Here is a 68,549-nt window from a genome sequence, read left to right on the forward strand (position 1 = left end):
ACCAGAATCAGATCATCCCACAGTTGTGGCTGGGCATTTTATACACCCTTTGTTTTCACATGACTGGCAAAATAAGTCACAGTTTACTGCTTCAGAGGACTGATTTGTTGGATTTGTTTGGGTCTTTCCAGCCATGAAGACACAAACATAAGACAACAATTTGTAATGTAATACAATAACTGGGACGTCTATGTGCTTTTGTTTTTGTTCTGCTTCGTTCATATAAAGATATTCTACTAAAACTACTACTTATTATTAATGTTTTCATTGTAACTCAAGTTTAATGTTGCTTATATTTGAAGTTAAAGGTGAACTACACTGATTTTACACATCAATGTCATTATCTTTGATTTGTCTTGGATGCTACAAAGTTATAACAGAGAGCCTATATGCTAACAAAGGGGCGCAGAGTTTGAAAGAATTGGGCATTTATGAGGTACGGAAGCTGTAGAGAGGGAAAGTCACGCCTCTTCCAGTTTACCACCATGGGACCTTATTTCGGAAAAAAATAACAGTAGTCAACGGAGAGAGATAAATCATTTTTTCATCCCGTTTGAATTGCGGCACAAATCACACATATGATGTTCGTCAATTTAAAAGATAATTTTGCAGGTCAAGAAAGTCGCAGTTTGTTGTAAATCTGTTGAAGTATCAGACTGTGATATACGTAATTAGAAAGACAACACACCCAAAAGTCACGGTCTCTCTCGCTGAAGCTAAGATGCCTGTGTGTTTCGTACTGGGATCTACTCACACCAGCAACGCGTCTCACTCGTTCTTTCTCTTCCCGACTGATAAAATAAAAAGACCAGGAGTCGCTGGATAAAACACATCAGGTAAGACAAAGTTTCATCTGTGCGTGGAACATATAGCTACGTTAGCTAGATAGCTAGTGTTGGTGACGTATATTGTGGGAGACGAGAGATGTAGTTCACTGAGCGGTTTCACATAAAACTAAATGATACTACGACAAACTGAGACTTTCTTGACTTGAAAAATTATCTTTTAAATTGACAAACATCATATGTGAGATTCAAGATGCAATTAAAAGGGGATCAAAAAAAATATTTGTCTCTCTCCGTTGACTACTGTAAAAATAAAATTCCAAAATAAGGTCCCATGGGGTCGACTGGAAGGGGCGGGACTTCGCCTCTCTATATCGAAATTATGCTTTTGCGTTGTATTATGGGAAATGTAGGATCTTATGTTTTTGAAGCTTGACCCATAATGGGACTAAAATATCTCAGCTAAGTACAAAACTAAATCGCTGAAGTATTTCTTTAAAGCAGGTTTTTTTATAATTTCTTCAAAAGTTTCTAACAGAGAACAAAGCTTTGTTTTTACGGCATATTGCAAGATAGACAGGTTGTATAATCTGAGGAGTTCTCCATCCTGAGGTCATGTTGCCCCTGAGCTCTCTGCTGGGCTAATTACTTCTCACGCCTCCCTACTTTCTACTTCCTCGACCGTTGCTGCTTCGGTTCATATGGTAGATCTGACGGGGGGGGACAAGACGCAGCACCTCGCGTGACTTCCAGCCCATCGTGCATGACTGTCCGTCATCATTACTTTCTTGTAAAAACACCAAAGACAGGCCCGGGGAGGGGGTCGCCGAGGAGAGGCCTCACCTCCCTTTGAGCGCTGCTTCACCTTCGACCTCTCGCAGGGGGAAAGAGATAAACACAAGGGGGGAGACAACTAAGCTTCAGTGACTTTTAATGACAGACCTGGTTTGGGTTAGAATAGCAACACTGTCATCATGTAGAGACTAGATAAGATTAAGCCTCGTCAGGCAAGGGAAGGAGAAGCGACAGCCTTTTGGTGCTGTTTTCTGCTGTATGTGTGAACATAGATGTGTGTTTTGCATGAGAGGTGGAATTCACATTTACATATGCACAGTATAACATCTGAGGTCACTCGGTTCACAGTTTCCTGCAGGAAGCGAACATTTATAAGCACACCAAATGTTCGGAGCAGCGTTTGGGACAAAACTCACAAAGAGCAAATATGTGTCTCCACCAATTTTTCAAATGTGAGGTCCTGATCAAACTTGTCATCAACATTCATTTCCACATAATCCTCAGTTCATTCTTTTAACACAGTAATCCGCAAAAACAAAACACCTCCGCCCTCATCAAAAGCTATTCACATTCTATTCACTGGTTGTTTTCCATGAGCTTCTTGTCAGTCTCTTCAATTAGGCCAATAAAAACAAAGAGTGACGACAACAGTTACAAGGATAGAAGCGGGCACGGCTTTTATTTAGTTGCCGTGGATTTGAAAAGCGCAGTCATGCGGCTGAACACGTAATAAGCCTCCCATTCTTTCCAGTACAGACTGTTCAACTGGACTCCGCAGACCTCTGAAAAGGTTTTCCTCCAGTAAGACAAAAAAAATTGCCGTGCACGCCGATTCAGAATTCAAGGGGGAAAATGCCCTTTTAGTGTGAGAATGGAGGGGAGACGCCTTCACGGACTGCTGACTACGCTTTGGCAAGGGCCTCCGCAGCCGGACTCGGCCGGACAAAAAAAAAAAAGACCATACAGATAGAGGTACCTCAATGAGCGCTCAGTTAATCTGCAAGGTCATTAGGATACTTGAAACACTCATTAGCATCATTCTCATGAATTTAGATGGAGGGCTGCTTCTTTTTTTCAGCGTCGGTAAAGAAAAGAAAAATACAGGATTTCATGGACTTCTGGGAAATATTGGGGTGAGAGTCGGGGGGGGAGTTGTTGTGGGACAATATGACATTTGGAGTCACTGGGGTCATTCAGTCGTAATGAGGCGCTCGCGGTCGGACCAAAGTAAAAGGGTTTGCCCCGGCGCTCAACTCTTGCTGATTCACCGCCAAGCCAGATGACAGTTCGGTTTGGTGGTAGTCAGACCAATCACACGGCGGCAGGTTGATTCATCTCTAATGGAAAGTAATTAACAAGACGGGGCCGTACGGACAATCCTGATGTGTGTGTCTGTGTGTTTCTGCATGTGTGTGTGTATGCACTTGTCTATTTGTACGTTTATCTTCCTGTCTGTTAACTGTTACAGATGGTAAAACCACAGAAGCGGATGACAAAATAATGTAAACACCTCATGAAAAAGGTCTTTATCCTTGAATCACAAACTGCCACAGTGGTGGGTCATATTAAGCTGAATGCTCATTACTCATTATATACGGTTCATGTAGCGTTCTTGTCATATCCCTGATGCTTCATTTCAACTTCATTTATCTGGTTTTGGCTTTTTTTGGTCTGTTTTTTTGGCAGCTTGGGGGCTGCAGAACAAAGAAGTGCTTGTGCTATTAGCTGCCTAAGATGATGAAATGTTCCAGTTAGCAAGGTATGCTAACATTTGCTAGCTCAGGGAACTTTTCTGTACTTTAAAGCAGCATTATTGATTTTTTAGCCACTTAGGTGCAGCGGAACAATCTGAGCATAGACATATTGTCACCGTAAAGTCATTATGGCAAACCTGCTATAGCAAAACAATTCTTACACACATACTTGCCAACCCTCCCGATATTACCGGGAGACTCATGTTTTTCATTGCCCTCTCCCGGTTTCCTCCCAGGGTCACAGTTCTCTCGCATTTATGGCAATTTTTCACACTTTTCTTTCCCTTTCCGTTACTTCAATACGTTTCTGGCACTGTACAGTATGTATAAGCCCTATACCGTTTCCACCCAGAAGGCAATAGCGCTACACCGAATGTCTTTTCCCGGCGGAGGAAAGCTGCTTGCGACACCGCGTTTGAACTACACTCACCACAATTCAAAGTAAAGCTGGATGCTAAAACACTTTGTATTGGGTTGTCACTACAAGTAACACCTCTCACATTACACATAGTCATTTGATCCTTTGTTAATATCAAATTATTGATGAGTGCAGCTTTAAATCATTTTGCATCGTTCTTGACCAATGCACTTGTAGTTTTATACAAATGGTTTGGCACTTTTGGAGCCCTGACAGTCGTCTTATTGCTCTGAAATCTCATACCAATTCATTGACTGCCAGACGTTGTTAGTAGCTGTTAACTCTCCTTATGTCTCTACCCGTGAGTTAGTTAGTTAGTTGGTTAGTTGGTTAGTTATTGCAGAGATAAAGTCCTTTTCCATGAAGTGTTATATTGTGTTTTTGTTTTCTACTCAAAGTCCCGAACGTGTTTAAAGTTGTTTATAAAATACATATCACTTATTACCTTCGTTTGCCTCTTCTGAAACAATGCAATATTCATTGTTCATTTTATAAACCTGTTACATGATTAGAAAAATGGTCATTGTTCCACTATAACTATTCAGACCCTGTTCATTCATGTTCTTCTTGCATTGGACTTTAGTGCATGCATAAATAAAAACATCTATCATCTTAAATCTCAACATATCAAGCTAATTTAGGTGCACTTTTAGTGTTAAATTAAAGGGTCAATTTAAATTAAATTAACTTACATATTTTTTTTCTATTTTTTTGTCTTCAATATGCATTTTGTCAATACATTTTATCTATTTGTCAAATTACAAACTTCTCCTATAACCTATGATAGCCTAAATGTGTGCATTTTGTTAAAGAACCTCCCTGGCAGGTCAGCATCATGCCTAAAAAGCTTAACCAAATCTAGGCGGGTTAGCAGCTCTATTCTGTGCCTAACCCTGCCAAGCACACGGAGGTAGACCTGTGTTTAGTGAAGTTGTCAGTGGCTTTACGTTCAGTTGTCACCCCTATGATGAAGCACATGTGCGTGACTGCTCAGCACCTTTAGAATAGCCTTGGGCCGTCCCCCTCTGTTCCTCTGTTTTCCCCAGAAGTTCACAGCATTGATTCGGAGAGTCAGATAAGCCCCGTAAGTGCTGTAAAAGGCGCGCAGCTCTTCCGAGGTCCTGTGCACGCTTCCACTAATAACAGGCATAAATCAAAGTAATGGCTTGTTTCATTCATCATTCCTGTTTGTGGATGACCTAACTTCCTGATATGACTTAGTCTGATTTCCCCCTGTACCAAACTATGCTCTGAATGTGAGAAATGCTGTTGGAATCAGCCGTGATCGCTGCCCTGCCAGGTAGGAACTGTACACTGTAACTGTACCTTTACCGTCTGAGCACATCATCACCTGTACACTCCTTCCTGAGCTCCTCCCTGACCTCCATGCTCACTCACACGCGATGAGCAATTGAGCTGTCAGTCAAGCGGGAAGGGAAACACGGTGTTGAAACTGAACTTACTAGCAGTGAGGACCCAAGGCAGAGGCCGCTGTGTGGGCCCGTCTACCCTACAGCTTGTTCTGCAGCTAAAGACACCTAACTGCACCTTTGAGGGGATTACCTACTAAAACTCGGCATCCAAACACAAACAAATGTGGGTTTAAGGGGCTATATTTAGGAGTCTTGCACAGAAACAGAGCTTATTGAGTCTATGCATGAAGCTCCACTGGTATCTAACATCTAAAATTGATTTAAAATGAGATTCTGATATACTACAGTGGTCTAATTGGTCATCTGCCTCTATACAGATATACAGCTGACAAATAGTGTAAGAAAAGACAACAAGAACAAATCATTTCTTTGGATAGTCTTCTAGTATCAAATTTCATATGGGAATAAAATGAAGGCTACAAATGGAGGATGCTATATTATTATTATTATCATTTTTAGGCTTATCTGTGAATTAGAATGATGATTTCCCACTTTTATCAGACAAAGCAAAGTTTTCCCATCTTGTCTTTTAACAATAATAAGAAATGTAAGGTAGTGGGAAATGAATTAGCCCCCAGGAATAATATAAAAAGAAGAGATTTTGATCCGTAAAATGTGGAGTGAATATATTATGACCGCTCAAGCACAGAGTGTGTGGTCTTTTTAACCAAAGACTTACTGAGTTAACAAAGGTCTTATGACCATGGGATGTTCAGGATCACTAGTTTGACCACTGACCCACTACACACACACACACACTGGATCAGATAAATGCAAATTAATATAATTTTGTTAGCAATTTTCCATCAGTTAATGAATTATCAGCTATAGATAATATAGTTTCAGTAATTACAGGTTACCAAAAATTTAATTATTTGGTCCAATGAGAGGATCTGAGTAAAATCCAGCATGTTTTTTACCCAACGACCATGTGGATTAAAAGGCAGGCGGACCTGCTGGGGTTTGGTCTAATAGCTGGATGCTGCCGGTAAAGGAGGCTGGGACCAGTTGTTCATTCACCAGCTCTTCTCCACCCTCATAGATCCATTCACTACTGGAATAAAGACAGATCACAAGTTCACCAAGGGGAGGACAACTGGAGGGCCCTGACGCTATAAGTGTCTGTGTGCTTTACATTCACTTTACTTAAATCTATCTATCTATCTATCTATCTATCTATCTATCTATCTATCTATCTATCTATCTATCTATCTATCTATCTATCTATCTATCTATCTATCTATATCTATCTTGAAACAGGGTAGAACTTCATTTATAATTCTGTGATTTTTTTAAACTAAAATAAAAATATAAATGTAACCATATTATATTATGAAGATTTCGTGATATAATATTTATTTATAATATGGTTACATTTCTATTTTAATTTAAAAGTATTGTGAATAATCTGCTGCTATGAATGTTCTTTAAAAGGACAACTTTGCAACGTCTTCTGGATGCAATCACGATTTATATATATATATAAAGCGTTGCAAGTTATTTTCATTATTATTGTTGTTTTATATATATAAAATATATATAAAATGTTGCAAATTATTATTATTATCATTATTATTATTGTTGTTGTTGTTGTTGTTATTATTATTATTATTATTATTATAATTATTATCATCATTCATTTTAAATAATAAACTGACATAAAGCACATCATTTCTATAGGTTATGATGATATTATAGAAGTCAAAATATTCTATTAAGTACAATAAGATCATTATGTTCTGAGTAAATTAGGATACTACAATGTACTCTGGTACTCAGCGTATCAGAGAGATTTATTTTTTAATTTTATTTATTTAAAATAATATATTTTACATTTTTAATTATTTAATTTTATTATATATTATTTTACTTTTTTAAACAAAAACACATAATCAACAGCATGACATGTGACGGTGGTTTGTGTTTGTGTTGGGGGGTCAGAGGACATGACCGCGTTTATCTGAGCCGCTGTCCGAGGTACTGAACCCGGATCCCCGAACCACATCACAACCAGACCAGACCAGACCAGACAGACCAGACCAGACCAGACCAGACCAGACCAGACCAGACCAGACCAGACCAGACCAGAGCAGACCAGACCAGACCAGAGCAGAGCAGAGCAGACCAGATCAGACCAGACCAGACCAGAGCAGACCAGACCAGACCAGACCAGACCAGAGAAGACCAGACCAGACCAGACCAGACCTGAGCAGACCAGACCAGACCAGACCAGAGCAGACTAGACCAGACCAGACCAGACCAGACCAGACCAGACCAGACCAGACCAGAGCAGACCAGACCAGAGCAGACCAGACCAGAGCAGAGCAGAGCAGACCTGAGCAGAGCAGACCAGAGCAGACCAGACCAGACCTGAGCAGAGCAGAGCAGACCAGACCAGAGCAGAGCAGAGCAGAGCAGACCAGACCAGACCTGAGCAGAGCAGACCTGACTAGACCAGACCAGACCAGACCAGACCTGACTAGACCAGACCAGACCAGAGCAGACCAGACCAGACCATACCTGAGCAGAGCAGACCTGACCTGACCAGACCAGACCAGACCAGACCAGACCAGAGCAGACCTGAGCAGAGCAGAGCAGAGCAGAGCAGACCAGAGCAGAGCAGAGCAGAGCAGAGCAGAGCAGACCAGACCAGAGCAGACCTGAGCAGATCAGAGCAGACCAGATCAGAGCAGACCTGAGCAGAGCAGACCAGAGCAGAGCAGAGCAGAGCAGAGCAGAGGACAGAGACACAAATATCATCTGAACACTGAAGGAAAAACTACTAAACCAAAAACAAATACACGTAAATGAATGTTCTCTAAATGATGATGATGATGATGATGATGATGATGAGGATGATGATGCAGGTCTGAACCCCCGAGAGACACATAACAACCACTATTATCATCCAGCCTTGACTTGATTTAAACTGTAAACAGATTATTATTATTATTATTATTATTATTATATCTGCCTTGATTAAGTGTATTTCCAAATTTCCAAACGGCCTCCTACATGGAGTATTGTTTTTTATAATAGAGAATGAAGAGTTAATTGTGAGGCTGCAGCCTGCAGGTGTTGTGCAGGAACCTGTCTGATGAGCAGCTTCTTAATTAGGGAAAATTAATGAGTTAGAAGACGAGGTTCGCCTCCTCCTGGTGGCTTGATAGGAAAACGCACCCTCAATTATTAATGTCATTGAAAAAACAACTTTGGCATCAGAGGAAACACAGAAAACACTACAATGTGTGTAATTTTAAGCTTCTTTTCTTTTCATTACAGCAGATATAATGCTGCTCTGAGGGGAATAAGTAGAGTATAGCGAAAGCAAATAAATAAATGAATAAATAAACAAATAAATAAATAGATAAACAAACAAACAAATAACTAAAAAAAATAAAAATGAATAAATAAATACATAAATAAATAAAACCATAACACTGAAACCAAAAAAAATATTTAGGCCCGCACAAAAACAGAAAAAGAAAAGAAGAGCTTAATTATGATTTTTAATCTCATTTAAAAAAAAAAAAAAAAGGCTAAATTGCGGTGTTAAAAAAAAACCCTCAAAAGAAAACATCGCATCGTCACACCTACGTCAAAGCAGCAGTTATAAATTGATGTTTACATTGTGATTCGAGGTGTATAATTTATTTTAATCAGTTTGAACTCCGTCGACTTGTTGGGTGTTTCTTCCCTCAGGCAGCGACACACGTTGTTACAAGACTTCAACAAACTGCTGAGGAACCCATAAAACAAAATCTGCATGTTCATATTGCTTATAAAAATAACAATAATAATAACAACAAGCTAATAATAGTAATAATAGTAATAACACTATAGCCTACTAACGATTATGTTTGCTTTAAAATAGTTAACTCAAAGAAGATGCACATGGAGAAATACTCATACCAATATATTACCAACACCAATAATACCCCATTCATAAAAATAATAATTATGATATATTATATTAATATATATAGTATTATATTATATATTATATAATAATAATAATAATCATTATTATTTAAATAATAAACTATTTAAATAATAAAGAATAAACACTTTAATAGTAAGTATGAAACATGTATTTTTGTTATAATAATAATAATAATAATAATAATTATTATATTAATGTATATATTATGATATATGATATATTATATTCTAATAATAAGAATTATTATTATTATTATTATAACAAAAATAAGTTTCTCATACTTACTATTAAAGTGTTTATTTTTTTTATTATTTAAATAGTTTAAATCTATAATGGTCCTACTTTATTCTCTTAAAACGAACAATCCAGTCACTTCAGTTGAACTTTATCTTTCTCTGCTTTAAACGCTCCAGTTTACTACCTGTCTGACAATAACGTGTGCTGCCGGTGAGAGTACACTGAGAGAGGGAGGAGGAGGTGATGGTGGGAGGAGGTGGAGGAGGTGGAGGAGGTGACACCCTTTGCAACAAACCTGCCCACTGTAACAAAGCCAGGGTGCACACACACACACACGCTCAAACACTCAAACACTCACTCTCTCTCACACACACACACACACACACACACACACACACACACACAGAGAGAGAGAGAGTCAGTGATGCTGTGCGTCGTTTTCTGGATAAATGGTTGTAGTTGTTGCAGCGGAGCTTCACAGCATGGCCCGGCTGCTGCTGCTGCGGACGGAGAGCAGCAACACCAACACACAGCTTCTTCTTCCACACACTGTGACTGTGGATGCACAACAGCAACAGGTTGCTGCTGCACACTTCACTCTTTATATCAGGCTGCTTCTCTGGATCTGTTGTGTGTGGATTTTTAAATGTAGTCTCTCCATTATTCAGTTCAAGGATAAACACATTTGGAAACAGAAACATATTTTGGATACTTTTTTTTCTACGATGAACCAAGGACATAAGCAGGTATTTAATCACCTACGGATCTTTTTTTTTTTTTTTGTTTACCTTTAATTTCACAAGCCTATTCTATCATATAATTGAAACCTACTATATTGCATTTAATACTGATGTTATATATATTTCCCCTGCAGGATCATATTTTGGATACATCGTAAAGGCTGGTGTTTTTTGTTTTTTTTCGATGAACCAAGGACATAAGCAGGTATTTAATCACCTTCTAATTTTTTTTAATTTTTTTTTTTACTTTTAATTTTAATTTCACAAGCCTATACTATCATATATTTTAAACCTCCTATATTGCATTTAATACTGATGTTATGGCTTCAAACACTTGGTTTTAATGTGTTTTTTATATGATATTATGCTATGTATTTATTTTGCATTTGTTTTATGTTGTGGAGTCTGAAACTTTAATGTATGTTTAAATGCTGCTATCTTGGCCATCAGGTCTCTCTTGCAAAAAGAGATGCTTAATCTCAATGAGTACTACCTGGTGAAATAAAGGTTTATATATATATATATATATATATATATATATATATATTTATTTATATATATATATATTTATATATACATATTCCCCCTGCAGGATCATATTTTTTTCGATGAACCAAGGACATAAGCAGGTATTTAATCACGTCCTGATTTTTTATTTTTTTTTCCTTTAATTTCACAAGCCTATACTATCATATATTTTAAACCTTCTATATCCTCCTGAGACCCAGCCCATTGACATGTGTCCTCTGTAGTGGACATTTTGTCCACATGCATATCCTCTTACTCTTTTGACCTACTCTATCAACCCCTGGTGTATTGTAAAGAGGACATCATGGGCCTTCCAGTGATATGGCATGTGTTTTTTTGAATCAAGTTGAATATATTCTCGGTTTAATATCACTCTATGGCCATAATCTGTTTTTTTTTTAGTCTTTTCACACTGAAATGGTCCACTGTGGTCCACTACAGTGGACATGCTGTAAAATAAAAAATAAAGTCCAAAAAGTCTAAATTGTAAGATTTTCTTTTAAGCCTAAATAGGAAGGAAATCACACAAAAAAAGTAATTGAAAGACTCTTTTTTTACTCGGTTCCCAGGAGAATATGCATTTAATACTGATGTTATATATACACTGTTAAGAATTTCCCAGTAAAATAACAGTAAAGAACTGGCAGCAGGGTTGCCTTTATGTTACTGTAAAATTAACATTATTATACTGTCGCTGAAATTTACAGCTTTGTACTGTTAATGAAAAATAATTTTTTTTTAAAAATTAATTTCACAGTATTTTACAGTTAATTTATTGTTTAAAGATACACTATATAGCTGTTTTTCACCTTTCTTTTACATTATCTTACTGATTTGTTTTAATGCACTATTTAGGTTGTATTTTTTACATACATTTTAATAAACATTATTTTTTGCCTAGATGAATAGACTTAGCAGGTTACAGACATAGGAATAGTCACACTAAATACAATTAAAGGCACTTGTTAGGAAAAAGGCTATAATAGAGTTGTTGACACTTTTCCCCAAATGTCTGTCTCTAGCTGGCTACAAGCACAGAATGCAAACCATAACAACATGTGAGTGAAGAACGGAGCTAATTCACTGATTTTACAATCATGTACAATGTACAAGCCTCACATGTGCAGATCAGGTCCCAGAATTCAACAAATACTGCATGGAACTGTTACTGATGATACTTTAGACCAGGGCTGCCCAAAGTGGGGCCCGCGGGCCAAAGTTGGCCCACCATCAGGTTTGATTTGGCCCGCCAGATGTTAGCAAATTCTTTTTTTTTTATTAAAAGACCCAACCGACTTTACTGTCTTTTGGAGGCCGTACCAAGCTCGGGTTTATGGTTAGAAGATAGTGGCATCATATGAAACTAGAAAACCTAAGGACTCCATTAGTACCATATCATGTCATATTAGCTTGTCAGGAAGGAGGCTAACACTATAAAGTTGGGCTAAATTTTGGTGGGGAAAAACTGGTATGGCCATTTGTCAAGGTGTCCCTTGACCTCTGACCTCAAGATATGTGAATGTAAATGGGTTCTCTGGGTACCCACGAGTCTTCCCTTTACAGACATGCCCACTTTAAGATAATCCTATGCAGTTTTGGGGAAAACATGCAGTTTTTTGAATGCAGCATACATGGGAACTTGGGATCCTAGTACCATTTTGCATCTTAACAATATAATACAATAGGTGTTTAATTTTGAGTTACCATTGAGTTCCAGTTTTGGCCCTCCAAGGGAAAAGTTTGGGCACCCTTGCTTCAGACAGTTGATCAGCAATAAAGTGCTGTTTTTTTAAGAATGCATTATAGTTCAGTTAAAAAACTGGCCTATGAGCGTAATTTAACAGGTTTTCTTTTGTATTAAGCACTGTTTTTAGCAATAACAGGTTGATACTGTTGAAATCCTGCTGTAAATTAACAGTGTATATATATATATTCCCTCCTGCAGGATCCCCATCATGGATGTCACATTGGAGGGGATTAACCCGGTGAACGCCAGAGCTCTGTTGCTGGCATGTGTGACTCTGTTGTTCTCCCTCCACCTGTGGCGCTGGCTGCGGCTCCTCCGGCAGCGCTCTCTCTCCGGTCCTCCCGGTCCTCCCGGTCCGCTCGCCTGGCCGCTCGTCGGTAACGCTCCGCAGCTTGGTAACGCGCCGCACCTCTACTTTACGCGCATGGCCAAGAAGTACGGCAACGTGTTCCAGATCAAGTTGGGCTCTCGCACCGTGGTGGTGCTGAGCGGGGACTCCATCAAAAAAGCTCTGGTCAAGCAGGGACCCGAGTTCGCCGGCAGACCTGACTTCACCTCTTTCCGGTACATCAGCGACGGAGACAGCTTCGCGTTTGGCACCATCACCGACCTGTGGAAGATGCACCGCAGAGTGGCCATGTCCACAGTCCGGATGTTCTCCACTGGGAACCCGCACACCAAGAGGGCGTTTGAGCACCACGTGGTCTGCGAGATCAGAGAGCTGCTGCAGCTGTTTGTGGGGAAAACCAAAGAGCATCGGTTCTTCCAGCCTATGGCGTACCTGGTGGTGTCCACGGCCAACATCATGAGCGCGGTGTGCTTTGGGAAAAGGTACTCTTATGAAGATGCGGAGTTTCAGCAGGTGGTTGGCAGGAATGAGCAGTTCACCCAGACAGTGGGCGCAGGCAGCATAGTGGACGTGATGCCCTGGCTCCAGTACTTCCCAAACCCAATCAAAACCATATTTGAGAACTTCAAGAATCTCAACCTGGAGTTCACCAAGTTCATCAGAGAAAAAGTGATTGAACACAGGAAAACCATCCAGTCCAGCACCATCAGGGACATGACAGATGCTTTTATAGTGGCGATGGACAAGCTGAGGGACAAATCAGGCCTCTCATCAGGGAAGGACTTTGTGACCCCCATTATGGGGGACATATTTGGAGCAAGTCAAGACACACTGTCAACTTCACTGCAGTGGATCATCCTCATACTAATCAAGTAAGCAACATTTTCCTCACATTTTCATCATAAAAAACAGACAATAGGAGATGTATAATGGCAAATGCATCACCCTGCTGCTAAAGCTGCACAGACTTGAGGAAGTTGAGTAGCATTTGTGTTATGCAACAGCCTAGTGTCGGAGCTGAGGCACAGGCAGGTACTGGCAGCACAACATAAAGACCTGAAACTGCACACCAGTGAAAGTGCCCAGTCAGCATTCAACTGTACAAAGCAGCACCATCGTTGGCAGATTTCACACACAAGTTTCTAATCTTGCGTGATTGTTTAATCCCATCAGAGCCTTGAGCCACTGTTTTTGTTTTTTTTATATAGAAAGAGATAGTAAATATACATCTGTAGTACTTTTCTATGACAGTGTGTTCAATAAATAATTTCTTTGCTTACTAAATGTCAGATTTCTATAAATAAAGTGGAAAAGAAGTGAGCGTATCCTCCATCATCTAAAACGTAGGTCTCATCTGTGACTGTAGGTATCCTGAGATGCAGGTTCGTCTCCAGCAGGAGTTGGGTAAGGTGGTGGACCGCAGCCGGCTGCCCTCCATCGAGGACCAGCTGCAGCTGCCGTACATCATGGCCTTCATCTACGAGGTGATGCGCTTCACCAGCCTCGTGCCGCTCACCATCCCTCACTGCACCACCAGGGACACCTCCATCATGGGCTACGCCATACCAAAGGACACGGTGGTCTTCATCAACCAGTGGTCCAACAACCACGACTCGACCCTGTGGTCCCACCCAGAGACCTTTGACCCCCAACGCTTCCTGAACCAGGACGGGGTGCTGAACAAGGACCTGACCAGCAGCGTGCTCATCTTCTCCCTGGGCAAGCGGCGGTGCATCGGCGAGGAGCTGTCCAAGCTGTCGCTGTTCCTCTTCACGGCCCTGATCGTCCACCAGTGCCACATCACCGTGGACCCGGCCAGGCCGGTGAAACTGGACTCAAGCTACGGTCTGACTCTGAAACCGCATCCCTACTCCATAGCAGTGACTCTGCGCGGAGATATGACGCTGCTGGATGCGGCTGCCAGGAAGGAGGTCGAGGGCGAGCCCTCATCAGACTCGTAAACAAAAGAAAATTATCAAAAAAAGCAAAGCAAATGAAGGCTGAAACACAAAAGACTTATGAACTGTAGCTCCTGTTTGTGGGCTGAAAACTATATTTATAAGCTGAAATCTCAGGCTAAATTTTTTATCACTGATTACTGACTCGTTTTTAAGTATTATATTAACAGATGTGTTTCACAGGAGACACGGCGTAGTGCGTACACGCCACGTCCCACACAACCAGCAGTTCACCTTTACTATTTAACTTCTTATTTTGATTCACCAAGCTGGAGGACGGCAGTCAGCTGCACGTCACTGGAGATCAGCTTCAACTAGACCTCAGTACAGGCAGCACTGTGGTTACAGGAACCTGAATAGCTGCTGTAACACACCCTTGTGATTCTAGTGTGAATGCTATTGTTACAATAATTGATTGAAAAGTAGAAACCATCAAGCATACATCAACATCATAGTGCTGCATGTCATTTCTATTAACATTTTTGCTGTAAACATATCTCTAAAATGTCAGCTTTTCAGGAATCCCTTTAATTTGGCTGCTAATTTTAAAGTTTTTCTTCTTAATAAGGGTTCTAAACCCTGTCAAACTTCTCAAAACATATAAAAAATATTATATTTCAAGGTAAACAATACAAAACTGGAGATGTTTATGTAACAAAAGTAATGTGCCACCTACAGTAAAGTCAGACTCGTGACAGTGATTCTGCATGAAACAGGCGAATAAGCTCATGGAGTGCATCAGCCCTTTAACCTAATGTCTACTCAAATAAAATGTACTTATGTGTAATTATTCATATATATATATATATAGTGTAAAAGCTTAGTTACTCAGGAATAAGGCCTATGAAATGTCAAATATTTTAACGAGAAGGCTTTTGAAAGTCATCTGATATATTCTGAAATCTACTGTAGATGCTGTTTGAACAGACGAGGCAAAGGAGCGTAAGGGTACGCCCAACATACCTGCCTTTTCTGCTGGTGTCTGTGAACTGCTGTCCAATGCAAGTATGAAAAGACTAATATTAGATCAGTGTTCGCAAAGGTTTTTAAGTTTGAATGTTGTAGAATGCTGCTCTGTGGAAAAAACCTTTTAACCCCGTCATTTAATTTCCATGCTCAAGATGCCAGTAACCACATTGTTTCTTCTTCTTGTTGTTTTTTATTTAAAGAAATATTCACACTGTCAAAATTAAGGTTGGGACACTGGGGGTAAATATTGTATTTTTCATCTAATTTCTGCCTCAGCTTGAAAGACTAATGCACTGACTGTAAAGTCTTGGATTTGAGCAATTATTGGCTTCCTGCTGAAGCGTTTTGGAATAATGTTATTCAGATCATTTTTTTTAATTAACAGGTGACTTTAAAGAGGACCTTTTATGCTTTTTCTCTTTCCTTTAGTGTGTTATATAGTTTTTTTGTGCATGTAAAAGGTCTGCAAAGGGAGTTACCCTCCCCCACAGAAACACTGCTCCTAAACTGCCTGAAACACCTCGATTGAAGTCCCGCCTTTTCTTCTGTAACATGGTGATGTCACCAAGTAACACATTTGCATAACGGCTAGTTTGGCACGCCCTCAAACGAAGCTAGTTAGAGCCGAGCTGGAGCAGAGTCCAAAGAGTTTGGTTTGTTTGACCAATCACAACAGAGTGGGCCAGCTAACCAATCAGAGCAGACTGGGCTTTTTGGGAGGTGGACGGGGCTCAAACAGAGCGTTTCAGACAAAGGGTGAAGAGGGGTGCTGCAGCACAGCCCGTATGAGAAAAATAAAGCGTTTTTTGAATATTAAATTATGTAAACATGTTCTAGTAGAAACCCAAAATACAAGTATGCACCTGAAAATTATCATAATAGGTCCTCTTTAAGTTGGTAACAGACCTGGTTTGTATGTCTTAGTAAATCACAAGATATCCATTAATTGACAGTTCATAATTATCTTATAGAAGTAAAAGTATAATCTTTTTTTAATCGCACCACTGGAGGCGTCGCTCAGTTGGTAAGACCAGAAAACAATTGCATAAGCCATTTCTCTTTTCCTCAGCAAACCAAATGATGAAATGTTCTACATGCTGGTTTTGTCAAAGTTTAACTGGAAATAGCAGAGGAGTGAAGTTACTGTTGAAATTACATTTTGCTGAATGGTGGCATGGGTCATAGTCAGATTTTTTTCCTATTTACGGCAGCTATAAGTACTATTTTATAGCCATTTTTATCAAGCCATTTGTCTAAAAATCTGTACATCATTTGGGAAAAGCATGGTAGCTGCCAAAAAAGGAAATCATCCTGTAGAGCCTCCATCCAATTTTATACCTATTTGTTCTCCAACTGTCTTCATCATTCGGAAACTATAACAACCACCTAAAAAGAAGCAAAAACTAAAAAAAAAAAAAGCTTTTGTCACCAAATAATAAATTTAAACTTCCATTTTCTTAATGTTTATCTGCTCCCAACAGGGTCGAGAAATACCTGAAATCCAAAAATTTCTTTACCTCATGTGCTTCTTATGTAGAATAATACAAATTTGACGAGTGCAACAAAAGACATTCATTACTGCTAATACTTTAAGCTTTTGGCTGCGCATACTGTAACTGCAGCTGTGATGAGTATTTCTTCAACCCGCTTGCCTGCACGTTGTTATGAATGATATTGTACAGTTACATAATAAACAGACACTTTAACTATTCTTTTGTTTTTTCACTGATGTGGTTTGTTGTCAACAGGTTAAAAGTGATACGACGGACTCATGAGAATGTAATTGAAACATTTACAAATTTCGAAAATATTTTTGACATCACTGGGACTCCGTACTTCATTGACATAACATTTCATACAGTCTCACTGTGATAAAACAAATGCAATGCGAGTCTTGGCGCGTTGCCAGGTCAGGTGGGAACAAAAAGGAAGTGTTTGGGAGATCCCTTTCCCTGAACAGCGTTTTATCTCGCCCTGCCAGAACATCCTGTACTTGATCAGCGAGAGGCTTGCAGCCAGCCGGCCAGACAACTTTTCAGAGTGCGTGACAAATTCAGATAAAACTCCAGTAGATGATTACTGATATGGCTCCCTCTCTCTCTGTGCTTCACTTCTCAGTTTTCACAAGTACAAAATCTGAAGTCATGTGTGGCAACGCTCCGAGCTTAATCTCTACGAATCGCAAGGAAAACACTAAGTTTGCTTTTGCACCTTTCTGCTGAAATAAGGAGCTGACAGATCATCAAACACAAATGAGCTTCTGAGACGCTGACAATGTCATGAGTAATACGCCTGTATCAGCAGGATAATGACTTGAGTTATAATAGCAGACAATATCAGCCTTCAGGGGGAATTGCTTTTGTTGTGTTTCCCCTCCTTGCATTACAGGGAGCTGCAGAAGGAAGCAAATATTCCTGATATACAACACAAAAACAGAACTTTGATATTCTGCAAATTATGGAAATGAAGCACAAAGAATATGCGCTGATTAAAAAGACGACAGGAGAAATGTCATGTCTTGCTTGGTAAAAGCAGGTGCTGTGGAGGAATAAGCCTGCTGAGAAAGATGAAATATCACATCAAGTTGTGGTAAGACACATCCTATGTCATTACAGCTTACACCTGTCAAGACTGCATTAACGAGATTAACGTGAATCGCTTGTATCCTGCATTGGCCGAGGATAAAACACGCACGCATGCAGCACAACAAGAGCCTCCCGCTGTTGACTGTGAAGTTGTGTAACTTAGACGTAGCCGAGCTTAGACTGTGAATGGAGGGATATATGGAGATCTGAATGAATGTCAGCGAGATTGTACAGATGTGGCGTTCCGAGAGGTCACTGGCTGTTGAGACGAACTGATAGGAGCTCAGGAATGAAGGAACAATAGTGCTGAAATGTCTGCGCAGGGCAGAAGTCAACGCTATCAGAGCTTGAATCCCAAGATGTTCAGGTCAAGACCACAGTAGACGGACTAATGAAGACATGAACTGAAATCTGTACATCACCCTCTCTAACATCTGAGTAATCAATGTAGAGACTACGCAGGCTCCAGAGCCTCAAGGTTCAGTGTGGCAATTAGTTTGTGGTAATTTAATTGACTGCATTTTTCTTTTTGTGGTAAACTTATATGCATGCAACACTAAAGCACGATACAGACAGAAATGAAAGGGGATGAAGGTGACACCTGCATTATTACATTCTTGTTGAGGAGCTCACAGTTAAGTGAGCAGTTTTTAGGCCTTTATTTTTTCAGTTTATATTATCTTTACATGACATATGTACCTAAATAAATATGTGGATAATGAAGTTACCACAAACTAATAATAATAATAATAACTGATACAAATACATACACAATGCGCAGTGAGTGGGAGACACTGGTGAGTCAGAAGGCCTGAGGCCTTTAAGAGGGTTAAAGGAACACTGTTGGTTCTGGAAAATACACTTATTTGCTTCCTGGTGGAGAGTTAGAGGATTGATACTACTTTCTGTTAAATAATAAGAGTACAGTCAGCATCTTACGTTAGCATAAAGGCTGGAAACAGTCAGCTTTCTCGTTTGTTTTAATCAAAAAGTGTAAAATCTAACCCCCAATAAAACCATAATGTGTCTTAAAATGTTTGTTTTTTTTAGTGTCATATATTTTGGTCATGTAAAGTGAAAAGAAAAAATCCATTAGAGAACTATCAAGTTATTTTTGGTATTTCTCTAAATAAAAACCCACTATTCATACTGTTTGGGGAAATACTAGAAGAGATGAAAAAGCAGGATTCACATTTATTCTTAGTAATAAGGGTAGCAATAATTAAACAAATTAAAAGGAATTGGTTAAAAGATGATAACTTAATTAACTCCAAATGGAAAGATCTGGTAAATTAAATACATTGAATGGAAAAAATAACTTTTTTCTAAGAATAAGAAATCAACTTTATCTCTTTGAAGAAAGATGGGAAAAGGATGGGTGAGATATAAACTGTAACACACATTTCTAATGAGTCCCCGGTTAGATGTGACAGCTAAGATGATTGCATGTGTGCCACCCGGTTGTTGTTGTTGTTGTTGTTGTTGTTGTGGTGTTTGTATATCCTTTACCATGAATTTATCAGCTATCTCTCAACTATATTCTATGAATCGATATTAATGTCATCAGTCATTTTATTTTATTCTTTTTTTCCTTTCTCTTTTATTCTTTTTTTTCTCCTCTGATTATTTTATCTTATTTTTTATTTTATTCTATTTTCTCTGTAACTATATCATTTCTCAAAATGCAGAAAAATAAAATATAAATAAAATGGTTTTTTTTACACCACTTCTCATGGTTTTTGCACAGATTAAATAAACAAAGACATAATGTTTTAATTAGTGAGCTTTAGATGTGCTAGTTGGCAGATATTATTTTACATTTGGACAGAGCCAGGCTAGCTGTTAGCCCCGTTTCCAGTCTTTGTGCTAAGCTACGCTAACCGGCTGCTGGCTGTAGCATTTAAAGGACAGATATGAAAGTGGTATTGATCTTCTCGTCTAACTCTCTGTTAAAAATGCAAAGTGAATTTCCCAAAATGTTGAACTAATCATTCAATCCGCCCCAGGTTGGAACCACACTGTCAAAAAAAACAACACACATTTCAGTCCAGGCATGCCTGAGACTACTAGACTAAGACAAAATGGCATTAAAATAGACGTCCGGTGTCCAGGAAAACTTCAGGGAAAGTGACCTGCTGTTAAAGAGAACCTGAAAGCTGCAGCCTCTGAACTCTTATGCAACATCGTCTTTTAGGCCGGCATGCACAGACATCAAGATTAGATGCAATCACACGCAGAGACATACTAAATGATGCCTGCGAATACATATAAAACATCAAAAGTTCCCTTCATAATTAAGACGTGAATTCTGCAGCTGTTTGAACTGTGACTTTTAAATGGCAGCTAATCAAATCAGTGAAGGAGAGGTGAAGTTTTCACGACTGTATAAACAAACACCTGTGCTCATTTAGAGCGGTGCTACCATAGAGGCTGAAACATGACTAGACTGGTGGTCTGAATCTGATCCAGTAACAAATTCCCAATTGCCCTGGCACAGAATGCACAGTCTGGGCAGACGGGAAGGATGCCTCAGAACTCCACAATCACGGAGAGTCGTGCAGGAGCCTGCTCGTTACATTTTTACTTTTGTTTTTGGATTAAGACCAATGTAGTTTATGACCCCAAACAATTTCGATTTTAATCATGTTAGGGCTTACAAAACGTATTCCTCCTGAACTGCAATAAAACTAACACAAATAAGCTCTTAAGCAAGCAAGACAAGTGACAAACCGACACCTCGTTATCACGATTGCACAGATTTAATTATAGACCATTAATATTTCACTGCCTGTGACACTGTACAGTATTATCTCTATGTAGTGTATGAAGTTTGAGGAATATTGTACTTGCTTTGGCATTTGAAAAAAATTAAATAAAAATACAATCGTAGTGCTGGTAGAAAAATCTGTAAAGTGATAAAAACAATTATTTTTTGTAAATTTCACACTTCACATAGCCTTAACGACATATAATAAATTAAAATTAGTCAGACTCTAAACCCACAGGCTCTGCCAAAACAAACCTCAAGAGTAAACACAACTAAAGCCTTGTGGTTTCATACAATATGCACGTCTAAAATGCATCACACTTATCACATTATGAAGTGTAAAATCATTAGGAATGCATGAGACAGTAATAAAATGAAACATTTAAACATTACATCAGTCAGATCAGGTCACATTTTAGTGGAATTATCTAAATGCAATCGTACAGTATGCACCGTCATATCTGACTTTAGACTGTTGTCAAGCCATTAAATAGGCGTTAGAAGTTGTAGTTTTATTGCCTAAACCTAAAGAAGTTGTAGTTTTATTGCCTAAACCTAACTGTTTTGTTGTCTAAACATAAAAAAACATACCGTTTGTATTCAAAATGCGACGTTTCATTCAGATTTACAACATGTTAGAACATGTTACTTTTTTTTACAACATAGTAGGCCCTTAATGACCCACATCTATGGTGCTTATAGCGTCTGATAACGCCTATTTAATGGCCTGATAGATAACAGTCTAATTGGGTGCCAAATCAAAGGGTCAGCATCCTCTGCTCTGTTCATCATAGTTTACTTGAGAGCCATTGGTCCAACACTTCTGTCACAGACAGAAACACAGAAGACAAAAAAAAACACATCTGGCCCTCCACTTTCTCAGTCAAAGACTCCACACTCATTTTTAAAACACCTTAATCTAAATATGTTATTAGTTCTTCAGTGTACTGATGAAGCCTGATCATCATTTTTGTCACTTTGTGGAATGGCAAATTGTGGCCTGTGTGGACTTAACCCGGGGTGTTTTTGTACAATAATTGAAACCTGAGCAAACCTTAAAGGTAGGGTTAACCTTAAACGGGATAATCAGGTGTTGTATACTGTATATGCAGAGTAATAGGAGCCTTGTATAAAGATTAAACCATTTTTTTACTTGGCGTATCAATTGGAGTGGTGTGCTTTGGAAACTGACTTTAGATTACACAGATTTAAAAACAATACAAGACCAATAAAATGTAAGGCAGTCAGAGCTTCATGTTCAAACTCAAAGGATTCAGGAAGCCCCCCCAGCAAGAGAAACTTTCCTGAAAGTTTACAACAGGAACTCTGGATTAAAAAGGGGGCTTTGCTTCAAAACACCTGTCCAACTGCTTCATATAACCCCTGCAGTGATATACTGGAGTGACATCACTGTCACAGTAGCAGGCAATAACTGAATAATGACGGTCTTCAATGGAGAGATGCCAAAGTAAACAACAAAAGAAAAGACACCATAAAGAACGTAATCATCAGTGTGCGTTAACGGCATGATTAAATAATAAATGTAGCCGGTCCGAGTGAAGGCAGAGTCGTGAGGGCAAGAGGTCGTTCAGTGGTCACAGCATTCCTAGATCTTTGTTTGGGTGCGCCATTGTCTGATGTGCTTTTTGTTATTGCCACTTGAATGTGTGGTGGGAGACACAACAAAAAAACAGGAAGGAACAGCAAGTCCCGTGGGTCACCTCCCAAAAAGCAACGGGTCTTTGTTGTCAAGGAAACTCGGTATCCTTGAGACACACCTTGAGACTTTCACTATCAGAGCAATCAGACATCTGTCTGCGACGCACTGCTGCACACAGAGTTCGACTGGGAATACATGAATATACACCAACAATCACACTGAATTTACTATAGCTATGATTAATCCCATTAAAATCAACAAAAATCCACCTGATAGACTTGATTATTATCTCGTCAATTTAAAAAAAAACAAAAAAACAGTTGAGAATAATTAGTTTTCCACTTATTGAAAAAAACAAAAACATGATTAGAATACAAATCTGATTTAAAACTACACACTGTAGGACGGTTCTGACTGTGGCAGCCTATTACTCCCATAGATGATATAATGCCACAGCACACCTCCCTCCACTCACAGAGTGAATTAACATGATGGCCTCACACTATATCCACACACACACACACACACCCACCCACAGCCCGTAGCACATGGAAAATGCATTTCCAAAAGAATGTGCTATGTGCACGTTGTCACACTCCGAGCGCTGGGCAGAGTAAGTCCAACTCCTTTTGTGCGTCTCCATCCTGAGGAAAAAACATTAGTTAAAATATAATAAAACTAGAAAGGTGCAGATCTCCGCCAAGTGTGTCTGCAACGACCACTGCTGTGATGTTTGATTGAAAGAATACAACCCACAATTAACTAAACCACCCGTCTAGACTGCCTGTATCATCACTCGCACGTCTCTCACAACAGATACGCCGTCATTGTAATCTATGCAGATGTCTGCACTGACTCTGTGCAAGTACGCGTCTCAGCTCCGTCTCGCGGGCGTAGCTGCGACTTGAAGAGTTGATTTAGACTTCAAGTCTACTGAGCAAACAGTTTAACCTGTTAATATGTCACTTTATTAAGTTTTAATATGTTTTTCATGCAAGAAAGTAACCATTTAGATTTCCAATATGTGGTCAGTTTATCCAAATAACACCTGTTTGGAAAAGTGCTGCACCATTTTTGTGATGGGGTGCCTTAAAACCGGCCCGACCGACAAACTTGTGAGATTTTGAGCTAGGGTAAGGGCTGTTAATATGTCACTTTATGAAGTTTTAATATGTTTCCATGCGAGAAAGTAATCGTCGATTCCCAGTATGTGGTCAGTTTATTATTTATTAACTGCGATGCTTTCAGAGTTGTGACGGAGCCGCTGGCCGGGAGCCTTGAGACCGGCCCGGCTGCCACTCGAGTATACTTTAGCATGAACAGTGCAATCAGCTGTGTGATCACTTGCTGCCCCTGCAGGCCGGGGGCCAGTTAAGAGTAGTGAGTGAGGAGTCAGCAGCAGTCAATGTCAGTATCAAACAGGCCATAAAAAGGTGTTTTGAGAAAGTGTTAGTCACTGCAACCACGAGAGGTCCTTGAGTCTGCAGCCATAAATGAGCACCCAAAATATTAAGCAGTTTGGTGCAGCAGTATGTGAGATTAGCTGTGGACAGACACAGAGAAGTACACTCGTGTGTGCACTCTTACGCACACACACGACTGGTTTCATCAACTCCTGGCGGAGATAATAAAATTGTATTCAACAGATGGAACAAAAATAATCTGAGACGGATATAAATACAGTAATGCAATGATGAGGTCTACCTCTTTGGACACAACATTCATTGAAGAAGCAGCTTCACACATCTTCCTAGCCTTATCCCTCTGCCCCAGGTCTTTGTAGCACTGCCAGAGAAAATGCATTGTTTAGTCTCAGCAGGATCCCACAGTGTAGTCGCAAAACAATCACAATCAAAGTTCAACTGCAAGTTTCTGGTACTGACCTTAGCTAGAAACACGTAGTTGCATTTGGAATATCCTGACTGGATTTCCTCAACCTGAATAAAAAAAATATAGTTATAGTTATATGTTATATAGTTAGTTAGTTAGTATAGTTAGTCTATAATAAAACAATTAATCTCTGTTCATTATGCATATACCACTATATCACTCTAGTACTTTATATATTACGTATTCAAGAAAACTCACCAATAGAGCTGTAAGGGTACAGTAGCTGCTGGTAGAAATTTTACAACCCGATATAACGCCAAAACGTTTAATAGACCCGCCTGTCCACCAGAGGACAGCGTGTCAGTGTCACGTTTTGCCTCGCCGAGGCGCGAATATTACATGCATGTATGAAGGTGCAGTACCAGCCAGGGGGCAACAAAACCACTTAGTTAGGTTTAGGAAAAACGTCATGGTTGGCCTTAAAATAAGTATGTAAACTAAGTAAAATACGTACGGAAACGTCACTAAAAACCACGTCACAAAAGTCACTATGTAACTTATAAAACCTGGTGGAAAGTCCTGTGTTTGTTGGACCCACCCACCTCCCCTCCCACCTGCCATAAGTGGTCTTTCTCAATTTTTATAGTCACTAGCTCTGAGCGTAGCATATTTACGCGGATGCAATTACATGGCCTGAAAATGACACGCCTAAAGCAAGAATGGTGTTCTTATTACCCGCTTTTTCCTTGCACATTATCATGTCATTCACACGCCTTTTTGTGCGGCCGAGCTGAATATTATTGTCTGTTTTAACTGGATTAGACTAGCTGAAGATGGTCTGGATTTAAATGAAGACACTGATCTTCACCAAGGCGTGGTCAACAGTCCTACCTGCATCATTACAAAGGCCTAGGACAACATTTCACTTGACTCTTTCACTTCCTCTGCGGCTCCTACAACCTAAACAGTTCTCCTACAGTTAGTCAATCACAGATAACCACAGGTTAGAGGCTGGGGACTCGTATAACCTTGCCGGATGTATTTGTTAACAAGCTCAACAGCCTCACCGGAGGCTCTCCTCCTGGTCACGAGCGGCGTGTTGTAACAGGGATCACTTAAATCAAATTGATGGGTTAGATACACAAGACATGAGGAAGAGGCATGAACAGGAATATTGGCCAGAAGCAAAATCCATTTCTCTACTATATAAACATTTGAAATGTGGTAACAGAGATTAAGCCTTTTTAAATACGGAGCGTTTGGGCTTAGAGAACTGGGTACAGGAGAGACCTGGAGGCAAGTTGCAAGTGAACGCTACACAAACAGGACACTGTACGTTGCGCTGTTACTATTATTTGCACGACTCATTGCGTCTCACGTCTTTTCCCGCTGTGTTTTTTTATGTGGGGTGAAACAGCTACAAACATTTGTTGTGAGCACACCAAAACTAGTTTGTTTTTAGCATACTCGCACTTTACAAAGTCGAATGTGTGTGAAGAAGAGAGCGATTGCAGAAGGATCACAGCACCTTAAGAAAGTTCTTCAGTGCATCTTCAACTGTTGCACTTGGAGGATCTCCAAACAACGTAGCAGCAACTTTCCTCTCAATCCACGACAACTGAGCCACCTGCAAAATAACCAAACACCTCGAGTCAAAAGACAATTCTGCACATTAGAGTAACTTAACACCGGGATAAAAAGCAGTTTATCACTGCCCTCTCTGGCTGAAACTTTCAAACTGCTTCAGATGCTGGGTGTGGTTAGAAATCTGTAACCACACCCAACAGAGATGTCACAGTGATCCTGGAGTACATAAGAACGTTAAACCACTGGAGGTCAGTCAGCAAAAGCAAGATTTTCAGGAGATGTTAAATTACTATCTAGAACATCTTTGTGACTAGACATCAACTTCAAATACCTTTTGTCCTCATGTAATTCCTAAAAACTTCTCAAAAAGAGTCGTCATTCCCTCAGGTTTCCAAAATAAAATAGACAACTTTTCAATGACATGAAGTGAAAATTCTACAATCAATACTTCTCACATCTATGTTTAACCTTTTTAAAGTTAAAGGAACTGTATGTAAGTTTTTACACGTACAAACGTTTTCAAATAGTTTTTTAATGTGTGAACAGAATAAGTTGTAACCTGACCTAAAATGAGACCTTTCATGACTTTCTTGGTTTCCTCAAAAACGGACCCCAAGCTGGCAAAATTCCTATTGGACAGGTAAGCTAAGATTACTGCCAACATGTGAAATATATAGATATGATATTGTGGATTTAGCTGTCAATCGCGTTCAGTCTCGTGTGTGTCGCCTCACTGTTTTGACTGATGCTTGCTCGTGTGTACATAGTGCAAGCAACAGGACGCTGACTGTCGTTGACTTAAGGCCCACAGGTATCACTGTTAATAAGCAATTTCGGATTCTTACATAGAGTCCCTTTAATGATAATTTCTCATCAGATCTTGCTGAGGCATATTGCTATTTATTGAGATATTTATACCCTGGAGGATTTTCCTTTTTGTTCGTAATTACATATGTGAGCAATCAACAGCGAAACTAAGTGGTTTAACAGTTAATGGAAACCAAGTTGATGAATTTTGTGGGTATTCGTTTCCATAAATTTCCTAGCTGGTTTGGTTACATATCATTTGTCTTAACTATTCCAGGCCAGAAGAACACACTGTGCCTCCTCAAGTATTTCCATGACCACAGGTACCCTGTACACTGATACTTTGACACTTTTCGCAGCAGATGATAATGGCCAGGAGAAGCCTGGGTCAAACATGTAATGTTCCTGCCTCGCACCATTCATCAGAGCGACGTCTAATTGCAGGTGTAGCGTTGCTTTGGCGTCATCGCAGCACCTTTCAAACAGAACCGCTGGCTGAATACAAACAGTAGATCATTGTTGAACATAAACGCAGCACAGACAGCCCATAAAACTCAATCCCTGAAAATATCAGGTGTTACTGCTCCGCTAAAGTTTGCACAGGCCCTCGCTCCCTCTCTGGTACCAACAGTGTAGGTGAGTGTTATATAATTTAAATCGGAGCTGTAATAGCTTCCTTCCTTTCAGGCAATTAGTTTGACAACTGGCACCGAGTTACGTGATAAATAGTTCATGAAACAACGGGAACACTCTGTAAACATCGCAAATCATTTTCAAAAAATACCGGCAGTGATTAAATGATTAACAGACGAGACATAATCGTCACAGAGACAACTGCCTGTACTGAAATAACATGAGCGGAGTAGAAACAGGATGAAAATGTCTCTCTGGCGCAATCTGATTTAAAGCTAACAATGGCTGGTGTTAACCTCCCGTAGCGCTTTCTGCGAATATCGCAGAGGGAAAAACAAACTTCAGGGAAACCTAAACAGTGGGAATGAATGAGGGGAAACCGTGGGTGGGTTAGCAAAGGGAGGAGGGAGGCCACGCGGTCATCCATAAATGCACTGTTTGCGTGTGTGAAGAGAGATGGGAGAGATATAAGTGTGTCGGGAGGGTCACATACAGCGTAGCACCAGCGGCCCAGCAGGTAGTAGGACATGGGGTCCTGTGGCTTCAGCTCAATGGCTTTATCCAGATGATCCTGGGAGAGGAAGGCAGACAGACAACATAGACAGGGAGAAGATTTTCACTGTTGATTCATGACACGGCTGCTATTTCCACTGCCTTCTGTCCTGACCTGATCTGTCCTGCTTCACCAACCCACAAGTATTTCACAAACACCTCTCACACACGCGATCTCGCAGAGCGACCACACACTCCCGGCTGTCACACACCCTCCCTCGCTCTTTTCCATTCTGCCTCTCTCTGATTTTTTTTTTTTTTTCCTCTTTCATATCTTCCCTCTCCAGCGCTCTACTCTCTCTCTTTCACCTGTCAAGAGTTTTGCAGGTACACAGTGTTTGGGGAAGCCGCTGACAGAAGATAAAATGCAATGTGCTGTTGCTCCACACACTCGCTCTTATGCAACGAAATGGCTGTAGGAGTGGCTTACTGGCTTTAAGTGATATGAGAAGCCACTCCCCTCTACTCTGAGTACGTGAGAGAAGCAATGTTCAACATATATATGAAAAAAGTATACACATAATAGTGCAAGCATTTCATAACGTAGTCACGACACGTCCCAGACACAACATATGACTAGAGTACAGTCTGTTACCTTAAAGATGTATCCGTTCTTTATCTTGTTCTGCACGGTGTCATATTCGGCCATAATCCCACACATGATGGCATACCTGTGGAGAGACAGCATTATGTTGATCAGCTGAGTATCAGGTGTCTACAGGTTATACTGCTTGGCACATCGTTTCCAGTTTTTACAGATTTAATAAAAGAGTAAAAATGGTTTTCAACTGATTCATTTTCCATCTTTTATGTCCCCCGCACCCAAAACGTTGCAGAGTTTCCTGCTGCAAGAGGGTCATGACCACCATAATTAAACAGTGATCAAGAACCTCTTTTTAAGAGCACAGCTGACCAAATTCTCCAACAAAAATTGGGAGGAAATGCAAGTGAATGAGTACATTTAAAAAAAGCAAAACATGCATTACAGATAGCAGTTTTAAAAACTCTCTTGTTCACTTTTATTTATTGTTTTATATCAAAAATAAACTCTTCAATGTTTTTTTATACAAACAGAAAATAATGAGCTCTGATTATGCCCTATTGGGATGCATAATCTTAGTTTGAACAAACAGATTAATACATTCACAAGTGTGAGACACAGATTAACGGCGTCAGTATGTTTCTACTGAAGGGCTTGTTGGGTAGTTGAACAGTGTCTGAAACCCCTTATCCCCACATCTTTCCGACGTAAAACTGCATTCACACCTGATCCGACGGTGCGGCGAAAACGCAAGTCCTCCCATTCATTTTGAATGGGGGTAGTGCATTTGAGCTGCAGGCTGCCAGAAGGAGTACCAAAAAAAATGCAGCGGCCTGGGGCGGAAAAGTAGAAATAGAATCAACTTTTGGAGAAACCCTAACCGACGTCACGTACAACCCAGCCATGAGGGAACAAAAGTTAATGGCCGCAGTTAATGGAACATTAAAATTACTCTCCCACACTGCCGCATCGCCAAAACACCTGATCTGGTGTGAAAATAAGAATTGGGGAGGCTGCGTCCGACATTTTTTTTACCTTCCAAAACCCCGACAATCCGCGAGCACGCCCGTAGGCAGGGTTTGAACACAATTGCTCTCAGCAATACAATAGTTCCTCAACAACACTTTTGAGCGAGGATGGTCTGAAACTGTGTGCCGTTATTCCCACACGCCTTCAAGAGAGGCCACATTTTGAGCATTAAGACAGGTGGGGATTGAGAGTCTTACACAAGGGCACCTCAACACCATCACTTAATCCACCCACCCAGTTGTTCAAGCTATTTGAATCTTTGCCCTTGCTTGACGAGATCACCTCTGTCCTCACTTTGCCTCATCATTATAACGCAGGCACTCTGGAGTAGGGGTGTAAGAAAATACCGATACACGAGTATCGCGATATAATGTTTAGCGATACTGTAGCGATTCTCCAAAATGCTGTATTGATTTTTAATTAACCTCTTAAAAATCCAACAGCCGATATTCTGTCTTTCGGAGGTTGTAGCGGGCTGGAGTGAAGATACTGGCATCATATGAAACTAGAGAATCTTCATTGGTACCCATCATGTCATACTAGCTTGTAGCAAAGGAGACTAAATAAAGCTCCAAAGTTACGCTAAATTTTGGCGAGAAAAAACTGTCACGGGCATTTTCAAAGGGGTCCCTTGACCTCTGACCTCAAGATATGTGCATGAAAATGGATTCTATGGGAACCCACGAGCATACTGAACCCATCTGCATACTGGGGTCCCTAAAGAGTCTTAGAATTACATAGATTGGGTATGACTGGAAAGCTGAGACTCCTGTGGATCCAATGAGCCCAATTGTAATGATGTAATGAAGTTAGTCCCCATAGTAACCATTTCATATAGTGTTTTTTTCTCTCTCAGGTTTTACACATGTGGAGTGTCTTTATACTATGACAGTTTTCCGAAAATTAGATTTGAAAAAGAAAAAAAATCACAATATATCACCTCGCTTACAGTATCGCAATATATCGCAATCGTCAATGAATCGTTATCCCTCATAATACGAATCGTATTGCCAGATTCTTGCCAATACACAGCCCTACACTTGATTATTAGTGGAATTCATTGGACTGAAAGCAGCATATCTTATAGAAGAAAGCTGCACCATTAGGTCAAAGGACTTTATTACTCTCGGTTGGTACTGTACCTGTACGTTAATTGAAAAAGTTCCAACTGAAAGAATCTAACATGAACTACCCTGATAACAACAGGCACAGCCCTGACTGACTACAGTACAGAAGTCAAGTAGTGAAGTGTTGCAGGAGCGTTGGAGAGAAATTCACCTTTCAGTCACACCACCTCTTTCTCTGGGTCACTAACAATGAGAAACCACCAACATTCAACCCTCTTTAGAAAGACTCCTCATTAGGCAACATCAGCAGAGATAAGCTGCTCCACCTTATTCCTTCACCCACTAATTAATACACCGACTTGGACCAGTGGGCAGGTGGAGGGCAAACAAAGAGCGGTTTCAGCTTCGCGATGTGTAAGTCAGCATGACGCTGTGGGTTTGGAGAGGAGAGGAGAGAGCTGATCAAAGTCTTTTCACCGCTAGGCTGCTTTAATCCTGCTGGTACTCTGTCAAACACCACCGAGGGACATAAACAGCTTTTTGTATGAAGGATCGGCGCGTACAGAGGTCATCTGACAGTGTCGTCTGACATGGTGGTGCTGATGGTAGTTGGAATCTGCCACTGTGTGTGTGTGTGTGTGTGTGTGTGTGTGTGTGTGTGTGTGTGTGTGTGTGTGTGTGTGTGTGTGCTGAGGTGTCTGATATGTGTGAATGGCTTTTTTTTTTTTTAACAGGGAAGGATTTGGCGGTGGGCTACTGTTCTCTGTTGTCACTCTCACTCTGTGTCTCGGCCTCTGGATTGTGATCAGGCACAGCATGCCGACACGTAGTACAACACCAGGAAAACAGATGATTGAGATGTAGTGTGCTGTGACAGAGTGAAAATAGTACTACATGATTGGCAGGTAATTATTAAATCAAGAAAATGTAGGTACAATGATCTTTTCTCACTGGTAAGTAAGAGAAACTGGGCGATTTGACTTCAGTTGACAATGTTCCAACTACTAACAGAACAAAATGTATATCAAAAAACAAACATAATACAAGTGGTTTTAATTGGGGGAAACATCAAGCAAACATTGAGCATTGTGTTTACGATCATTACTCCTACTAACTGGGGGCGGTGGGGAAAATTAACAGCGATAAGACAAGTACTAACCACATCACGCTTAGTGCCCAGAATATTCTCTGCAAAGAAAACACAGGCGGATGAATTATGTGCAACTGTAACCAAAAAAGAGGAGTTTATTTTCTTAAGGTAGCACAAGGCGCGGCCACGCTGCCACTGGTTGGCGCTCGATGAGTGGAGAGCTCCACAACATCACAGGAGCAGAGATGCTATCTGTCTGCAGTTATGCTGCCGAGCTTCCAATAAAAACAGACTGCTGGATGTAAAGGCTTTGAGCAAATCCATCACCGGTGACTAAATATCTGCTGCGAGGAAACGGAGCCAGGACGCAGCTGGTTTGAGCCTGGCCGCCAGATTTTAGTCTGATTTTGAGCTTCTGTTAAACAAGTAGAAAGAATCTCTCACAGCATCCAGCGGCTCCACCATCGGACTGGAGACTATTTAAACAAAGTGTGACGATCAAAGCAACGGTGGCTCAAAAATTGTTTGTTAGAAGTGTGAACAATTCAAATGAGCATTTTAACAAAAATACACTTAACAGCTACGGGACTATTTGCTTGATTAAACACTTTTTAGCAACGCTAGCAGCTTAAAACTATTTGATGGATTGCCATGTAGTTTGGTACAGATATTCACGTCTCCCTTAGGAAGAATTATAAAAACTTTCACTTTCCATCTAGCGCCATTATCAGGTCAAACTTTCAATTTGTTCAATGCTTTGATTTATGGACAAATACAATGTTTCAGTGCTTTAAGTGTTTGTTAAAGCTTCAGTAGGCAACAATTGTTTTGCATCATTGGGCAAAAATTCCATAATAACCTCTCAGCATATTCAAATTAGACTTTTACACCTCCTCATGGCTCTGTTTTCAGGCTTTAAAAAATCTAGCCCGTGACGGAAGACTTTGACCAATCACAGGTCATTTCAGAGAGAGAGCGTTCCTATTGAGCGATCCTATTGGCCGTGCTCCGGCCATGAGAACGGTGCTTGGCATTTTTTCAGCTGATCTCAACATTGCTGCCGGGTCACAAACGTTTTAATTTTACAGCTAAACAGTACACTTTTATGCTAAATGCAGTACCTGTGAGGGTTTCTGGATAATATCTGTCATTGTTTTGTGTTGTTAGTTGATTTCCAATAATAAATATATACGTACATTTGCATAAAGCAAACATATTTGCCCAGTCCCATGTTGATAAGAATATTCAAAACTTGACAAATCTCCCTTTAAGGTACATTTTGAACAGATAAAAAAATGTGTGATTAATTTGCGATTAACTATGGACAATCGTGCAATTAATTGAAATCAAATATTTTAATCCTAATTTATACTAATTAATAAACAAGAAGCACTACCTTACATCACCTATAATGAATCCAACAACTCTGTAATACACCAATGAGCAGTGCTGATGTGATTAAATGCAATAAATCTTGCATCTTGCTAGTGGTGGGATGAGGAGAGCGACCAGAGCAGCATACCAGAGGTGAGTAGTAATCAGAATTGAGCTCATGGAGCATTGGCCAGGTGAGGGCTGTGGGAGAGATTGCTCAACATCCAGGCTACCGCAAGACATATTTTTACTTCCCTCTGATTGGCTAGCTCTAACATTATTCAGCATGCAGCAATTCTGGCAGTATTTACTGTACTGAGAAGTATGTGGACCTGAGAGTGCCAGTGGCAGAGCTGCTCATAATTGGACCAGCATATAATAGTGTTGGCTCATCTCGGCACCTGGACTTTCCCCTGTGGGGGGAGTTTGCATTTGTCAAAGTTAATCCTCAGCCTCTGTTTCTTTTGTATAATTTCCAAACAAATGAACATCTTAAAATCAAAGAGCAGATTTTCTGCACCATGCAGGATGGGGGGGGGAGTGTTATTTTCAGTCTTATGCAACATCTATTGTCATTGTGTGAAACAGCACCAGGCCTTCAGTGGAGAGGCGGGGAGAAGTGAGGGCAGTCAGCGTATAAGAAGTGTGAAGATGTAGAGGTGTGTCTCGCCTCAGGGGCCAACCTGCTGTTGTTTATCCTTTCCTCTCTTCACTGAGTTGTAATACTATCTCTCCCCGACTGTCTAAGGCCAGAAAAGGGAAATATCAAAAGGAGGAGGAAAGGTGGGCGGCAGCAAAACATGACAGGTGGAAGATAAGAAGACAAGGAGAACACTTAATTGCGCAAGGTTAGTCCGCAGTTTTGTTTTTTTACCGCGGCTCAGTGAAATCCCCCACTCTACTGGGCAAAAACAAAAGGGCCTAAGTGTCAGCTGCTTGGCGGAAACAGCAGATTGATTTCAGCCTTCAACTCCAAACATAGAGACCTCATTCAAGACAGAGAGGGCCAGGCAAGGACTCCAGGCTAAAACTTGTACAGAAACAGGAGCAGGAACTCGAGGAATTCAAGGACAACCTGTGTGAAGTGCGCTGATATACTTAGCCCCGTGACAGAATGAGCTGATAGTGTGTTCTTTGCGTGTGTGTGTTAAAGTGTTCCCACAGCGATGAACTAGAGTACAGTGAAGTTTCCGCACACACACAGGGTTTCCACGGCTACTGGGGACAGAGCACAATGCTGCCACGGTGACACTAACGATGACCGCGGCAAACAGAGGCACGAGTTTGAAATTAAAGTTGTCTTTGTAGAGGTCAAAGTGACCCCCATCCTCCCCTCCCTCCTCTGACTGGCACTGCCACAGGCTCCCTGCTTAATCCGCGGGCCTTTGTACCATCAGAGAGGCCTTATAGCCGGGGATTTACACGGGCTGAATTCACACGGTGGGATCATTGAAAACGCACCTATAAACAAAGCCGGCGATACAAGAATGCAATCACATCTCGCAGCCGTCAGCCAGCTGAGATTATACCAATGGGCTTCACACTTACTGTCACGAAAGCACCCCATGTGACCAAGCATACTGTACGCTCCCTCACACACAGACAAAAACACGAAGTGGTTTACTAGAAAGCTCTACGGCAGACATGACGGCTACTTCTTACTGGAGAGCTTTTGAAGAATGAAACCTGAGAGGAAAGAGGTGGAGGTGTGTATTCTGACATGCACAGAGAATTAAAAAAAAAATATGAGGTGACAGTGTGGAGATGCTGATAGCAACCATCTCAATGGTGCTCTTTGACTGCCTCAATACATTTCCAACTTCAAAAGAGTCCTCCTCCGCCTCTCCTGGGAAAAGTACAGAGATCTGGTGCATGACAGAGTGGGAAAGTATGCGTAATCTCTTGCGAAGTGATGACTGTTATGCGGACATCACATTCATTCAACACTTCGGCTCTTCAAACGGCCATTGTACAGACTCAGAGAGGATGCTGCGTGTTTTTGACTGCGTGAGGTTTGCAAATGTCTTGTACTTGTAGCTGCACATCAACAGTTTCTCATAGGTAAAAGCTTGGGGTTATTTAGAGTAATCCCTGTTTCTATGATCACAGTCTGACATCTTTCACTACGGGCATCGACTTGGTGCTACAAAAATAAAAACAAACTCACAGAATGAGCTTCACCGTTTTTCAACTTGTAGTTAAATAGAAACTTTTGTGAATGTGAAACATCGACTGTATATAAGTATATAAGGGTACGTCACCCATTGGTTTGTGGACTGACGTTTTGAAGCCTCGAGTTCGACATTTTGGCCGTCGCTATCTTGGTTTTTTGCAATCAGAAGTGACACAAGAGGATGGAGCTAAGTACAACTGAACGCTGACAGACACATTTTTAGGCGACAAAAATGTTAAAGTTGTAAGACGAAAACACGGACAACTCCCAGACCGGACAACAACTTCATAACGACCTGTCAATCACAAGGTAGCCACGCCCTTAAGCATCCCCGGCTTTATGGTCTATTTGACTCTAACTGGGACCATAATTTACTAAATGAACATCATGCTGTATTGAAGAAGACTTGAAACTAGCGATTGAGACCATAAACTCATGTTTACAATGTTTACTGAGGTAATAAATCAAGTGAGAAGTAGGCTCATTTTCTACTGTATTAGGAGGAGCCATTGAACGGAGGACAAGCTTTGTTAGCCCCCTAAGTCATATGAGACTAAATTGAACCGTATTTGGGGGATCCAGGCTTTTAATTGGTGCACAGCTAGAGCGGTTGTACCGTTCAGTGTATTTACTAATATCTGTGACTTGCCCAGCAAGCTACAGATACCAAGTTGTCACCCAAAGATCTCTGGGTGACTACGCATTAAGTCAATTTCTAGATATATTGAATCCCCCCCAAAAAATGACTCAAACAAACGTAATCATAGATCATAAACAGTAATTAGACTGTAATTGGAGATGTGTAAAACTGGTTTAACCCAACAGTTTGAGTGTGTTGAAGTTTCAGAATAAAGGAGTTGGTGAGCATCCAATTATACCTGCTTTGCCAGGATGTTAGCCAGCTCTGTGGTGGTGTGAATGAAGACTAAGAATGAAGGGCCTTGTTTGGGTTATCGTAACATACAATGAGCCCCAACACTGATGTTGTAAACATCTTTGGTTAACGATGTGAAATTAACACATTACAACAATAACTGTTAGTCACAGTTCATCCAACAACAGTTCTCGTCATGCAGGGACAGATGAGGACATTGTGGCCTCACCTATCATTTTCTCATCAAGATCTGCCCTTCTCTGTAAGTTACAGCACACAGCATACTGTTCTACCACTTCATCTAAAATTCATTTCGTCATTACCATAATGATATATTATGTTGCACCAATTATTTGCTAAAACACTATATATTTCATCAGTGTGTTGCATTCCCTTTTCAGTCGTGCCTGCATCTTTTCTATTTGTATTTTCACAGATTTAAAAATACTATTATAAAGATCTTGCATATCCAAAACTAGAATTACCGCATCGTGGTTTCATGCCTCCGCCAACCAGTCAAGTAGCAGTTTACTTCCGTGTCAGTCCAAAATTTCATCACATCATCATTTTATCCTTTTTAGACATTTGTGTGAAATTGTCATAATTAGCATATGAATTCTTGAATATGGACAAAAACGTGTTTTGTGAAGTCACCGTGACCTTTGACCACCAAATTCTAATCAGTTCATCCTTGAGTCTAAGTGGAAGTTTGTGCCAAATTTGATGAAATTCGCTCAAAGCGTTCTTGAGGTATCGCTTTCACAAGAATGACCCGGAGGGACAGACGGAAAGACAGACATACGTACCGAGGCATAAAAATATTCAGCATTCATTTGGACCCATTGCAACACTTTAATAGAGTTAAATTAGGGTGGATGGCAATGGAAAGGTTCAAAAAGGTTCACTCGATAAGTAGTTTCGGTGGCAGAGCAGGATCATCTGCCAAATTGTGACAAGCTGGGCAGCATTCAGGAAAACAGGTGACACGTTTTCTCACGGCATTGGTACATTAAGTAAACAGTTACCTCAGACATAAACTTCCTTGCAACACTGCCTGGCACCGTCCCCAGTCCCTGCCTCCTCCCTTCTCAAAGTGCGGCTTTACCTACTTTGCCCTGTCCATTTAATTTAGACCGCGTTTCTGCTCGGTTTAAGAATCTTACAAATTCCATTAGTGGATATAGGATTAAGCATTAAGCTTTTTTTTAAAGCTGTTGCTCTTAATTAACTAAACAAACACGGCCTTCTATTTCACTTGACGTCTCGAGTGCTGCGGTATGTGCATGAGCTAATGCTAATTATTCCCTAACGAACAGAGCAAACAGGGCTGCTGGCTCCAGCAGGCAGTTTTTGGTCGGTTTTCCATGAGAAGACTTCACACGCGTGTATACAGAAAAGTAACCACATGATCTCAATTACACAGGACGCTAATTCAGGGTATGTAATTAATGGTAACAAATCCATACACTGGGGAAACTATTAGTATTATATAAACATGCAAACATAGCACACTGTTTTACTGTATGGACTGCATATATGCTCAACGAGTTACGCAAAGCTAAATAAAAAACAGTTGCAAGCTGATCTCAGAGCTGCATCTGGTGCAATCTTCATCTCTCTCTTCCAGCCGTGGATTCCGTGTGTGATCAGCAATCAAGTTTTGACATGAGCAGTGTTTCAGATGAGGAATGCACCACTGGGGCCTGCACAAATACAAACGGGACTCATGCCATCAGGCCCACTCTGCACAACTAATTAAAAGAAAGGGGATTTTTCCCTGAGTCACCGAGCAACCGGGGAGGTATACAAGGGGGGAAGACTTTCTCCCGATCTCCTGTCTGAGAATCACCTACGGCGGCGAAATTCCCCTTAAGTAAAGGTGGCACTAAGGCCCACTCAGCGGGTGAATTATTAGCCATTATAAAACGTCCACTAGAATCAAACAGACGCAACAAAAATGCCTTTTAAGCTATTTTTTTTAGAAAGTCTGACAATAGACCACAGCCATAAGAATACAGCACATGAAATGTTATGAGCGGGACACAAATCCACAATGCCTTGGCACCACATGTATCACCACCAGCATAACCCCAAGCACTAAATATGTACAGCTGCAAATATGTACAGCTCGTGCTGTGAAGCAACCATCAACATACAGGAACTGTAATAACAGAAGACCATTTATCACATTATTCCCGTGGAGCCGTCAGTCTATCTGAGTGAAGTTAACCCAGGCCGTGTTTACATTCCTCAAACTGCATGTGATGCTATCAGGTGGATGAGGGGGTGATGTTCAGGAGGGAGATGTTTAGGGGTAAGCTACTATCACCTCACAAACATGCAGCGATGCTCTGCTGAAAGCCACTATTTCATTCCTTCACTTGATAAAAGATGCACTTTTTTTTTTTGCGTATTTCACTCCGTGTTGGTTCGGTCCAAAGAGTAAACTGACATATCTCACATTTAATTCACTCTGTCTTTTACCCCTGTGGGTTTTTCTGTGATGTTCCGCGGGATTCATTCAAGTTAAATTTGCTAAACTGCGCAAAAGAAATGCTTGAGTAAACATCCACTCAAACACTGAGGAACAGTTGCTGCAGGCCCGGCACGTCACTCAAAAGCGCAGCCCTCAAACACCTCTCATCTGAGGAAAGTACCTGTGTTTAAGCTTTCAATCTGTCTCATAGCATTTACTGAAACAGTTAAAGGAACAGTGTGTAGGATTTCGGGGAACCTATTGGCAGAAATGGAATATAACATTCATAACTGTTTTCTTTAGTGTATTATCACCTGAAATTAAGAATCGTTGTGTTTTCATTAGCTTATAATGAGCCCTTCATATCTACATATGGAGCGGGTCCTATTCACGGAGTCCGTCATTTTTCTACAGTAGCCCAGAACAGACAAACCAAACACTGGCTTTAGAGAGAGCCTTTCAAATTTACTATGGTTACCTGGAACTATGGTTACGTGAAGGCCAGCATAGTTCTTCTACATGCTTGGAAAGGGAGGGTTGAGCGGAGGGTATTCAGTCGGGTACACACTGGACCTTTAAAGATGCTAAATACAGGATTGGGAGCATTTCTATTGCCTCTGGGACGGCATTATCAGCTGTAACCAGGGAGAGTGACTTCATTCTCTGCTCAGGTAGACATTACTCTTCTATATCTTTACATAGCTAATAGTTGTTTGATGCTATATTAATGCTTTGGATATCGAATTTAGCACCTTTAATACTGGATTACAATTCAACCATAACATAATGGGGCTCAATAAACAGCAAGTCATGTGCCATCAAACTGTATCTTCAAGTATCCTTGATTGATTGATTTGCTTTTGAAATGTCAGCTCTAAAGATTTTATTGAACAGAACAAAAAGTAGTTTTTGAATGTGGAAGGAAGGAGACAAGTCAAACGTACCACTGATGACTTTCAGCACATGTAGGGTTCAGGCTCACCGCCTCCTCGCCAACTTTCTTCCCTAAGAGGAACGAAGAGACAGACAATAGGTAACGATGCTCCACAGGAACACAAATTCAATCATTCACCCAGGACGTTCTCACACAACAAAAGAAGAGAGCGTGGATTAGTGGAGTCAAGGGGTGTGTTGACTGAGAAAACACAACCTGATATACATAAACCAAGAAACATCCACCGGGCACTGGATTAAAGCAATAAAAACAGATGTGATATGAAATGCAATCCAAGAAGAGAGCTCAGTTTTAAATCCTTCATCACTCAGTGGAAAGTGTCTCATTCCAGCTGCTCTATTAATATCTCAATGAATGTTAAATATGATGCGCTGCTGCTTTAAATAGCCCCTAACAATGTCAAATGCTTTGTCACAGGTGACTTTGCAGGAAGCACCTGGCCAGCTCTCATTAGAGGCACATTGACGAGGAAGGATTAGAGAAACAGGTCAATCCAGTCTGAACTTCAGTAGAATCACAAAACAGCCTCTGTTTGAGATAAAAAAGCATTATGGTCTACGGTACAAAGTTCTAGTGTAACACAAGACAAGCACGGGAAGTCCTTGTGGCCTGCTTTTAAAAGAGCCTTTGGGACATCAGCGAGAACATTTTTTTGTCATTGTGAAGATGACTTTAAGATGCTTGGTAAATTGTAGAGCTACAATGTGAATAGAAAAAATTAAAAAACAAACTTAGGCTATAGCTCTGGCTCTTCAACACACTGAAAAAGAGTAGGAGGAGATCATGAAATGCCACGTTTGCAAAGGTAGTTTGAGAGTATGTATGCAGTATCAACTAATTGTGCATGTGCATATGTGCGTGCATATTTAAATATGGGTGCATGCATGTATAGCAAGTATATGTATTTAGGTCTTGTGTATGTAGGTGTACGTCTGTATACATGCCAACTTGTGTTAAGGTAGATCTGTATTATTTGCACGCTATGTAATGTTATGCACATGCTCAATATATCATGAATACATTTAAGTTTAATTATTTTAAAACTATACCTGTATATGTATATTTAATAAGTATATTAAACATGGATCATAGCATCAGTCACATTGTGAGATTTTGGTCCTAAACTTCTGATACTTTCAGTATATTGATGCGGTCCGTCTTTGGCTGCTGAAGCTCTAATTCTGCCGTCAGTAGACTCCTCTCTAAGTGCAATCGAGGAACATTGTTTCTGATTGACAGCCACGGATTTCACGATGTTTCTCCATTCATCTGGGACAGCCCAATATCGCACAGTGTAAAGAGGCCTTTACATGCCCAATCTTCAATTGATGCACAGTGCTCTTTCCACCACAACAGCCAGATAGTTTTCTTAATAACCAGATTAATGTGATTGATGTGGCTTTTGTGGAGGAAAGGGTGCTGCACTGGACACAAATCAAGGATTTGACCCGCCTTAACGTCACTATAAATGTCAAAAAAACAATAATCAGTGGACGGAATGTGATGGCGTCAGCACAACTATGTTATCTTTACTTCAAGGCTCAGAGTCTGATCGCGGTCCTGCTTTACCTGAGTTTGTTAAATGGTGCGATGATAAGTATCTCGACCTCAATGTTTCCAAAACAAAGGAAATGATCAGTGACTTCAGATACAATACTGAAAACAAAGTTAGTGTCATACACGGCGAAGATGTTCAGATTGTGGAGTCATATAAATACCTTGGGACTGTGTTTGATTGTAAACTTAAGTTTCATATTAAAACGGAGTCTATCGTCAAACGAGGTCAACAGAGAATCTATTTGTTGAGGAAGCTGAACTCTTTTGTGTCAGCGAGAGGATCTTAACTAACTTTTATTGTTCTTTTATCGAAAGTCGTTTAACCTTTTCTTTTATTTGTTGGCTTAACCATTAAGGACAAAAACAGCCTGTATAGCATTGTTAAGGTTTGCTCCAAGATTACTGGAGTCCAACAAAGAGACTTGTGTTCCCTCTGGGAGAATCAGGTGGTAAAGAAGGCTAAGAATATTATCAGCCAACCTCTTCATGCTCTGTCTCCTGAGTTCTCATTGATGCCTTCAGGCCGCCGTTATCAGGCACCTCTGAGGAGAACTAACCGTTACTCCAACTCTTTTATTCCTTCTGCTATCAGGTTATTAAACTCAGACAGTAGTCATTTCATGTGAGATTTTTATTGACAGTTCCCTTACATGATAAATCATGTAACAATGTCTATTTATTATCTATTTGTTTTCTCTTTTTATCTCTTTATTATATTATCTGCTGTCCTTTACCGACCTCTGTTTGTCAGTTTTACTGATCTGTGCTTGACTGACCCGAATGCTTCGAAGCTTCGACCGTTACCACAGTAATCGACCTCTAAATCAGTATTCGAATGCTTTGTTTTTTTGTTTTTTTATTACATAAGTAGAGGTTTGTGTGTTTGTACAGTAGCGCGGCGAAGCTTCGAATACCTCTGAATATTTCTCACCGAAGCTTTGAAGCCCAAAAAATGGTGTTCGGGACAGACCTAGTATGGATATGTATGTAATACAATCAGGCTGGTACTGTATGGCATATGAGCACCAATTCAGACCTTATGAGTGCTTTAAAATGGATGCAACATGTAAAGATTACAGTTTATCCTATCTGGTCCATGGTAGACTGGTAGACTGTTACCACAGACAATTTGTAGGTTGGCAAACATCGTTTCTAGTAATTGTGGGTCAACAATACAAACAAACTGACTGAGGTCATTGCAGGAATACAGACTTAAATGGATTTGGGGTTTCCAGATGAAACACTGACATTTGGGGTTTGGCCAGCTGTGGTTATGACGCTATAGCACGTCACATCCACAGTGGGATGCGTAGCAAATGAGGTACAACACAAGGTTTAGTGGATTACCTACCAGTTGCTGCATGGGTCTTCTTCTCCTCCAGAGTGGAGCTGACGTCATGAACGTCACAGTAGGCTCGGATTAGCCGCCAAAGAAATGTTGAGTTCTGTCCAAACTACAGAAGCACATCAAAGTGTTAAGTTCTGTGTGGAGCTACAGGATTACTGACATCTATCAATTGAATGTATGCAGGAGTCAACAATCAATTTCACACACCTCCTCCCTCTGCTCCAAAAGGAGGTCAAGACTTTCCCTTTTGTCAGATTCAGCGCCGTGATGCAGACTGTCGATCCTCTCGAGGAGGACACATAAGTTGTCTGCAGGTTGCTCTTCATCCGTCTGTTCTGCATCACTTGGCTCTTCTTCCTCAGAGTCTGTCAGCGCAGTCATATACCTGAAAGCACAAACAGAGCACAATGTGTTGGTAAAAAGAAAAGCTGTATCTGCAGTTTGCTGTCAACATGTGCAATTAAACTTTGCTGATGTGGATTAGAAAGGTTGAACTGAACACCTAAGTGGTTCCTGCCATCAGCAAGATGTGCAACTTGGCCTCAGGAAGCATCAATAAACAGTCTCAATGTTGCCAGTTTCCCTGAATAACAAGACAATGTCCCCGTAACTCCATCTAAAACCATCTTCGACTTGTGAAGTGGAATAAAAACAAGCTAAGGAGTTTTTTTATTCAGATCAATCAAAATTTTACAAGCAGTTTTCTGCCAAGTGCTGATTATAAAGGATCAATCTTCACTGCCTGTTTACACATAAATGGCACCGGGTTTGTTTACATAAGTGGGTCACTTAATTGTTTATAAATACTAGCTGTTAAGAAACTCTTGACGTCTTAACGTGGATACCTAAAGGCTTTTCTATGAACACAGGGAGACTTGTTTGTCAGGGTGAGGCACGCAACACTTGCATTAGATGTTTTATAGTGCTCTTTCAACTACTGTTAAGTATGTACAAACACCCTAAGCTAACACTTAAGAAGTAGCAGTAAAAAATAGCTATATTAATGGTACAGGTAAAAATGAAAGACACAGACAAGGGTGAAAATATGAAAAGCCTCTATTAAGTGTTGGCAGCGGCTGCATGTGCGTCATTGGTGGTTAAGGGGAGTATTTTGGGCTGCGAGCCATGGTTCTGGCGGGATGTGTCAGAGCGAGCCACAGACAGAAACATCATGGACCCAACAGGTGCCTCGTGCCGGAGGCTGCTTCCTGACTCCACCCCACAACACACACCTTCAAACCGGAGCGCTGTGATTACAGGAGTAACATGAGGGCATCTGAGCTGAAGAGATTTGCTTCAGTCAAGAAAGGAACTGTCAAGAATAACGCGCCACGGCTGACAAAGTCAACAACACAAATGGAGCCGCAATGGTGCGCCGAGATGAAGGACTTCTGTCCTGTTTCACAGTAATAATAAGTCAGGGTTGTGCCGTTTAAATGGAAATGTATCATGTGCTTTAAAGCTGATAAATATTTTTATATAAACAATGGATCTAATGACTTGTTTTCCTCTGCCCCCAAGTGGCCAAAACATTAATAATGCAGGTTTAAAGTGAACCGATTTAACTTTTGCTGAACAGCGGCCACTGTGGTCACAAGTGATCATTACAAGACAATGGCAAATGATCAAATATAAGTATAAAAGCAGCACAAGTAGAGATGAGTCATAATGTTAGGGAGTTGACTCATTAATATCAGTCAAACGGCATTATCTATCTAAAGTTTGCAAACGTGAGCCACCATAAGCTGTGCGTTTTATTGCTTATGAATTAGGGCTGTAAATGTTAACGCAATTATAACGTGTTCAAACAAATTTGTTTTAACACCACTAATTTCTTTGACACATTAACGCAATCGATCTTTCGGAGGTTGTGCTCAGTTTCAAAGCTATACTGAAAATACTTGTATCATGTGAAACAAAAAAAAATATTGAATCCATTGGTACCAACCATGTCATACTAGCTTGTCACGAAGGAGGCTAAATAACGCTCCATTTTCAAAGGGGTCCCTTGACCTCTGACCTCAAGATATGTGAATGAAAATGGGTTCTCTGGGTACCCAGGAGTCTCCCCTTTACAGACATGCCCACTTTATGATAATTACATGCAGTTTGGGGCAAGTCATAGTCAAGTCAGCACACTGACACACTGACAGCTGTTGTTGCCTGTTGGGCTGCAGTTTGCCATGTTATGATTTGAGCATATTGTTTTATGCTAAATGCAGTACCTGTGAGGGTTCCTGGACAATATTTGCCATTGTTTTGTGTTGTTGATTGATTTCCAATTAAACATATATATATACATTTGCATAAAGCCACCCTCTATTTACCCACTCCCATGTTGATAAGAGTATTAAACCCAAACGTAAAAAGACAAATCTCCCTTTAAGGTACATTTTGAACAGATAAAAAATGTGCCATTAATTTGCGATAAATCGCGAATAAATATTTTAATCGATTGACAGACCTATTATGAATTTAACTTTTTATTTATAAAAGAAAGATTGTGTTATCTTCATTCAAAAGTTACATATTCTCCCTTTTATAAAACAGATGAAACTAGAGTTTCTGCCTTGAGCTCGTACGCGTCAAGTTACAGATTACATCCATGTCTGTCCAAAATGTCATCACTTCATCATTTTATCCTGTCAGACATTTTTGTGAAATTTTCATAATTAATAATGAATTCTTGAGTTATGGCCAACTAGAATTACCACCTTGCGGTTTTATGCCTCCGTCAACCAGTCAAGTTGCAGTTAACATCTATATCTGTCCAGTGTCATCACTTCATCATTTTATCCGGTTAGACTGGGTGAAATTGTTATAATTAGCAAATCAATTGAGTTATCAGTGTCACAGTGACGTACGTAAGTATGGAAAACCCCAAAATAGAATGCCTCCGGCCACGGCTGACGCTGTCGCCGGTGCAGACGCATAAAAATACGATTGTTCAAGATCGCCACTTTTAAGACCAATTAATGTGAGTTTAATAGATGCATTAGCCCGTAGTCTAAATATTTAGAGACATTTAGTGATATAAAGGGAGAACTCTGTTTCCTATGATTGTACTTCATTCACATCCAGTAGCTTAGTAGGAAATGGAGAATCGCTGTTATCGTAAGAGAAACTAGACTTTAGAGTATCTTTATTTTAATCTCCATCAGTGTTTATACTGTCATTTTGAAATAGTGTGCCAAAGCCGTTCTACAATCCCACTCTCTGCACTAACCCCTGAGTAAACCCTAAAACCTGCAGGCAAGGCTCAAACCATTTATTGGCCAACACACCCCAGCTTAAATAACAACCTGAAATGTGTTTAGTCTGACTGTTGTGGTCTTCCTTTTTGTCTGCCCGCACCATATTATAGAGCACTGCCTTGCAACAGACAGGCCTGGCAGTCAACTGCAGCAAGAGAGTCACATTATAGGACTCGTGTCATTCATTCATTCCCTAATTCATTCATCCTTTTGTCTTTTTATTCATTCAGCAGTCCGTTTTCCCCTCCCTCCCTGCAGTCATTTACTCAGTGGAGCTGGTGAGGCAGGCAGCAGCGTACTGAGTGATAAGCGCATTCCTGTCACGCCATTACACGGCTCATGAATCACCTGAGTTGAAAGAAAAAGAAGCTAAGGATCTATTTGTATTACTGTGTGTGTTTATGTAATGTATATATGTTTGTGCAGGAACCATTATTGCCCCTGCAACGTTGCCAGCAGTGCTCTGAAAGAACAAGTCTAAATATTGTCTTTAGCATTTCAACGCTGACTAAGTACATAATATACCAGCAGGCCCGTCTATGACTCACGCATGACACTAAATTGTATTATTTTATGCAGGTAAATTCAGTTTGTTAGGGCAGAAAAAATTGTTCTTATGTGCAAAAAACATTTACAAGACCACACAGAATGGCAGGCAATGACCTTTGACTTTCTGAGCTGATACTCATGGTGCAGATTTAGTGGTTGACATTGGACGTGGTCATTCCATCATGATCAGCGCTGTCTGATCACGGCCGGATCTTCTCGGATCCACTCGGGTATTACACATAATGTTAAACCCAGGACCCACGGTAATATAACGGGATCCGACCCGGACTCAATTGACTATAAACCATGGATTCAAACCCAAATGGGTGCCGGATCTGGTCTCGGGTGGACCTGTGAAGACCTCTTATTGACACCTCTGGCCCATTCAGATATTCAATTTGTAGTATTGAAGGACCGGTTGAAGCATTTGTTAGTTAATTGATAAAAAATCTGCCAATTTTGAAAATCAATTTATCATCAGCAAATAAAAATATTAGCCAATTGCGGTTTCACAAATGTGAGCGGTTGCTTGATTTTATGTCACTTTTGTTCTGTTTGTTCACTACATTTCATAGACAAAAAAAAATTAAAGGTGCAGTGTGTAGGATTTGGCGTCATCTAATGGTGTGGTTGCAGATTGAGTAACTCTGCGGCTCACGTTACCGCAGTTTTACAAGTGTGTCGGAGAACTACTTACCTTCAGGTAACGTAATAACACAAAAGTCTCTCTCTAGAGCCAGTGTTTGGTTTGTCCGTTCTGGGCTACTGTAGAAACATGGTGGAGCAACATGACGGACACCGTGAAGAGGACCCGCTCCCTATGTAGATAGGAAGGGCTCATGCTAAGCTAACGAAAACACAATGATTCTTAATTTCAGGTGATTAAAAACATGGTCATGAATGAATTAATGAAAATTAATAATTCAAAAATGCTAGATTAATTGATAATGAACATGATTGATGCGGCATTTACCTCTATGGACACATATCCTAAATAAAGGCATTCCAGTAATATAGTTTATCTAACTATACGAGAGGTATATCAACACTGATGATTGAAAGAAACCTCTGAATAATAAGCCAAGCTCATTATACTAGGTCAGTGCCAGGATCAGTAAATGTGTTGCTTGTATAAAAACACTGCATTTGGCTTTATCTTCCACTTTGTATTCAGTGACAAGAAACAGTATAATACATCAACCCATGCGGTGTCCAACCTTGTAACACTAAACACTTGGTAAAGTCAAAGACTGTAAAGCTTTAACCTTCGTTTTCAACAGGCTGTGTGCTCACTAGAGGAGATCAGCCATTCAGTGCACAGACCCCAAGGGGCAACGAAGGGATCTCTCAATAGAGCTTAGCAATGGTGGTCTCCGCGGTTACACAGTTCAAAACAAACCCGAGTTACCATCCCAACATCACCGGGCCTTCTAACATGCAGACCAGCTTATTCAGTGTGTGTAGCTGTGGTGACAGGACCAATGAAAGCCTGCTCTACAACAATGGCTGACTGACTGGAGAGAGTCCAGTTATTTATTCTCTATCCCCCCCAAAGGCTCGGCATCGGTGTTAAGATGTTAACTCCTAATGTCCTGATCAACTGCTGAGTCACCTAGCTGACATCACTGGCTTTCTAACTATACAATAACTTTGTTGTGGTAAGTACACATGGAAAAAAAATGTCATTCATTTGTCACAGGAGTGTCAATAATGAATGCAGTGATTCATCTTCCATGTTCATGACATCACACCAGATTCAATTCTACTGGGGAACCATAAATAGCACTTCTCTTAGGATGTTGTAACACTGTTCTTTAAATAGCAGGAGGAGGAAACAAATAGTTTTGTATGTACACAACTCTATGCAAATTACATTTGGCTTGTAATTTTACCAAAAGGCAATTAGGCAAGAAATACTCCCACTCTTACAGAGAATGAATCAGGAAATGATTACAAAACAGAAAAGAAATATGAAAGACAAAGAGACAATGGTTGGTGAAGAGTGACCTAACGAGAAGTTTACTTCTCTAATAATAGATGTGGAAAGATAGCCAAGCATCCACACGCAATTGTTCATATAATCCAGGCTGCAGGTGAAGACAATGCTATGAGAGCGGTGAGAGTGTACCAAAACAGTAAAGTAGTGAAAGGAACTGCAGTCAGATGATAATTCTCTGTGGGCTCATCACCGACGCTACATGTCCACCAAGATCCGGCGAGGACGCTTGGGAACGCGCTGCTCCACCTAACTCGCCATTCAAGTGGTGACGTACCCTATCGTGGAAAGCACCTGACTGGTCCCTGGTTCTCCGCTCGCGGCCTCTTCATAAACTTTCTGTTATTCAATCTAACAATCCACTAAAATCTATTTCTGAAAACAAAGTAGGTGAGAAATAAGCTACACCACTGCTGTCATTTAATTTTAAAACTGTATCACCCAGTTTGACAGCTCTGTTTCGTGAGCCAGGCTCGTCACGCTAGACGGACTCATTTGCATAAAAGTTGAGATTTTTCAACTTTATGCCGATGCAGATCCTCTCCAACTTCCCGCAACACTCCCACCTGCCTCTCCTGCTTTCCATAGGAGATGAATGGAAAGCGTTGAGATGCCCCTCCATCACCAGATCTGGTGGAAATGCACCGTAAGAGCGACACATTTCACATACTGTACAAGTCGATTCATCGCCAATACAAAAAATTATAATTATAGCCGCTTTAATGTATCACGGAAAAAAGGAGAAAACAACTCAGGGAGCAAGATCAACATTTCTTCGATACCAAAAATGTACATGAAGGAGCCTTTTACACTTGAGGTTGTAGGATCATAGAAAAGCCAGCATTGGCCACTAAAGCGCACGTGAATGGGAGATGTGGGTGGTCAGAGTGAACCCCGACAGATAAAAGGTCAGAGACCGGCCAGGGTAACTGGGGACACATCAGACAAGATGAACATGTCTGCTCTGTGTGCACGGTATACAATTCAAATGTGTTTGTTTGGCTAAAAGCCTTTTTATTGAAACATAAATCTGAGGATATAGACGTGAATGTCTCGGATACGGACGGCTGCGGAGCAACGCGTACCATGACGTCACAGGTTAAAGCTTTTAATCACAGTGCAGACAATGAGCTCCCTTTTCTCTTTCTAAACATTTCTGTGTGTGTTGATCAGGCTTGCCCCTCTCTAAACAAAACTCCGGCTTTAATCTGCTTGAATCAACAACTATCCAATGACACAAATGCTAGTTTTTTTGTTTTGGTTTTGTTTTGGAAAAGGAAAAAAGAAGCGGTAATGTCCTTGAGCTACAGCGACGTGATGTGAATAAACTCAGTGGGAACTGTTCAAGGAATTACAAGTTCCTACAAGACACTTTTAAATGAGGCCTCTGACAGCTTGGCACACAGACGGGGTGATTGATGGGTCTCCTTACCTGCAGAGAGGCAGCTCTGAGGAAGCCGTTGTGACACATGAGGAGTGAACGGAATAAACAGCTGGAACTTTCAACCTCTCGGTGGCTGGTTCTGCGTGTTCCCTGTCTTGATCGACACTACGCTGCTCTATAATTTTGACATTATGTCACACTAATTGTTCTGAGAAGTAATATGCATCATTACACAGACGAAGGTTGGAGCTACGCTGTCGTATCAGACTATTTGGCAACGCTGGTCACGCTTGAACTATCTCTGCAAACAAACAGGACAATGCTGATTCATAAAAATAATATTTTCTTCAATTTATCAACCTCAATTGTGCAACTAGAAAAAACATTACAAAACACGTGTTAATAAAACCATTAAGATTAAAAGAGCGATCAGCTCCAGGAGGGTATAAACAAGCCTTTTCCTATTCATGACGTGCATCTATCATAGTCTGCAGCAGAGCTCGCTGTAGGGTTTGTTGAAGGCCTTGTTCATACTTGCACAATGCCCCCTGTTGGAAATCTGCAGCCCCACTTAAGTTGTTATTTACAGTTTAGTAAGTTGAGCAAACTATACAATTGAAGATTTTCTCTCATTTATTAAATCAGTTTTTGAAGCAGCTAAATGTTGAACTGAGATGTTTGCAAAGTCACATTTTGCACCAGTGCACTAATCTTGCTAATCTTAAATGTATTCTTAAGGCTTTAGATTGCAGTAACTATTACCCAACCCTTAGCATTACGGCTCTGCGGGGATATTGTGAGGAGATATTGTGCTCCAAACACTTCCAAGCCGGCCGAACAGACATGAAGAGCCCTTTAAATGGATGTGAGGATTAGGGGTGTAGCTGGCTCCTCTAGGGGGAACGCTACACATTCCCTAAGGGGCTGGAATTTCTTCACGGCACTTTTCCCAGTAAACCCCACACCCTCTGCTCCAACAAATAACAGAGCGGCAGGAAAGGCTCTTTAATTATGGGAGGTGTGTGCGTGATGTGATTTCTTCTAAAGCATAATAACCCTGGCTGTAATTAAGAGCATTTGATGCGGCCGACGACTGTCACTCAAAACCTGTGAGCCACATCTGCTAGAGGGCAGTCTTACACTTCCATCTGCTCCTCCAGCCAATGAGGAGGGCGATGGTAACACAAGTAGACGTGGGTTGACCTGAAATGTTTATCTATTATGAAAGAAGACTCACGTGATATGGTGTTATTACCCGTCTATGAGCTGTCTTACTTCCCATGCCAACAAACTTGCATGACCTGCGGTACTTTTAGGGCAATATCTGCACTTTAAATGCAGAGTAAATAGTGCTGGAAAAAGTTAGCAATTCATCTTTTTCATATGATATATGTTTATGGACGCATGCATCTGAATATCAAGCATCTTAAACGTTATATAACAAATGCCATTAGCTTCTTTCCTGGTAAAAACATAAACAAAACAACAAAAAACAGAAGGAGACACTCGACCCAACCTTTGACTGGTATTTGATTCATACAGACGGTAAAACACACTCATTAATTATCCAGGGTGCACTGGATGTTCAGTTGGCCTACTTTATGTTGTTGTAGTTGTAAAAATGTGCTCCGAGGCAACTGATTAATCATTGCGAGGACAGTAACAGAGATGGGGAGGAGCCGTACAGCTCTGATCTGAGGCTCACCGAGCACACCTAAAAACCGTGTGGTTAGGATGTAAAAGCAGCTGCACTTCAAATACTCTACTTCCGACACAAAGGAAGCAAAGGTCAATCCAAGTTAAGCACCCGAGTGACGGACAAAAACGTCCATCCGAGTCCTCGTGCTACAATATCCAAACTCAGCACTCTCTGATTTGATACAATTCCTGAATCGAGCGTCATGGCCAATAAAAGCTGAAGTCTGCCTGACTGCAGAAAACATTAAAGCCTTGGCGTAATCATCATCATTTAACTGTTGATATTTGTTTTTATGAGTTTTAAAATGATAGTCCATTCAAAAGAAACACATCTGTTGTTTATGTTATCTAAGGCTGGCGTGAGTTCAAGGTGTTTGGCTGTTGATGGAGGTGAATGACGTGGGCATGTGGTGCTTGATTAGTCTGCTGTTCTTTGCAGCACCCGAGGCTAATGTACATACTGTCAGAGCTATAATTTAGCACATAAAACGAGCAGTTAACCTGGTAAACTATAGGGCCACGAGATTTTTGATTCACACACTGACACACTTGCCAAAGGCAACCCTCCCGATTTCCCCGGGAGATTCCCGTTTTTCAACGCCTTCTCCAAGTTTCTTCCCGGGCTCAGGCTTCTCCCGATTTATGACACATTTTCACACCTTTTTTTCCCTTTTTGTTATCATGTTGTGTTTCTGGCTCTGTACGGTGTGTTTCCCCGAAGACAACAATACAGCTACACCAAATGACGTTTCCTGGCATGCACCCTGATCGCCGCTGGGTACGGTGCACATAACGCTCGACAAAGCGAAAAGCCGTCGTGGCGTGCCGCAAGTAATTGAATATAACTTTCAATTGCTTTCAGAGCGTAGTGGTGCCGTTGTCGTATTGTGTCTGAAAGGGCCTTCAGTGAGTGAGCGATGGAGAGAGAAATGGAGAGTACTAACAGAAAGAAATACTCAAGAAGGGGCAACAAATTTATCAAATGAATGAATGAAAAACGATGAATATTAGTTTATGCCAGAGGGGCGAATTATTCTGTGTTAACTCCTGAGAATTTGAGTACAATTTGAAGTATTTAACATAGAAATGTTGTTGCAGTGTACTTATTATTTTGTTATTTTCATTCATTAAATGTCACCAGAATGCAGGAAACTCAGTCACTGTAACTTTTTTGGGGGAGGACCTCCAGAAAAATGTGGTTACCTTGAGCTTGCAAGTGTGCACACTGATCAACGGATGAGATTGTTAAAGTGGAAATCAACCTCCATGAAAACAATTTACAGTTTGCCAGATATTTATCTGTTGCTTCTACATCTTCTGTTTATCTGCTGGAATTATTTACATCAAGAAAAGACCAGAGCCTGATGACATTTTGTGGCTGAAGCTGATATTGATAATTCACAGAAAAAAAGACAGTAACAAAGATACATACCATAGACAGACATTTACAGCTTTTCCAAAACCTTTTACACCAACATCTGCTCATCAGTTGTCTGCTGTCACTGCGTCAACTCATGAGCAGCAGCTAAGTATTGTAAACAGTGGAGTCTGCTGGACAAACTATGTAGTGATGACACTGACTCTAAATTATTACAAGCACCGTTTCGGCACCATGACCTGAAAGTTGTATTCATTTGATATCAGCATCCATATACGAATGTCAGTATGTGTGAAAAGACAACTTGATTAGTAGGTGAAATAGTGCATTTCATGAATGGTCGCACTTTGACCCAACACTTCAATCACCCTCAATTACTCAAGTATTTCTCCCTGATCACAGCTGGGTATGAACTAATCATTATAGAAACTACCTGCTTTAATATTCATAAAAACACCACAATGAGTCCATTATCTTTTGTTTTAATTAAGTGGACTACCTCGAACACATGCAGTCATGCACTGCAAATCCACTTCTGTGATAACCTTATTCTTTGTCACTAAGGGAGAATAGTGCAAGACACTGTTCTGAGCACTTTGGGGCAAACTAAAATTATAACTAAGTACACCTCAAATGATTCAGCTGAAATCGGTTGGTTGAGAGGACAGACACTGTGGCAACCTAATTTGTTCACAACCTGAAACTACAAATTGAAAATTAGATAAGGTATTTTGTGTCAAAGATGCTCTGTACTGTATATATAGTAAAATACATGTTTAAAGCAGCAGGAGATATGAAATGTTGATTAAATATGTATCTGACACGTTTAAATAGCAGTAACCATTTTGACTTTGGCACACTTTATTTTTCACAAGTAACTTTCTCCAAATACTGGAGGTCCTGATTCAGAACTATTATCTGATAACCTTATATCTAGGGCTGTCCTTGACCAAAGAAATTCTTAGCCAACTAACACTCATACGATTTTGTCGACTAATCGATTAGTTGATTTAATCAACAGATTTTTCACATTTGCACAAGGAAATTGCTTGTGCTGTAGAGTCTGTTAGGTCTAATATATATTTAAAACATGATATCATTTGTGTGCCATTCATGTGTTATGGACAGAGGGCCAGCTCAGACACAGAAAGCATGCATTATGGATTCCCTAACAGCAGTAGAATCGGGAGAAACATATATATTCATGTATAACAGTGTGTGATTTGAGCACAGGCACATTAATGATTGTCATGGGAGCACTGATCCAAAGTACCATCTGTGATCAAAGGTCCAAGTCTGCCATGTGAAATTAATATTTGGTTCACAAGTTAGCCAGGGACAGTGTGTGAGAGTGTGTTGTTAACATTTTGTGTTATACTTTGTGTGAGTGTTTGTAAATCCTGTAAACTTGAAGGCAATTGGTGGGTTCAAATAAAGACTTTAAAATCTAAAGTGTGTGTCATTGTGAGGGGGTCGCAGTATGACTTCTGTGGCTCAGAGGGAGGACATTTAGGAAAACGCATCTCTGTCACAGAATCTGTTTGAGCAAAAGTGAGTTTGGATAATTTGAAAGGATCTGTTGCGAGTGTAGTGAGATATGGGAGGACACATTTTTGAGAAATGTATCATTGATTGATAAAACTGGAATCTCCCAGCTTTTAAAGTACTCACCCTGCCTCACTCTCTGCTTCCTCTGAGCTCCGACCTCCAGCTCTGGCCCCAGCGATGCTGCCTGCAGCCCGTTTCCTTCTTGTCGGTGTGGTCCTGTGGAGAGGGCTGGCTCGCCGCGCCTCATCGCGTCCCCTCAGTTCCTCCCTGACTTGGTGCTGCAGCGTCGGCAGAGCGTTCTTCAACGACTTCATCTCATCCTTTAGCTCGGACACACACTGGATCAGGGCCTCAAGGCGCTCCAGTACCTCGGCCTGACCGCCGTGCAGACCTGGACCATCCACCATCATGATGCCAGGCCCATGTTCATTATTGCGGTTGAGGTAGAACCCCGGCCACGAGGCCCTTCGCCTCGACCTAAGGCCCTGGTAACACACCACAGCCAGACTGATGCCAGCCACTCCAGCCAATGCTCCCAGAACCAGCACCTTGCTGTCTGCCTGGGCCATCCTGCAGGCCTGCAGAGAACAGATAGAAATACGTTTTCATAAACATTTCACTGAAAATACATAATAGAAATATGAAAAATGTGGGATTATATAATCAATTAGTCTGTAGATCATGTTTTGCAATTGATCAAAAAATAATTTAGTCAAAAAAAATAGTAAAGGAAAATGGGCATAACAATTGTCCAGAGCCCAAGATGATGCCTTCAAGTTGCTTGTTTTTTCTGACCAAAAGTACAAATCCTACACATATATCAATTAACAATGACAAAACAATGACAAAACAATGATATATATATATATATATATATATATATATAGTAAGCTGTCACCCATGAATATTACTATGGATCCAAGTTATGGATGCACCGATACTGAATCGGATATCAGGCCGATACTGATTCAAATTCCTGGATCAGATATTGGTGACAATGGAGCCGATCTATTCAATAAAACTTTATGTTAATATACTATTATATACTGCAATTTTAATTCCTGTTTATGTTTTGACCAATGTATTGCTGCATTAAAAAGGTTTACACATGAATTGTAATTCCTGTTAATTTTGACGAATTTATTTACCACGTTGCTGGTGTGCGATTTATTATTTAAATAATAAATAACAATTCAGTAAATTTATATCTATGTATGTATTTGTTACATTTTGTTTTACAAAGTTAGGAAAGCAATGTTATGTTGCCTTACACATTAAAGAATGATCCCAGTCACTTCCACAAAGAGAGGCATACAGCTTATTCATTAAACACTGGTATAGGATCGGTACTCGGTATCGGCCGATACCCAAAGCCCAGGTATCGCTATCGGTAATCGCTATCGGTAATCGCTATCGGTATCAGGACTCCCTAGTGTGTATTACAAGTACAGTTCTAGTGACAAAAGTCTGCTGGCAAAAATATATTTTTCAGATAGTGACCTTCTACTTTTAACACAATGAATATCTCAATGGCTGACAGGAGCAGTGTACGCTGGTGGATTCCTTAGAGTTTACACACTTCAGTTATTTACATGAAGTGAAATACTGACCGCACAGAGTCTGTTAACTCAGTGTGAAGCACAAGGACACACTAACGTGTGGCTTCTCTAAAAAGAAAACATTATCTATGTTAGGAGGAGAGGACATCATTCTCCCTGAATGTCCTCGAAATGTGTCATTTGAACGTCCTGCCTCGATTCACAAACATTTACAGCAGCAGATACTGGAGGTGGATCCAGGTTTTGAATATGTTCCCTAAATGTTTTGTGTACAGGCAAATGGGAGAAGTTAAGTCTTCAAGGCTCTCTGCCAGAAGTGGTCTATTTGAACCCAAACCATGATCTTTTTCTAAGCCTAACCAAGTAGTTGTGTTCCCTGAACCTAAAGGGAACAAAACCTCAGAGACACTAAATGAATGCAGAGCTGTGGATTGTTTAATGGATGTTTTTAGGTTGTTTTATAATTTTATTCTCAGGTATTGTCTTATTTATTGTGGTATTTATCTAGTGTACTATTTATAGATTTTAAGGGCTGAGAGAGAGCCAGGGTAAAATGCATTTCACTGTACATTTAAATGCATATGACAAATAAACTGGAAACTTGAAACTTGGATTCCTGGCAGGAAGCCCTGAGGGCAGTGGCCATACCCTTTAACTCAACATGTTACCTCTGTCCTGCTTCAGGTGAAGTGTCCCTGTTGCTTAAACAAATGGTGAAGGAAGGCTAATACACGACTGGAAACAGACAACTCAACATACTGATCACACAGTGAGTGTGTTAGCCAACATAGAAACATTATAAAACCTATAAACACATTGAGTGATTTAATGTCTGACAGACTCTGAAGCATCCCTCATCCTTTATTAACTACATCTCGTCATTGTTAAGCTTAAATGTGTTGATTATCTGTCAATAAGAGAAGTCCTGCTGCAGCTAAAAGTCTGTTTGTTGCTAACACAGAAAAACAAAGTTACTCTTCAAGGTTAAACAGTTTAAAAGACATTAAATGTTCATTTTCAGTTAAAACAGCATCACAACAACATGTTATATTAATATATTATGTCTAAATAGCAACAGAAATAACAGTATTAGAGGTCTTACTGCACAGGTGAGACGAGGAGAGGCACTTTCTGTTGGCTTGACAGCAGCAGCTCACTGGTGTGAGTTACACGGAATGTTTTGACGGTTACACCGTGTCTTCGTTAGAATGTTCCGTGTGAGCGCGGGCGCCAGAGTGGAACGTTCCGGACTTCAACCTCGTAATGAAAATTACTTATTGGTGCAAATAAATCCTCAGCAAAAAAATTATATATGATTATTATGTTTATATGTTTATTTTTGTTTATAGCTTATATTGTATATTGGTAGAATTTTAATTTTTTTATTTTTATTTTATTCTGACGTTTTTTTATCTATTCTTTGTTATTATACTGCTTATTTATACCAACAAAACCAAAGCAAATTCCTAATGTATACCTCTTACACCTGGCAATAAACACGATTCTAAAGCTGATTCTGATTATAATTCAATTTATCATTAAAACTTTATATGAACTAAAAATAAATACAGTCATATTACCTTGATAAAACTATAACATCTTATTTTACTTGATTATAGTCCATCAGGAGAGTACTAAGATAATGAAATACTCAAAAATGACGTGTCATATAATAATTATATATAATTATTATAATTCAATTTATCATTAAAATAAAAAATGGTTGACCTAAAGTTGATCCTGTTATGACCTCCAAACTATTAAACTCATGTCATCACTTTTGCCTCACAGGTTCTTTTTGTTTGGTGTGGAGTTTTGCATGTTTCCAACAGGTGCGCCCTCCTTCAATCCAAACTGATGCATATCAAGTGAAAAGGAAACTATATTTCCATTAGGTGTGGTCTGCCTGAGCGTGTTACTCTAGATCTTTGATAGATATCGGAACTAGGGCCCCAGCACCTACATATACTGGCAGCATATGTAGCCCTATCCTTTATATGAACTAAGAGTTAATCCAGTCTTATTACCTTGATAAAATTATAACATCCTATTTTATTTGATTACATTCCATCAGGAGAGTACTAAAAGAATGAAATACTCAAGCTGGGGCAAAAAATGAATGAATGAATGAATGAAAACTGATGAATATTAGTTTATATCAGAGATTCACGCAAGTTCATGTCAAAGGGGTGAATTATTCTGTGTTTTTCCCTGAGAATTAAAAGTACATTTTAAAGTATTTAACATACAAATGATGTTGCAGTGTACTTATTATTTTGATATTTTCATTCTTTAAAAGTCACCAGAATGCAAGAAACAAAGTCTCTGAAACCTGAAATCGATTTACAGTTTGCCATCAAATCTCAGAAATATATATTATTGGCTCTTAACTGAAATGATAAACAGCACACTTGAAATGAAATAACACGTGTAAAACAGTGCACCAACAAAATAATTTGTCTTCAATCTGATTTTTCCTTCTCAATTCACAATATAATAAGCAGTAATAAAACATTTGATTATTGCACACATCATGGTTCGCATTGTCCTGGTTGCTAATAACCTTGTTATCTGAGATTTATTGCCTTTATGTTGTTATTTTTACGCTTTAATAACAGAGATGTGGATCTAGTGGTACACTTTACCCTACCTCTTTCATCAACATTATCATCACAACAACACGTGAGTGAATAATCAGCGAGCAAAGTTCAATACAACTGATACCATAATGCAAAAACATAATACTAGCTATATGAACAGGTAAAAATAACTGTATTTAAAGGGATTCATCATGCATTATATAATTACTCTACGAGTTTCATTTTGGATTTTCCAGTCTCATTTGTATGTGTTGCACCCATACTTGTTTCTATAATAAATATCAATGTATCATGATCCAGCATATTATAAACTATAAATGAATGTTGTGCTGCTCTTAATCATTATTCTGTAATAAGAAGTTAAAACAAAGACCCACCTCAATGATTTACTCCTCTCACTCGTGTTTCCCTGCAGTGAGTTTGGACAGAATGTGCACCGGGATTTAAAATGTAACTGAGTGTGCTATCACATGGACCTGGAGTCAGTGAACATGGACCTGTCCTCTCTGGGTTTTATTCAAGTGTTACAAATGTCATTTAATTTGGAGGACAGTTAGAATGGTTAACTAGTGATTGACTTTAAGGTTTCCATTATTATTATTATTATTTTTATTATTATTATTATTATTATTATTATTATTATTATTTTTATTTTTATTTTTATTATTATTATTATTATTATTATACATCTGTAAAACCCCACTTAAGCTGCAACAGCACATTTTTGGTGATTTATTATTGTTTACCGATATTTTGTATTTATTTTTCCATTTTTGTCAGATGCTTGTGTATCATTATTATTATTATTATTGTAATTATTATTATTATTATACATCTGTAAAGCCCCACTTAAAATGCAACGGCACATTTTTTGTGATTTATTATTGTTTGCAGATATTCTGTACTTATTTTGACTTTTTTTGTCAGATGCTTGTGTTTATCTTGTTCTCATTTTATCTTGTTCATCTGCACAAACAGACAAGTTCATGATTAACGGTTTGGGAAACTTTCCATCTAAAAAAAAGGAAAGAAAGAAAACAACAACCATGATGACCTTAAGCGTTAGTTCATTAAATTACATAAATGTAACGACGATCATGTTTATTTGACTTGGCAGAGGTGCGTGAACTCTCTACATGGTGATTTCTTTCAGCCTATAGAGAGGTAGAAGGCCAGACTTGCTTGGGAACAGAGGTAACAGGGAGTTCCCTTGCATAATATGATTTAAGGATTGCTACGTGCAGTTTCTTCCCTGCTCTCTGAACACAGTATTGTTCCTCGGCCCTCAGCCTGCATTATGCCTGCACAGGGAACAAAAAGCCCATCTGAAACCCGGAGGCATGACGGTGCAAAAAAAAAAGAAGCTTGCCCAGCGGTTGTGGGTTGGCCTCGCAGATGTAGATAATGTCGATAAGACAGGCGCATCCAGCCGTGGCCTCGCTCCCATCGGGTCAAAGCCAGAAGATAAGCAGATATTGTCAACACTGTCGTTTTATCCGCCCACCACACATCTGCCCCAGCTCTCGTACCACAGGGGGAGAAATCAAAGCAGCCTCAGATTTGCCTTTGTGCACAGAAATAAGCCCATTACAGCTGTCAAACAATACATGGGAGAAGAATCAGGGTGAAATAAGGCATCACTATCAGGCCTCTACTGACAGACCACAGAGTGTGAAGCCCAATTGTTCCCTGTCAGTTCTCTACTCGCGTGCATGAGACATCTACCTCAGTGGGAGGAAAAGCTAACTTCTGTAACAGTTGCGTGCCGTGTTTACAGATAGTTTAAAGACTCATTCAGCCGTAAAGATATGGCAAGTGTTGTGTAACAGAAAAGCACAATGAGGAGTTGGGGAAGTCCAACTCATAGGCCTGCACTTGCTTTACTGATGTGTATCTCAGCTGCAAGCACTCAGTGTTCTTTAGGCTTATACCAAGGGACTCAGCTAGATACTGTATCACTGAGTGAGTCACCAAGGACACGAAAAACTGAAACAAAAACCAACATAACATGTGAGAAGTCCTTGAGAGCAACAGTTATTATTGAAGGTGTTAACTGGTGAGGATGTTGCATTTCAGCTCCTTTATGCAGCTTCCATGAGAACTCTGATTTGTAAATTCACCTTAGAAATAGTAGAAAACTGCAGGTGATTTTCTGGCACTGCAATGAGGATTCACTGATTTGTCCCTTTAACATTCATCCTACCAACATATTTAACATACAAGGACTACCGACTGGGGCGGAAAACTACTATAAGAAACAACCATCAAAGCAAAATGTTAACTTATTTCTTCTCAAAACATTACTAGTTAAGTAATAAATGTCATCTGGAAAAAAAGGGATTATCATTATTTACTATACTACAAAATGCAGCTTTTATCCCAAGTATTATCCACATTAGTACTTAACAGCTTATTTACCCTCCTTTGATTTAGTTTGCAGTAATTTCAAGTAAACATTATTTGTGTTATATTTATATGATTATACAATATGGTCATTTTGACCCCAATATAAAATAACTGAAATAAACCCACAGTATATTCAAACTTCAACACTATTTAATTTTATTTGTCTGTCAATGCAAACAAAATCATAAAGATCTTGGCCTCAGTATGCCCCCTGTTAAAATAAAGGTTGAATGAATGTAGTTCAAATTTAGATTTTTCAATTTGTACGTCTGCATCTGTGTCTCCTTCAAAATGACTGACAGAGTGCCCTGACCTCCACCGATAGTGTGTGATACTTTAAATTAGGACCCATGTATAACATGAACTCAATAAATAGTTCCATTTGTTAAAACTGCAATTTGGTGCTTTTGACTGGGGTCTAAACACTAATTAAAACAGAAATAGAGAAAAATGATATGAATTCACTAGGAACAAATTTATTGACAAAGTAAAAATTGGAATGATAGAATAAAGCACCTGTGAGATATGACAAAAAGTATAACTGGGGTCTGCGGGGAGGGATGTTAGGATGAGGGTCAACTGATGACTGAGAATGGTTTTGTTTATAGGTACAGGTTTGGCCACAGAGATGGATGCTCAGTCTCCTGAGGGTTTAACCAGAAAAGAGAAAGTTAAATGGATCTATTGAACTGAAATTCAGGAAATGCTGGTTTCAAAAACGGGACTCACAGAAAAAAATTCCTCTCTTCTAGAAACTAGTTTTTACTGAAAGTCTGGATCTGTTCTCAACATACCCTGAAACTAATTTCCTGATCCCGAGCTGGTGTTTCAGGCTTTAACTCTCAACCATGGAGCTCAACAGGTGTTACCAACGTCTGACCCAACGGAAACCTACCTGTATCAGTGTACAAGAGTATTTCCAGGCAGAAGAAGCTCTATAGAGAGAGAGTGGACATGACACCATCAGATGAGCAGTGCTCACTTGATGTGTGTTATCGGACAAAAAGCAGTACAGTATATATCAGTTTTTCACAAAACAAGTGTAGTGTAAATGACATTTTGCATGAATTACAGAGGGCCGGATTTTAGATGTCCAATTATCTTCAGCATATTGTTTAAAGCAGGTTTGAATGAGCCCGATCATGTTAGCTCCAAGTTGGCCTTTATGGTTGTAATAATAGCCTTCCAGCTTAGAGAACTTGGCATTGCGTTCATTCACATTTGCTCTCTCAAAGCACCTCAGCAGCAGCTCAGGTATCAACAGAGGTGATGTGTTACCGTTGTTAATTCAGTGTTGATTCAAGTTATCTTGTTTCCGCTGTTTGCTGTCACCTCACACCGCCTTCACAGAAAAAGAGGCTAAACAAGAACTGGATCATGAGAATACAGCTCATCTGCATGACAATATGCTCTCTCAACAACACACATGCTCAACACACACACACACACCTCAGCTACCTTATTAAAATCCTGTTTCTCCTGTCTGACAGTCACTGCACCCTGCTGTGGCAGACAGACAGAGAGATACCGTATATCCTGAAACAAGAATGGTTACCAGACAATCATTCATAAACTTAGTCGCATTATACCATGCTAATGTTTGCAGCTCAGAAAATCTTTGTAGCACAGATGATGATATGTTACATAACTGAGGACAAGGTCTGGCACTGTATTGTGTTTGTTGTTCCTTTGCCAAGGTCTAGACTGACATCCAGTTTGTGTAAAGGTCAGTTAGCCAGTGGATTTGTGTCACTGATTTACAACAATATTGCACATTTTATTATTTTATTATTTATTAAAATACTTGTTGTATCAGGACAACAAATCACTTAGCTCACAAAGTGTCCTTAGCTGGTTACATAAAAATAAATGAGATTTATTTTGCTGTTAAATTTCCTGACATTGACTTTTGACATTACAGTAATTTTGTAAATAATAAAAATAATTATGGTAATTTCTAAAATAAATTTAAATTAGAATGATCTTTATTGTCACTCAGGTACAATACAACTTTGCAGGCTTCTCTCAATGTAGTTAAGAAAAATAATAAATAATAGCAATGATAAATATTTTTTTTTGTGATGAAACGTCCTCTGATGCTAAGAAGGATGTTTCATCACAAAAAAAAACAAAAAAAAAAAAAACATCACCTCCTTCCGAAAGGCCTTCAGCCTTGTCGAAGGTAATTAACGAATGACGAAATGTCATTACTCCCTAACAACTGATGCATGCTGGGTAAATCTAAGGCAGGCAGATTGCATCAGAGATCCCTCTGTGACTTTCAACTTTGTGGTCTAATGATTTCTTCCTTCCTCTCTGTCCTCCTCTGCAAAGACTCGGGGACACAATCAGTCCTGCCATCAGACATCGTGCATTCCTCCGAGAGCAGATTCACATCACTTACAAAACAAATGATGAGATGCCCGTCCCTTACAATAAAAATGAACGTTTTTTTCCATTGTTTATTCTCCAAAAGTTAGAATAGTTGGTAAGAACACATGGTTCACTAACAAAACCTTAAAAAATAACACCAACACATTCCAGACCCTGAACTTTGATCAGCCCTCCCTGTCCTCTCCCTCCACTAAGTAAACACACAAGTGTATTACACTTATCTCCTCTAAGAGATGTACGAACTTTACCCACAACATTAACAACAATAAACTACTGGTATTTGACATTTTCTTGTAAAGGTAATCCTAATTGAAGTGGATAATTGTGACAATAATGACTGTTAAAATTCGTCAGCATTAATGTAGTATGCACTATATGAGGAAATAGACAGTTTTAGTTGCAAGCAGATTACAACCAGCAGGTGGCGCCTAAAGAATTAGTATTGAGATGCTCCTGAGGGGATGAAGAGTGGGTGAGGAGCACACAGGTAACAGGATACAGGATAGATAACAAGCACAGACGTTGCTCATCGCCATCCTCAGCATATTCTGCATTATGTGAATCACTAGTCTGCATTGACCGAGACACAACAGCTCTTTGTGGTTCAGGGTGGAATAAGCCCAAAGATCAAGATAATCTGCTCTTAAACACAGTTTGGGCTTAATATCGACAGCTCCACACACATTACCCAGCCTGCAGCAGTGTACGCGGAGGTGAAGAAAGCCTGAGTCACGTCTATCTGGGTAGTTACATTATGTCTGCTCTCCTCAGGTAGACCACAACATGATAATTAGATATTACCAAACACAAAACTCCCCGTTCATGTAAAAACAAGTAGACAAGTAGAATCACAAATCTGAAGGTGGAAACGTGTCTATAGAACTTCAACATTTTAAATTAAACTGTCTCAGGTGTCAATAAAAGAGTCTACAGCCATGCTAGCAGCTCTGTGGGGCTCTAATCAGGCACAGCGTTGCATTGATCTAAATGCTATCGTCCTCATGTTTATATGCTGATGTGAAGCAGATATAACGTTTTCCATTATATCCATCTTAGTTCAGTGTATTAGCATGCTCACATTTGTTAATTAGCACTAAACCACCCTATTCGACAGTTAACAGGCCATTAAAAAGGCATTATCAGTTGCTATAAGCACCATAGATGTGGGTCAATAGGGGCCTACTACACCTACTACGTTGTAAAAGTGAAGAGAAACTTAAAAGCAACATAATTCTTACACGTGAAACTGAACGAAACGTCGCATTTAGAACATAAACAAAAAGGCTTCTTTAGGCTTAGGCAACAAAACTTCTAAGTTTAGGGATAAAATATTGTGTTTTGGCTTAAAATAATGATGTTTCAAGAGCGAACGCGAAGAAGACAACTACAGGTTGTTGGTTTCACAAAGAATGTGAACTCTGGCCTCCTGGGTGAAAGCCCTGTGTTTCGTGTCCCATCCATTCTCCCAAACTGGAGCTTCATGCTGTCTATACTACAGTGTCGTGTTCTTTTATACCTTCTTTCGGTGATCTACCATGTGAATAGATGATAAAACCTACTATTTGGCATAGTAGGCCCCTACTGACCCACATCTATGGTGCTTATCGACCAGTAACGCCTATTTAGAAGTCTGACAACGGTCTAATCAGCTGACTAAACACAAAGTACAGCTAAGGTTGACGAGAATGTCATGGAAGTGTTGAATTTTGACATTGTTTTTGAGATTTTTACATTATAATAGTGCAATAGGAAAAGTCAGATGATTACCAAAGGTATCAGGATTCATCGTCTCTGAACTATGAATGTCTGTACACTGTTTCGTGCCATCCAATATTTGTTGAGATATTTCTGTCTGGATCAAAATGGTGGGCCGATACACCAACATTGCCATCCATAGAGCCATGTGTGCCTGATAAAAGTCTTTGTCTAGGTGCTCTCAAAAACTGTTGGTTATAACCAAGATACATGAAATATAACACAGTGAGAGAGTCAGTAATTCAGCGTCTGTAGTTTCCCCAGGAGACGCTGCTGTAGAACATCCATCAGTATCAAAGAGCAACTGTTCTTTCTTCGTTGTCTTTTGATCAATGTTTAATGATTTCTCAAAGAGGGAACGGTGAGTGCACGGCAAATAAAAGTGAATTCGCAAGTAAAGGCAGGAATACCAATAAGAGTGTGTATGGCCATCCCTTTTCACAAGTGATGTCACAGGGTTCATCGCTACTAATGCGGCCTATCATCAGTCAGTCGGTGGTTAAACATCGTTTCCATCCTGATGGGAAACGCAGGTGCAGCTCAGGAGGTGATTTATTGTTGAATTGGCTGAAAGCAGAGCTGATCAGCCTCCTCAGAGCGGCAGAGAAAGGTGACGTTATTATCATGAGGCAAAACTGCACAGCGGCTGTGTCACAAGTTACAGACAGTTCAGTGGGAGGTTGAGAAGATGGTTTATTATCCATGACACAATGAACAGCATCCAGCACAGGCGTGTATTGTCTGAGGCCAGTGAGGCTTTACATTGGGGGGAGGGGGGGAGGAAATATACGTGCTATTTCTATAAATGTGAGATTGTAAAAGTTGCTGGAGGAACATATGGGGGCGTTTTGTAGTTACGAGGGTTACATTGGCACAAATGGCACATTCATTGTTCTGTGTTCTGTGTGAACACCAGTAAACAGCCGTTGTGTGATGCTTTATAACAAAGACTACAAATGGGATGAGAGGAAAGGCGGTGTTGGAGCCACAGACAATTATAATAGCCCGGCCAATAAATTACCAGAAGTTTGACGTACTAAATCCAGTCTGATCTCCTTTATTTGGCTGCCGTGTCTCCCAGTCTCCCACTGGAGTCAGAGAATGGGAAAATTCATGTTGCTCATCACACCAGATGTATGTATAAAAATGTATTGTTTCATCATCAAATGACCCGGTCAAGAACAAAAACTAGTAGAAATGAGAAAGTGGAGGCAGAGAGAGAGAGAGATTTGGAACAGCTAGGAGAGTGTAAGAATTTAAAAGTCTCCTATAGCTGTATCAGACTCTAACGCTGTGTGGACCCAAAACTGTGGAAGTACGTCTAAAAGAATTCTTTAATTCGTGTACTTGGTGAGCAACTTTCTTTTGAATTATTGAGGAAAATTAAAGCTAGAGTGAAGATACAGGCATCATATGAAACTAAAAAACCTAATGAATCCATTGGTTCCAATCATGTCATACTAGCTTGTCACGAAGGAGGTTAAATAACACTCCAAACTTACACTAATTTTTGGCGAGGAAAAACTGGCATGGCCATATTCAAAGGGATCCCTTGACCTCTGACCTCAATATATATGAATGAAAATGGGTTTTATGGGTACCCACGAGTCTCCCCTTTCCAGACATGCCCAATTTATGATAATCACATGCAGTTTGGGGCAAGTCATAGTCAAGTCAGCACACTGACACACTGACAGCTGTTGTTGCCTGTTAGGTTTGAGTTTGCCATGTTATGATTTGAGCATATTTTTTTATGCTAAATGCAGTACCTGTGAGGGTTTCTGGACAATATTTGTCATTGTTTTGTGTTGTTAATTGATTTCCAATAATAAATATATACATACATTTATATAAAGCAAGCATATTTGCCCACTCCCATGTTGATAAGAGTATTAAATACTTAGACACATTTTGAACAGATGAAAAATGTGCGATTAATTTGTGGACAATCGTGATTAATCGCGATCGCAAATATTTGTATCAGTTGACAGCCCTAGTTATCAGCTTTAATGTTCAACATCTTCATTGTGTTGGAATTTAAATACAAGTCTTACATAATGTAGCTTTAACTTGGGCGGTGCTTCCTTAAAGGATCATTCTGGATTATTACAATTTGGGTCTTTCCATAGGTTTGGCTTTAAGTTCCTTTAAGTTATAAAAACATCAATCTGGGAACCCATCGGTTATCGGTCTGACGACAGATAAGCCTCTGAGGGCGAGGGGCTATATTTCTGAGGTTCCGGTGAAGCCAGCAGATATCCGGGCCAAGATTTCCTCTTCCATGCGGAGTTGAGAGACGATGCGTACGATGGGATTGTTTCACAAGTAGATAGTTTACAAGATAATTTTAAACCAATAAAAAGCGAAATCATCGTTAGATGATAGCCGGTGGGTTCCCAGATTGCATTCCGGCCAACCAAAATATTGTCTGTGTTTATATGGATTATAATAACGTTGTTGGACAAAAAACACAAGTAGTGAGATGATCATACAGGTTTTAAACAAACTTTGACTGACTATGCCTACCTTGAGTGTATACACAGATTTCCTGTGCAGTGAGGGGTTAGCATTAAAATTCCACGTACGCTCACTTTTGATTTTTATCTCTAAATGAAGTGGGTTAGATAATCTGGCCAAACTGTAGATTTATTCACAACCATTGTTGTAGCCATGTCACCCTCTTCTCAAATGTCAACACTTACTTTGGTGAGCATATTGTTATCATAACCCAAGATATAATTAACCAGATTTATCCTTCAAACATGAGTGCTGGTGATGCTACGTAAACTGCAGCGGGACGTCTTTGTTTCGGCGACGCCACAGTCCCATAAATCAGATCAGAAACCATATGATGGCAAGAGATAATAAAACAACAAGACCAACAGTAAACAATGCATCTCCTCCTCCGCTCCTCGCCTGGAGCTTCAGTTTCTCATGTTTTTTCTCTCTCCCAGGCTTTATTTGTGTGGTTGCTGAGTGAAAGCCACCACAGTGGCAGAGAGGCCCAGAATAGCCGAGGGTGGGGAAGGCCAGCGGACTTGCATGTGGGCTGCGGAGCTGTAGTGTCTCTAAACCATCCGCTGGCCTGTGGAATGGAGGCTGCTTCCTCATGCATGCCAGTGGTCAGAGCCCGGCCTACACACCCTCAACTATTTCTGTCCTCTTCTCTTACTCTTTCTCATTTTCACTCCCTCTCTCTCTCTCGCTCTTCCTCTCTCTCTCTCCCTCTCTCTCTCTCTCTTTTCCATACACAGCTGCCTTTTAGAGTTATACAATATTTGGAAAAACAGTGGGGGCTTACAGGAAGATGAAGGGAAATTGAGTTTGAGAGAATAATAGCTAGATTCACTTTGCCCTCACCCCTAATTTCCACCTGATCATACTGCACCAAAATATCGTATAGTACTCCTCTATTCCCACTATTCCTATCCTATAATTTACAGTTTTTTCAATTGCTAACACACTAA

General features: G+C 40.1%; 2 protein-coding genes across 6 annotated transcripts; one reads left to right on the forward strand and one right to left on the reverse strand.

The window, feature by feature from the left end:
- The first annotated feature begins 6,159 nt into the window (after nucleotides 1–6,159).
- Nucleotides 6,160–17,367, forward strand: cyp1b1 (cytochrome P450, family 1, subfamily B, polypeptide 1). Of its 4 annotated transcripts, none has more exons than XM_074646824.1 (5): nucleotides 6,160–6,305; nucleotides 10,040–10,111; nucleotides 10,240–10,310; nucleotides 12,579–13,601; nucleotides 14,096–17,367. In XM_074646824.1, the coding sequence occupies exons 4-5, from the start codon at nucleotides 12,589–12,591 to the stop codon at nucleotides 14,688–14,690; spliced, it is 1,608 nt and encodes a 535-aa protein (XP_074502925.1). In that variant the 5' UTR covers nucleotides 6,160–6,305; nucleotides 10,040–10,111; nucleotides 10,240–10,310; nucleotides 12,579–12,588; the 3' UTR covers nucleotides 14,691–17,367. The 4 variants fall into 4 exon arrangements, 3 of the variants coding, with proteins under 3 accessions (XP_074502925.1, XP_074502926.1, XP_074502928.1); XM_074646825.1 differs by lacking the exon at nucleotides 6,160–6,305 and adding an exon at nucleotides 7,909–7,988 and having other exon boundaries at nucleotides 10,034–10,111; XR_012595295.1 differs by lacking the exon at nucleotides 6,160–6,305 and having other exon boundaries at nucleotides 9,417–10,111; nucleotides 14,096–15,468; nucleotides 15,507–17,367.
- A 3,614-nt stretch (nucleotides 17,368–20,981) lies between these two features.
- On the reverse strand, nucleotides 20,982–59,055 carry rmdn2 (regulator of microtubule dynamics 2). Of its 2 annotated transcripts, none has more exons than XM_074646829.1 (11): nucleotides 58,905–59,055; nucleotides 54,492–54,946; nucleotides 42,769–42,946; nucleotides 42,565–42,667; nucleotides 39,646–39,706; nucleotides 28,673–28,748; nucleotides 28,019–28,096; nucleotides 26,027–26,125; nucleotides 24,552–24,605; nucleotides 24,373–24,453; nucleotides 20,982–23,312 (listed from the first exon to the last, which is right to left on the reverse strand). In XM_074646829.1, exons 2-11 carry the CDS (start codon nucleotides 54,935–54,937, stop codon nucleotides 23,259–23,261), a joined length of 1,230 nt encoding a protein of 409 aa, XP_074502930.1. In that variant the 5' UTR covers nucleotides 54,938–54,946; nucleotides 58,905–59,055; the 3' UTR covers nucleotides 20,982–23,258. The 2 variants fall into 2 exon arrangements, with proteins under 2 accessions (XP_074502930.1, XP_074502929.1); XM_074646828.1 differs by lacking the exon at nucleotides 58,905–59,055 and adding an exon at nucleotides 57,030–57,471.
- Between the last annotated feature and the right edge of the window lie 9,494 nt (nucleotides 59,056–68,549).

This window comes from Sebastes fasciatus, chromosome 9 (assembly GCF_043250625.1).
Source record: "Sebastes fasciatus isolate fSebFas1 chromosome 9, fSebFas1.pri, whole genome shotgun sequence".
NCBI lineage: Eukaryota > Metazoa > Chordata > Actinopteri > Perciformes > Sebastidae > Sebastes > Sebastes fasciatus.

What these genes read in the sequence shown, in the direction of transcription:
- rmdn2 (XM_074646829.1), bottom strand. Translation starts at nt 54,937, where the DNA reads ATGGCCCAGGCAGACAGCAAGGTGCTGGTTCTGGGAGCATTGGCTGGA. An exon ending in TGTGCTGAAAGTCATCAGTG is followed by an intron (nt 28,749 to 39,645) that starts GTACGTTTGACT and finishes GTCTCTCCACAG; the next exon opens with GTATGCCATCATGTGTGGGA. An exon ending in ACTACGTGTTTCTAGCTAAG is followed by an intron (nt 24,454 to 24,551) that starts GTCAGTACCAGA and finishes TTTCTCTGGCAG; the next exon opens with TGCTACAAAGACCTGGGGCA.
- cyp1b1 (XM_074646824.1), top strand. Translation starts at nt 12,589, where the DNA reads ATGGATGTCACATTGGAGGGGATTAACCCGGTGAACGCCAGAGCTCTG. An exon ending in ATCATCCTCATACTAATCAA is followed by an intron (nt 13,602 to 14,095) that starts GTAAGCAACATT and finishes CTGTGACTGTAG; the next exon opens with GTATCCTGAGATGCAGGTTC.